This window comes from Peromyscus californicus, unplaced genomic scaffold, assembly GCF_007827085.1.
Source record: "Peromyscus californicus insignis strain IS unplaced genomic scaffold, ASM782708v3 Scaffold_3__1_contigs__length_106647218, whole genome shotgun sequence".
NCBI classification, from domain to species: domain Eukaryota; kingdom Metazoa; phylum Chordata; class Mammalia; order Rodentia; family Cricetidae; genus Peromyscus; species Peromyscus californicus.
This window is the reverse complement of record NW_026294551.1, coordinates 59,835,226-59,907,314: the sequence shown is the minus strand read 5'-3', so window position 1 is coordinate 59,907,314 and position 72,089 is coordinate 59,835,226. Positions and strand designations below refer to the sequence as shown.

Here is a 72,089-nt window from a genome sequence, read left to right as displayed (position 1 = left end):
TTCATTATTTTTTTAATGCATCAGACTAACTGAGTAAAGAATAGCCATTGTTACATTGTCACCCACACAAAGATAAATAAGGTGTTTGTTTGTTTGTTTGAGACAGGGTTTTTCTGTGTAGCCCTGGCTGCCCTGGCTGTCCTGGAACTAGCTCTGTAGACCAAGTTGGCTTTGAATTCTTAGAGATCTGCCTGCCTCTGCCTCCTGAGTGCTGGGATTAGAAGCGAGCGCCACTATCACTCGGTAGAATAGTACTGACATCACTCTTTGAATCAATATTCTTGTTCTGTTTTTCCCAGTGGATCTCATCTTAATTTAATATTTAGTCTCAAAAATCTCCCATTGATCACCGTATTACATGTCTCTGCCAAACAAAATGTGCATGTAAATGAAAAATTAAAAAGTTACTCTGTATATAGAATTTTAAACAAGAACTTTTACATAATGCCTGTTTAATAATTTAAAATGTAAATGTCTTGGAGCTGGAGAGCTGGCATAGCTCTGTGGTTAAGAGCACTTGCTGCTCTTGCAGAGGACCCAGATCAGTTCCTAGCACCCACATGGTGGCGCAGAACCATCCAAAACTCTAGTTCCAGGGGGTCTAATAACCTCTTCTGACACCAGGCGTACAAGTAAGTGGTACACACACAAATATGCAGGCAAACACCCACATACATGGGATAAAATAAATAAATCTAAATAAAAAGTTAAATTCAAATCTTCAGTATAAAGCATACATAATTTTAAAATATATTTAAACACGATAAAAATGATTGTAAGAAAAATGATAAAATTTAAAATGAATATATTGCTTTATAAAGTCCCTAAAATTGTTATTATTAACATACTTTTTAACCAGACGGATGAGACATTAATGCGTTTACTTACTGAACCATTGTTGCACATGCTTGTAAACTCTTGGTACTGCTAGTCAGAGCCAGGTTTCAGTGTCAGTTCCACCAAATGCCTAGTGTCTATTTTGCAGAGACCGTTTCTGAGAAACCATGTTCAAAAGGTCAGTACATGGGACTGAAAGTAGTACTCTTTATCCTTGACTTTCCATGAGCTGTGAATTGAAATAGCAAGACACCTTGCCATGATACATTGAAAGACAGCTCGCTCTAACTTGTGTTCAGTTTTTAGAAAACCAACCAGAAGGCATTTGACTGGCCATGACTGATGCATTTGCTTTGCAATACTGGCTTGGATACTCCATAAAGAGTACAGTCATGGAGAAATGATGATTGTTGCTTCATGAATATACTTTAAATAGACACAGTAATTAAACATATTCATTGGCTACAATGTGTCAATTTAATAAAGTCATGTGGTATCTGAAATCTCCTATTAGCTATCTTGAAAAGTTCTACTAATTGTTAACCGTAGTTCCCTACTGTGCTATTCAACATTAGCAGATATTCCTCTGTGCAACTGCATCTCTGTGAGCAGACACCACCCTCTCCACCTCCCCTTTCTATGCCCTTCCCAGGCTCTGGCAAGGACTATTCTCTTGAGTTCTTTAAAATAAATAGTAGCTTCTCTATATAAATGAGAATATGTAGTAATTGTATTTTTGTATCATATATCTATCTATCTATCTAGATCTAGATCTAGATATAGACAGGGTCTCACTACATGGCCTTGACTGACCTAGAACTCATTATGTAGACCAGGCTGGCCTCAAACTCATAGAGATCTGCTTGTCTCTGCTACCTGAGTGTTGGGATTAAAGACATGCACATCATACCTCACCCAGTACAGTTCTTCCTTATGAAATCTTCTAGTTTCATGCATATTATGAAGTGCTTTGTCCTTATTATTGGTTGAGTAATATCCCATTATGTATGTAGCCCCTGCTTTCTTTATCCATTTATTCGCTGATATTGTCAGTGATTCCAAATATCTGACATACTGATTCACATCCTTTGTCTATGCGTCCAGCGATGGGATTGCTCAGTCATGTGGTAGTTCTATTCTTCATGTTCCAAGGAACCTCCATACTATTTTCTCAGTGGATACTAATCTACATCCCTATTAGCAGTGTGTGAAAGGCCCCCTTACTCTGTGTTCCTACCAGGTTGGAAAATTACTTGAAATTCCTGGGTGTAGATGTGCCAGGAATCAAGTATTTTGTTCCTGTTGCTATTTCTAAGCTGCATGGCTGGAAGCGTGTGTGAACTACAGAAGGTCAGCTACATGAGTCACAACACACCATGACCTAAATTAGACCTTGGGCCAGCCTGCCTTAAGTTTCGAGGTGGGAGAGGAAACCACTTTTTTTTTTTAAAGTCATTTAAAAATAGTTGTCACCTTTCAGAAGCCCTTGTCCTTTTCAGTAAGAGCTGATGATGTCATCCGGCATTGCTGAGGCCTGTGTAATCGGGCTCTGACTCGTAGTGGGTTCTGTTGAAAGACCACATAGAGTGTCTGTTCTACCGCATGCTGCTGTGGGTCCAGGGAGACTGGGAGGAAACAGCTGGTGTGTGTGACTTTGCCAGTTCATAGACGTTCCCTTAAATAACCTTCTCTAGTTCCATAGGAGTGATGCTACACTGAGTGGGAAGGAAGAGGGGTGTGACTTCACCCGTGTCCTTCTGTTTTGTGCAGGGTATGCGAGGTTGAAGTCGGTATGCTGACTTCGTAGGAAACGTGAGCCTCAGAGAGGCCAATGACTCATTCAGCGTGTTGTATAGGTTAAGGGTCCAAGCCTCGGCCAGCTGTCAGCATCTGCCTCACCGCTGTATTAGTCACTTCACCAAATGCTGGGACCACACACTGGCCCAGAAGCAATGTAAGGGAGTGGTTGAGAGTGCAATCCATGATACCTCTGGTGGCAGGAGCGAGAAACATCTGGTCACATCTGTCCACAGCCAGGAACAGAGAGGGGTGAATGCTGATGGCGTACTTGTTTTCTCCTCTTTTTCCATTTTAGTTCAGCCTGGGATCCCAGCCTATGGGAAGGCTTTGGAGAAACACTTGGGATCTTGTCAAGCCTTTTAGAGACAAGTGAGGTGGGGGAGGGAGAGTTGGGGTTGGTTTCAGATCGGCATCCATGTTTAGTCAGGCATCTCTGGAAATGCCTTCACTGACACTCCTATAGATATATCTCCTAGGGGAGTCAATATCCAATCAAGTTGACAGTGATGATTAACCATCACGATGGCCAAGCCTGTAATCTTCCCAGAATGCCACGGAGGCCACTGTAGTTGGAAAAATACATCTGTTATTCTCCTGGCTGGAACATGCAGCTCCATAGAGATGGTGGGGGCCCCAGATAGGGGCTGTGGAAGCTGTCGCTGTAATCACTACAGTCTCCAGGGCTTGTAGCAGATGCATATGCAGAGTAGGTCCTTCTCAGTTCTTAGCAGTTCATGACACAGAAGGAAAAGGAAGCATTTATTTGGCAGGATTCTGGAAGCAAAGGACACAATGGTAACATGGCTGCTGAAGGCTGAGGGCTCCACAAATTACCTGTGACCACACACGGCCCTGTGCATGTGCCCATCCAGTGTTGTCTTGCAAGAACAACCACAGTACAATGTGCGCCTGTGTAGTCCCTCCAGGGAGGGGCAACAGGCCAGCTCTTTGTATTCTCAGCAAGGGCACAGCAACTGTTTTCAATGCGCATGTGACGTCAATGGGCAGGTGAAAGCAGTCGTGTGTTTGTGGACAGCTATGAGTGAAGCCTCTCATCCCTGAGACCAGAGAGGTGACAGAAGAGTGCCTACATATCACAGCATTGTTCATTGTGCCTGCTACAGATTTAACTGAACGGCGATCCAAAGGCTGTGCTGAATGAGATAAGAAGAAATGATATAGTATGCAGTTTGTAACTTTCACTTTGTGCTCAGAGAAATAACCTGTAGGAAATCAGAGAGTATATAGGCATGTATGTGTATATATAAGTAAGCATATGTGTACATATATAAGCATAGTGTATATACATCTGCATAAATATAAAGAAAATACACAGGCTGTTATGTTATTTAGCATTCCATCATTGTGACAAAATACTAAGATAACCAAGCTAAAAGGAAGAAAGGTTGGCTTCAGCAGCCTATGGTGGCTCATCTCTGTTGTTGGGCCTCTGGCAGCACAGTGCATCATGGTAGGAGCATTTGGTGGAGAAGGCCTGTCCACTGCCTGGTAGCCGGAAAGCAAAAACAGGAACAGGAAATGTCTGGGATTCCAGTACCTCCTCTTCAGGGTACATCCACAATGTCCTAACTTCCTTACCATAACCTGGCCTCCTAAAGGTTTTGTGGCATCTCAGTGAGCTGAGGCTCACCCCCTCCATACAGAGATCTTTGTGGGACACTTCCACACTGCTGCCACAGTACATCTGGTAGCAGCATATATGTGTAAGCAATTCCGGAGAATGAGGTAACTGAGAGGCTATTAGGGTGGTTGGGGAGAAGATGAAGCGAACTTTCTGGGTGTTTGCATTTTTGTTTGTTTGTTTTGTTTTTGTCTTGAAATAGCTAAGCATAGCTTCTAACCAATGGTGGATGGAACATTTACAGCCAGGGTCTGATCAGGCAGGGAGGGGGGAAGAGCTCCAGGGTAAAGTGTTTGCTAGAAGTTAAAGCTTTCATGAAAATGCTCAGGCTAGGCATTATACTAAGATATAGTGAAAATGCTGTTTGGAGACAGCTGTCCCAGCCATGTGGGTGAATCGGGACAAGCCAGTCTGTGGTCTTGTTTCCTCATCTAATCCAGGAACGTGAACTGCGGACCTGTGGAGCTCCTCATAGCCTTCACTTCATGTGACTCCACTCACCTCAGTTATCCGAAACTTATTTCCAAGGGCATGTGCTCCATGAGAATCTTGAAACATTCTCCTGGAGAACTGAGGAGATCTTAAATTAAATTAAACCCATAAATAAGAATTAATACAAAAAAATCAGAAAACTTCATTTGCAAGCAAATTCTTGGTAACTCTTTTCATTGGAGGTTAAGCATACACAAAAATACCCATCTCAGAGGAAATGCACAAGTTTGCTTTGTTGCCTTTACAAAATCAAGGTTGATGTAAGCAAAGTCCATCTGAACAAAATTTCCAGACCTGATATCATTGCTCAAATCCAAGAGAACTTTTCCTACATCCATATGGATTGGCAGCCAGTTTAATGAATCTGGGGAGGACAGTGAATGTGCAGGGAGAGAGCTCTCTGGGAGATCCGGATGAGTCATACATTGCACTTGGGAAATCAGCTGAGCAGAATGTCTGCATATTGTGACTCCCATGAGATAATTACTGGCTTTGGAGAAGCACTTGGGATCTCAACAAGTGCTTGATGAGACCTGTGAGGTGGGGGAGGGGGAGATGATGTTTGATTCCAGGCAAATATGCAACATAATTGCTGACATTTACTTGAGTCTGTAAAACATGGGCTTCGGTTTCATATGGAGAGGGTAGAATGCTGGTACCTTTCTGTTCCCCAGCCTCTCCTGTAAGTACCCAAAGCTTGTTCCACCTGGACCTGTATGTAGTGCAATACTCTTAGGTTCTAGCCTAGTCACACTCAAAACCTTAGCTTGGCTTCTTCAGGGGTTTGTGGAAGACAAAAGGGGGCCCAGCTGCCTTTTCTAGGGCGTAGGGAACACACTAGTCCTCTCCCGTTCAGTGGTAATGTGGAGCTCCTTTTGTGTTCACCATCCAGTGTACCTGGGTTCTGTCTTGGCTTCTGTTCAAACTGTTAGGGTCTACTCTGTAATTTTCAGTCCCGTTTTCTAAAGAATTAAGCAATGAATGGCCAGACAACTGTGTCCATCAAGCAGGCGGTTCCAGCTAGTTTAGGACTCATGAACACTAAGGGCAGCCCAATGACCCTGAGGGATGAAAGTCACAGAAAGCACGGAGAGTCACACCTAAGCACCTTGGAAACAGGAGGGTGCCTGGACACTGGAAAGGTTTTTAGGGTGTAGTAAACTAGGTTCCCAGTGGCATGGCTATCTCGTGAGTCTCATGGGACAATCTATGAATCTCAGTGAGAGTTTTGCAACATCAGCTCTAATGACTCAACCACTCTCTCTGACTCAAGAGCAATCCTCCCAAGAAAGGATCTGCCTATATTTGTTTCTGTCCTGGGCAACCTCCATGCGCTGGCCAGCCTGCCTATGAACACCTTTTGAGCCAGAGGCTCGCCAGTCAGTGTGACTCAAGAGTGCTGGAAGTGGGCATTTAAAGCATGGCCACTATCTCAGGTTGGGCTCAGATGCCTACCCCATGGAGTCCCATGAGAGTGATTTGTCAGGAAATGTGGTGAGGAGAACAAAGGGAAATGGGGATGTGGGTGCAGAGGGGAAGGAAGGAGAAGCAGGAGGTGACTTTGGATCCTTTCCAGGAAGAGCTCTAGAGACACTGTCTGTCACATTCCTGAGTGGTGCCAGTCGGAGGCAGCAGAACCAGGGTATCTGTGCCCTGGACTCCTTCATCTCTGGTCAAGGGTTGGCCTGAGGCACAAATACCCAGGTGCTTTCTGATTTCCTTGTGTCAGCAGAACAGGTTTTGACGTGCCGAGACCATCTTTCTTCTCCTGGTGCAGGAGCCGACTGTCAAGAGTAACACATCTTTGGGTGCCCGTGCTCTGGACAAAGACCCTAAGATCCCAGGGGAGAGGAGTTGGAGAAATGACTGTATTGACTACAGCCACCTGGAGACAGCCAGAACAACAACAAACTTGGGCGAAGCCTCAGCTCAGGTTGTAGAGAATGAGGTCCATTGGTGCTACTTTCTTTTTTTATATTTCTTTTTTTATATATTAGTAACATCTTTTTTAAATTTTATTTTATAATTTAATCTAATTTTACTTATTTCATCTCACAGTCTGCAACTCAGAAAGGGCTGGCCGAAGCCAATGTAAGCCATCAAAGGCCATCACAAATGAGTCTCAAGCTAGCAGGAGCCAGCCTCTGGCTGTTACCAGTTTATAAACAACAGATAAATGATCTTAATGTGGTGATATATTGTGTACCCCAATAACTTATCTGGAGATTGGAGGACAGAGCCAGCCACTAGATTAGATACAGAGGTCAGGCAGTGGTGGCATATGCCTTTAATCCTATCACTTGGGAGGCAGAGATTTGTCTGGATCTCTGTGAATTCAAGGCCACACTGGGAACAGAGCCAGGCGTGGTGATACACACCTTTAATGCCAGCACTTGAGATCACATGCCTTTGCTTGGGAAGGACACATGCCTTTAATCCCAGGAAGTAATATGGCAGGACACAGAAAGGTACATAAGGCGTGAGGAAACAGGAACTCACTCTCTGGAGGCTGAGGATTTTGTAGGGGTAAGGACTAGTAGCTGGCTTATTCTGTTTCTCTGATCTTTCAGCTTTCACCCCAATATCTGGCTCTGGGTTTTTTGTTTTTATTAATAAGACCTTTTAAGATTCGTGTTACATCTTAACAATGACAGCAAGAGTCACTGAGTTTCTCCCCAAATTGCCGAGAACTGTCATGTCCAATATTTGTAAAAACGTGTGGCATACTTATCACTACCTGACTCCATTCTTGTTTCCAGAAACTCCTATCAATTTAAAGACCTACAAGGTTTGCTGCATAACCTGTAAATGAGCAATTTAGGACTCCTGGCCAGGGATGCTTTTCTACTTGTGAACTCCTGAGAGACTGGGTTTCATTTAGATGTCTGTGTCCACAAAGGAGCCTACACTATCCAGGTATCCAGGTTTGTCTACTGCTCACCAGTGGGTAATCTCTAAGAATGGAGAGGGGATCCATTCACAGTGATGCAAACATTTAACACCTATTCTAGTGAGGGTAGGAATGCACACATACATTTATTATACACTAAAATTCTATTAATGATCCTGTAGGATGTAATTTATAAATAATAAAACATACCAATATCCCATATTATACATTCCCTGTAGTGAATTGATTTTTCACAGACTATTCTATTATTGTGTCACTGGCCAAGGTATTGCTGCAGTTAATGAACCAAAGAAACCCCAACATGAATGGGCTGTTATACTCATTCATAGTAACAAGACAAAAAGGCGTATTTTGGAATGAATGGGTTTGAGTTGAAGTGAAGTAGACATGTGATGTGATGTATGATGGGATGGTATGAGTGTCTTCTTTACAGACTCAGATAACTCCTTTCAAACATAGGAGCTAATTCAGCGGCTATAGACACAAAGTTTAGTGTGTGTTCTCCCATTCTCTCTGTCTCACTCTCTGTGTGTCTCTCTGTGGTCTCTGTGTCTCTCTGTGTCTCTGTGTCTCTCTGTTTCTCTGTATCTGTCTCTCAAGTCAGGGGCAGCACAGATCTTGCTGTAGCCCAGGGTAGCCTCACACTTGTGATCCTCTTGTCATCTCAGAGTCCAAGCACTGGGATTACAGGTGTGGGTTCCTTTGCTTTCCTGGTGGAGAAAATTTTGATGTGTTTCCTTGTATAAATACTGCTGCTACAGTCAGTTTTGAAAAACCACTGATTTCAGCATTGGGAGTATTAAAAAGGATACTATTGGGTTGTATTTCCGTCATGAGAACTCAACAGATCCAAAAAGGTTCAAAGATAAGATGAAATAATTAGGAAGTGAGGCATTTCATGTATTCATCACCACCGATTCAATATAATTGATTAAATAATAAATTCATTTAATTTGGTGTTTGATAACAATTGTGCTTCACAACCAATGTAGAAAAATCCTACGGGTTGAAGAAGACCCTCTTTCAAACCATTCTGGGCCAGTTCCAGCACTCTGCCTGGCTTTCATTGCCTCACATGCTACCGAGGGCTAAAAAAACTGTTCAGTGATGTGGTTTGGTGCTCTGTCTCTGTCTTATCAAATTTCCAACATCCCCCCACTGGCAGCCAAACATAGACACTAATTTTTCTAACTACTGAAGATCTTGTTGACACATGTGGATGAGACACAGTATATCTCTTGTATCTTAGAATAATGGGTGTTTCTCTGCTTGGAGACTTATGTTCATTAATAGTTTTTACAGGATCCTAGACAACAGATCACACACTGACCTTAGAGCCGCGATGTCACACAGTTGACTCAGCCGCCATCCAGTGTTTTATTTATTTTTAATATACACTACAAAATACAATACAATACTATCCATAACCAACATTTATCCCTTTATGACTTTTCACAACATTAAAATAAATCATTTCTCTTCCCCTCCCTAAGTATGCCCCTTTATCTCTTTCAGATTGTTGGAATTTCAGCTATAAGGCTTCAGATGAGTCATTTTTGGCTGTTATCATTGGTGAGTAATTTATGATATGGGACTATCAGTAACTACCAGGACTTTCTAAGATAAGATCTCACGGCAGTCCTTGATCATACAAGAAAGTCTTCAGGCACAAAGACAGATTAATCACGTTGCCATCTCGACTTCCGAGGCAGCTGCTGAGTGCTTCCTCGTGCATCTTGCTTGATAACTTCAAACTTGGATTTCTTTTCCCCAGAGTTCTATTTCTCCATGGAAAAAAGAGAAGCAAGTCCCACAGCATGCCCTTCCAGAGTTTGTGCCATTCTCCTGGAGTTGCTCTACACGGGCATCTGAACTTCTGTTTTTGAGGCAAGACTATCAACAGATCATCTGGTCAATTCTCTTCCTTTTGGGGTGGATAACATGCTATTAGCCCTATGTTCTAGCTCACCTCGGGGATTTATCCCATAATATAGTGCCAGTAAGTGCCAAAGGAGATGCTGGTCCCTCTCCTCCAAGTATTGTGCCCATTCATTGAGTAAACATATGTTAGATGTCTGTCGTGAACCAAGCATGGGGATGCTACAGATAGCAGGAACAATCGTGGGGATCTTGAGGATAACAAGGACGTTTGAGTGGAGTGTACGGCATCAGATACAGAGGAAATACCATGCGTGGGTTTAGAATTGCATGGTCCTAGGTTATATTCCAGCTCAGTCACCTAATGTGATTTTGGTCAAGTTACTTGCCCTTTAAATCCAATGTTATGGGTTATTGTGAGAAGTACAGGTGAGATGGTGTGTGTGGAGGTGGAGCAACACACATGCCCTCCAAATGGTTCTTGTGACTAAGAAGAACAGTCTCCATCATCACAGGACTCAGTCTAATGGGAAAGGCAAAATGTGAACACAAATGACCAGTGGATAATGACAGGCCCCGTGAGAGCTCACTGCCTTCCACCTGATTGGAAGCAAAGCTGTGAGAGCATGCCATCCCAAGTACTTTCATCTGTTAAAATGGGCTTCGACGATACATAGTCTTGACTGCATTTGCAGACTTCCACTCTCTAGAACTACCCCAATAGGGTGTGCCCTATAATAATATCATGCTGAGAAAGTCCACCCAATTGAAAAAGCTGACTGCAGTACACACCCTTACAAACAGCCTAGTAACATAAGCAAACACTGCAGTGACTGTTGATGCTGTTTTAGCCCTGCTGTAAATGATAAAAATTCCTAATGGATGTATCACACACCCAGCCAAGTTTCCTGCCTAATCCTCCACGAAGCCCTTCTCTGTGATGACGGGTATTCCGTTCTGCATTTTAAATCCATTCTGATCTCCTATGCAATTTATAGATTGAATTTACCATTTACAAAAAGGTTAGCTTTCTAATTCAGAACTCATAGGAAGTAAAGTCCTAGACATTGATGGTATAAATTTGAATAAAATTCTTCATATTTGTTTCTAAGCAAATTATTTCTGAGGACAGAGACAATGAGTGCGTTTTTGAGAACTCATAATATTCTAAAATGCATATAACAAATATTTCGTTTGTCTCTTCCGCAATGTGAACATTCCAACTCCCCTCTATACGGAGCAACAAAATGTGGAGCTAAGAGGCTTTGGAGGGCACAAGAAGCCAGAGCTAGCCTGCTACATAAATAGTGGTTTCTATTTTCTCTGCTTTAATATTCCCCTTTCTCTCCAAAACACCCCATCACCTTTACACCTTTTTCATTTTTCCATGAACCCCCCCCCCCACACTTAGACCATATATATACTCAATGGCGTCGCCATCCTCAAATCTCACATCAGAATGACAGTCATTTCTACATTGCTGTGGGAAAAGCCCAATGATTGGTTGAACATATTTTTTTCTCTTTTTGACCGAAACACATTCCTAGTCCTGAACTGTGTTCAGAATTGCAGTTCTGAACCATAGAACTGTTGCCGCGGGCTGAAGCAGGTTTCCCACGGTGTGTTCCATGAAACACTGATGTCTCTGGAGATGTTGACGAGCATTCTAAATACTTGAATCTTCAGAGTTAGAGTGCCATGGGAAGATACACTGACCTATTAAAGATTCTAAGAGCACCAGCGTTAAAGAAACTTGCCTAACTTTCTGTCTCTGCTAGAAACACACAGATCTGTTCAGGTAGCGAACTCTTATTGATTGACTGGTTGGTTGATGTTGACTGAGTTCATGGTGCCAGGAGAAACATGTCTCATCAACATGAATTCCTTTTTTTCCTTCTGTTAAAGAAATAAAGGAAGGGATTCCGACTATTCCAGCCTCTTAGGGCTTCCCTTCATACTAGAAAAACGCTGTCACAGGCTCCCTGCTCACATCTTCATACACACTCGTGCTTAACAAATACTTCTCGTGTTGCCTCGTTCTCCTTCCTTTCCCCCCAGAGTTCTGTTCTTCCATAGGAAGAAGAGAAGCAAGCCCCTCCAGAAGTCTGTGCCTGGAGTTGCTCTACATGGGCATCTGAACTTCTAGCTGTTTTTAAGGCAAGACTCTCAACGGAGCATCTGATCAATTCCCTTCCCTTTGGGGTGGATAACATGCCATTAGTCCTGTGTTCTAGCTCACCTAGGGCATGGCCTCAGGTTTATAGTGCCAGTAAGTGCCAAAGGAGATGCTGGTTCCTCTCCTCCAAGTATTGTGTCCATTCATTGAGTAAACCTATGTTAGATGTCCGTCGTGAACCAAGCATGGGGATGCTGAAGGTAACAAGAAGGATGCTTGAGTGGAGTGTACAGCATCAGATTCAGAGGAAGTATCACAAGTTTGGAGTTACATGGTCCTAGGTTATATTCTAGCTCAGTCATCTAATGTGATTTTGGTCAGGTTACTTGCCCTATAAATCCATGTTATGGGTTTTCATGGGAAGTAGAGGTGAGACAGTATGTGTGAAGCTGGAGCAACACACGTGTTCTGTTCCTCCTCTGTCACCAAAGAGGAAGAGAAGTTCATCCACCACCTGACTATAATCCTGCATATCTTTAAATCTCACAGCATAGCAGTGGACCACCTTCAGTCATCTAAGCCCATGCCCTTTCACTTCCAACTTTGTGCTAACAGCAGACATGACTCAGAAGAACTCCCATCCTATATCCCAGGGGAGGTTTGTTCAAACTCTGTTGGACCAGTTGTTGGGCCTCTGTATAAGCTTCCCATTGCTGAAACCAGTTTCCCAAGCCAATCAAAGAGGGGAATGTTTTATTTGGGCTCACAGTTTCATGTTTGCCTCTTGCTTTTGACCCAGGGTGGCAATACAGCATGGTAAGAGTGAGGAGAAGAGCAAGTCTGCTCATTTCATGGCTGATGAGAAACAAAGGCAGAAGAGGAAGGGGCCAGAGTCCCAGCATCCCCTTCAATGGTAGCAGCGCTCAATGATCAAACTTCCCCTTGCAAGGCCTAACAGGTTAGGTAGTCCATCACATCCCAGGAGTGTGATATGCTAGGCCACCTTTTGATACATGCACCTTTAGAAGACACTTTAGATCCAAGATATAGTACCTGCTCTATGGGTCCCACCCCTTCCCGTTTTGAGGACATTGTTACCAAGACTGCCCTATTGAAGGCGATTATCCTGACTAAACATGTCCTGAAAACCTTTTCCCTGGGAACCTTTGCCCCAGAATCAGCCTGAACTGCTCTCATCAGTCTCAGATAAGCTAATTCAACAGGCTGTCAGCACTTTCTGACTGTGGATACATGCCATCCTTCCCCTAAAGGGTGAGACTGGAGTCAGAGTATGCACTGGTGTGAAGGGCAGTGCTAGGCACGGCAAAATCTACATATTGGTTCTGGGTTCGATTGATCATTGTTTCAAGTATATTTAGTCACTTATACTATATATAGTCACTAATACTATATATTAGCATCTTGTAGAGGTAAAGAGCTCAGATGTTAGAGTCAGGTAGTAAAGCCCAGCCTCCATGGCATCATCTGGAAAATGGACAGGATGGTCTGTTAAGAGCACTACAAAGAGCGGGTGTGATGGTGCAAGACCAGACGATGTGGGGAGACCCTAGCTCAAACAGATCTATGCCTTTGCCACAATCCAGGCAGATGTGGTGCCTTCAACTCTGATGATGGCACAGGAGACTGACAGAGATGGGTGCGTTTAGCTACCTTTCTGGAGGGGGCACTGGCGGAAGTCAGAGATGGAAGGACTCGTGCATGAGGGAGAGAAGGGAGTTAATGAACTCCCATGGTTCTCTTTGAGCAGTGTGCTCCATTTCCCTGAAAGGCAGCTTGAAGCAAGGGCAGGCTGGTGCCGCTCTTGGTAGGAAAGCATCATTAAGTCTGGGACACATGGGCTGCTAACAAGGAAATAGCTATAGAGTTGGAAAGGCAAGTCTTCACGTAAGAAACCAGGAAAGCCAGACCTGTCATGATAGCTATTAGAGAAAGACAAAGATAACTTGGGGAGAATGTGGGGGAAGGATGAGCCTTGGTATGGGGTTGGCAGAAATGTAATTTAGTGTAACCACCATGGAAAACTGCATGGTGGCTGCCCAGAAACTAAAGGTAGAATGACCACATATAATCCCAAATCTCACTCATGGATACATCCCCACTCTGGGGGCCTCGGCCTCTGCCTCTATTGGAACACCTGTTCACACCCAGTGTTCATTTCCTCCTATCACAAAAGGAGCTGATCAATGCTGCTCTCAGTGCACCCTGCACAACGCTCTCCCCAGGAGCAGAAACCGCTGGGCTCGCCTGAGACCTGCCCTGGATCGTAGATCCTACCATGCTGAGTTTATGCATCATTTGCTGTCTTCTCCAGGTCCTAAAACACAGCAGTGAACCTTTAACAAATGGTGGCCGTACTGGTGAGCCTGCAGTGTGTGTGACTGTGTCTTAGTTGCGGACAGAGGAGCGTCACTGCTTTGTTCTGAAAACTGGGTCCTTGCTACACGGAAGGAGATGGTGAGTGGATGTGGTGTATAGGGCTAAGGAGCTTACAGGCTAAGGAAGTCATTCTGCAGGGTGACAGTGGCAGTTGACTGTCCTTCACAGAGCATTGTGCTAGATTAGACATTAGGTCGGGGACTTGGGCACAGGAGCAAACAACAGACCTCAGTTAGAGGGACTGTTATGACATTAGGCAGGAATACATGATGAGGTCAGAACAGATGTCATTTAGTTAGATTGACAGGGAAGGGAAGGGGAGAGAAGAGGGAGGGAGGAGGGGAGAGGAGAGAGGGAAGGGAAGGGAAGGGAAGGGAAGGGAAGGGAAGGGCAATACCTTGGAAAAGCAGATTAAGAAGGAGGTTTAATGGGAATGGTTGACATAGGCTAACAGTGGAAGGAAGGTCCCTAGGGAGAGTGAAGAGGGAGTGGCGGGGCAGTGGAGGGGTTACTCCAGGCATCCAGGTGGTGGGATGCACTGTGCTTCCAAATAAATGTCAGTGAGAAGATCTTTTTCTGTGGAAAGATCGCAAACAAGGGAAATGGGGCGTGCTAAGATTTGGAGGTGATTTTGTTAACTGGAAGCTAAATTTTGTTCTCACAGAGGGCCTGGTGTGTAACAGGAGTTTTAGGGGGGTGCTTAGCAAGGCGCACAGAGCTAAGCAGAGATTTTCAAAGAGTAGCCAAGTCAGAGAGCAGCCCATGCCCATGGATAGCCGTTTCCATTTGGGAAAGCAAGGAGGAGGTGTGAGTGAGCCGCAGGGACAGCAAGGGTGGGCGGAGCCCCAGGATCTCCGTAGACAAAGCTGCCCCTGGTTCCTGATGAGGAAGTGCATGCAGCTGGGACCGGATTGATGGCTTCTGGATAAGGACTGCTGGTGGCTGATGACTGAGTGAGGAAGCCCCAGAGTGACTAGAGAGGAAGTCTGGTGACAGCGGGACAGAGGAAGGAAGTTGTATAGTTGGCCTCAAGCAGTGTGCTCCTCAAGCAAAGCCAAGAAGTTGCCTTGATCAGCCCTCTCTTCGTTGAAACCTCCAGTAAGTCTTCTCTGCTACACATGGCATCTGTGCTTCCAAGTCACAAATACTGGCCGAGGACATCTTGGTGGAAAGCATGATAAGGTGCAAGGGAGATAATTACCTTTTAATTCTGGCAAATGTTTGACAATTGTACAAAGGGTATCTGACTTATGTTTTTTAAAAAATCATCCCCTCCCTGTGGGTTGACCAATTTAACACAGGAAGTTTCGTGCTATAATTTCACCCATTTCTTTTAAAATCAGGCACAGGGTGACTAATATTCCGTCAGCACCATACTGTGGTCTATTGAAGAAGGTACAGTACAAACCATTAAGACTGTCCCATCTTAATGGTTTATACTTCAATAGATCTTCAGTTACATCTTCAATAGATCTCAGTTACATTTGGTTCAGAAATTTCTGGTTTTGTCTGGCACCAAGAACCAACACACTATGTTGGCGGCAGCTTGTGGCAGCATCACCGAAGCCCAGTCAAGGATGCTGATGGCATCTTGAGAGGAAAAGAAAACAGTAGATTCAAGAGAGGCATCTTGAATTAGGATCTGGAGTTACCTGTAGGGGGAGGGAAACATTCTGGGCTTATTTTCATTGTCAGAAAGCTGGAGTCACTTAATGTGCACCTTGCTGGCGTCATTCTAGCTATCCCTCTGCAGGTTCTTATGAGTTCAGTTGGCCTCAGCCTCTGATACAATCACGTTTCTGAATGGGCAAAGCTGAGGTCCCACTTCCCGCTTCCCCTGAATGCCTAGTGTCGTGTTGTAAGGTCCCTTGGGTGAGCTTCCTCATCTTGGGAGTGTGCACAAGGAACATCAAGAGTGATTAACCGGAGGCTTTGTTTTCTTTCATGTTACCAGTTGCAAGTGTGAGTTATTGGGGCTGGCACAGCTGGGATGCCACCTCGGGGAGTATTAAACCCGCCAAGTCTGCATTTTAGGGCTAGTTCAGCCACTGGGTGTGACTGTTAGACCAATGAACATCTACAGTCTCGGTCTCCCCACTTGTTAAAAGGACCTCTATTAGTGCTTGGAAGGAGGTGGCAGCGATGGACATTTAAGTAAAACACGTGACCGGTGCCTGCAGAAATATTGTGTTTACTGAAAACTTAACGGAAGGAAGATCCCAAGGGCAGCTGGTCCGCCTCGGGATGGACCCTAAGTTCCAGTGTCTCCTGGACCCCTCAGTCTTCCTGCACCACTATCCCAGCACGGTTACTATGCGCGTGAGCGTCCATAGCAACCGCCTAGGGCGGGGCTACCTTGCTGGTGCCCAATCCGCTCCCTGAGGGGGACCCTGGCTGCCGTTGAGTGGTCCACGGTTTGAGGTCACAAGGGGGCGGGGCGATCCGGCCTCTAGGGAGGCTGAAGGTCGACCGCACGTATAGGTGAGTGGTCTAGGAAGGGCGCCCTGGGTGGCAAGGCTGTGGCACCTGCCTAGGAGTCCTGGTTGTCTCACTCTCTGTCCTCAGGCAGCCCTGGCCCGCTGCTCCGCCCCGCGGTCCAGGGAAGGGGCATTCATTCTCTTTCTCACCTGCTTCTCCAGGGTGTAGCCATTCCCTCCTCCCCGTGCTTTCTCAGTCCTGGCTTCCAAGAGACTCAGAGGAAGACACATATCTGAAATTCAAACCAGGGCTGGTATCCTCTGGCACTCTCTGTCCCAGGGCCACTTTCAGGTTAAATCTTCCTTGCATTTTGGTGCTTAAAACCAAGCCCCTCAATACCATTTCTTGTGCTTATAGAGTAATAAGCAAACACTTGAGAACCGAGGAACATTCGTTGCTTGGTTATTGCCGACAGGAAATTGTTTTATTGACAGGTAAAGTATTTGAGGAATCTGGTAAAATAGTCTATTCCTTTTATAAATGAAATATTTCACACAATAATTCAGTGAGCAGCATCTGTATGCCAAGTCACCCCATTCACCCCTTAAACTGTCACAAGCACAGCCCTCTCCTTCCCCAGGGCACTCGCCTACCAGAATTTAGTATCTCCTTATACTCTGCGTATTTTATACTTTTATCATGGTATATCTACCCAGATGCTAACATATGGTGTTGCTTTAAGTTTATGTAATGATCTGTAACAGACACTCTGTATCAAGTGTGCTATGAATTTGCCTCACATCATCACCTGTGCATCTTCCTGCTCATAGGCTTTTAGTTTGCTTCCTTAAAAATACTGGAGATGGCCGGGCGGTTGGTGGTGCACGCCTTTAATCCCAGCACTCGGGAGGCAGAGGCAGGCGGATCTCTGTGAGTTTGAGGCCAGCCTGGGCTACAGAGTGAGTTCCAGGAAAGGCACAAAGCTACACAGAGAAACCCTGTCTCAAAAAACCAAAACAAACAAACAAAACAAAACAAACAGACAAAACAAAACAAAACAAAAAAATCTAGAGACAGATTCTTGGACATTCTTAATTGTTTCTGCATTTGGGTATCTCTGGGTATACAGTCGTGGCAATAAAAGTAACTGGGAGTGTCCTTTCCAGTGTCCTAGATCCTGTCACTGACCAGAATTATTTTGCATTTTTGTTTGTTTACAGATAATTAAGTCTTTCCTATGTTTTTATTTAACCTTGAGGTTGCAATGTTTCATACTGAAATACAAGTCATTGCTTCTAATTTTAGTGTTTGTTTAAAAGGTGAAAGCTTTATAGGATCTGAAGAGACAGCCTCATTAACTGTGGTATTTATTGTGTGTTTCTGGTCCTATGGGACAGACACTGTGTTAGCCACTAGTGGACCTGAGGGTCTGTATGGGAAGCTTTCAAGCCCATGCTTGCTGCTGATCTGAAGCCATGTGTGGAGCAAAGCGATACAGTCTCTGCATGTGGGTCTTCTGGAGAAGATGTTTTATAGGCTTCTGTTTTAAATATTTATGGTCCTAAAGTCTTGACTAAAATGTGCTGATAAAATACATCCATTCAAGTCAAGCCCGTCTTCTGAATTGTAAATGGATCTTTCCAGTACTTGTATTCTCTTTGGGTTTCGTTCTATCTTTAGCAAATTAATATTTATAGATGATCACTATAGTATTTTCAGTATGTTAGTACCTGTTGATCACACATTAAATTAATAAAGTCCAAAACGGTTTAACATTGTAGCACCTCTCATTTCTTCAAATGCTCTTAGTTGGTTACAAAATATATATTTTTATCTATTTCTTTGAGTTCTGGCTGTCCTGGAACTTGCTGGAACCAGACTGGTCTCAAACTCATAAAGATCCACCTGCCTCTGCTTCCTGAGTGCTAGGGTTAAAGGCATGCACAGAACACCTGGCCCAAGGTTTAATTTAAAAAACAAACAAACAACAACAACAACAAACCAATTGAATGGTCTACAGGATGATTTCCATGGCTACTTTCAGCCATTTTCCCAAAGAACTCATTGAATATCCTTGCAGATATGAGATAAATACAGTGTTAACAATCTTACTAAGTGTTGCACATGCATGCATAGAGAGTGAGAATTTGGAGAGCTAACTCTGTAAAAGACACAATCAACAAATTCATCCAGGTTATTTTGAAAACTGAGGGCACTAGTTCTTCCTTAAAAGTTTGATAGAGGTTGGGCATGTCTGCACTCGAGAGTATGAGGCAGGAGAATCATGAGTTACAGACCATACTTTGTTTTTGTTTTTGTTTTTTTTTTTTTTAAAAAAAAAACAAACCAACAAACCTTAATTAAAGTTTGGTAGATGTCATGACTCTTCTTGTGTCTATGACCAAATACCAGGCCAAGAGCAACATAAGGGAGGAAGCATTGATTTGGGCTACAGTTTGAGGGGGTGTTGCTCATCATGGTAGGAAGAAATGAGGCAGCCGGTCACATTGCACTTTGTATGCATTCAGGAAGCAGACACCTCCAGGATACGGAGTGGGGTCATATAACCTACCATCACCTCTCCAGTGACTCCCTTCCTCAAGAGATGCTCCACCCCCTTAGAAGTTTCACCATCTTCCAGAACAGTGCTGCCAGCTGTGAGAGCCTATGGGGGACATTTCAATCCAAACTATAACAGACTTTACCAGTGACACCGTCTGGGACTGAAATTTTCTTTGAGAAAAGGTTATAAATTATACATCCCATCTGGTTACCATAGGGCTCTGTGGGTTGTCAGTCTCTTCGCCAGTCAGTTTTGGTCATTTGCATCTTTCACCACCTTTACCTGGGCTGGAGAGGTGGCTTAGTGGAGTGAGTACTCACTGTGCAGGATGAGGCTCAGAGTTCAGATCCCTAGAACCCACATCAAGGCTGAGTAGGTGCAGTGGTTCCTACAGTACTGGGCCAGGGTGTGGAGATGGGGGATGCTGGCTAGCTGGTAATCTGGATTAGCTGGTATTGGAGAGCCCAGGGTTCAGCAAGGGACCCCTTCTCAATTCATGGAGAGTAAACGAAGAGGGCATCCCACGTCAGCATCAACTTCGGGTCTCCACGTGTGTGCACACACACGTGGTCACACACATTTGAGTTGAGTTTGGCTCATCTGGTTTGGCTGTAAGCACCTTTATCGTCTGAGCCAGCTCGTGCGCCTGTGCGGTCCACTGTTAGCGTAAAGTGGGGAGTGTGGCTGCCTTATTAGCTTTTTCAGGTTTGCTCATTTGGTGGTAACATTCCTCTTCCATTCCTAAGTTGTCTTCTTTTTATTTTGGTAAATCTAGCCACTCTATTAATTTTATTGGCAGAGTTTCCTTTTTTTTCTATTTATCCTTTGTTTCATGGATTTTTCTCTTTGCTATTTCTTCCTTCTACTTTGGGCTTATTTTGCTTTTTATTTCTTAGATTAAAACGCAGATCACTGATTTGAGCTCATTATTTTCTAAAATGAATGAAACTATACCCTTTGCTCTAGTAGCAATTTTTGCTCTTTCATTAATTTTCATAGGTTGTGTTTCATTCAGTTAAAGATATTTTCCAATTTCCCATGCTATTTCCTCATTGATTCATGATTTTCTTTATAATTGTGTTGTTTAATTTCCTATTATTTGGGGGAATTTCTAAGTGTCCTTTGTCAACTTATAACTTAATTTTGATACATTCAGAAAACATATTTAACTTGCACGGTTTTGGTAGTTTAGGATTACTGAGATTTGGGCCTGGTGAGAGGCCTGCATTGGTGGGCATTCTCTGTGCAGCTGGAAATAGTGTGCAAGACTGCATTTGGGCTGGAGCGCTTTGTAGATACCTTAGGTCCAGGTAGTGTAGGTTATTGGAATGAGTATTAGCCAGTATATCTTTTCTATGAGTTACTGACAGAGGAGTGTTGGCTATCCAGCTGTAACTGTGGATTTGCCTGTGCCTTATTTCAATCTTGTCAATTTCGGTGTTATGTATTTATGTCAGTAATTACATAGACATTTAAGATGGCTGTGTCTGTTAAAATGCTATTTTCATTTCTTCTTGTTATGTGTATGATATGTGTGCGAGTGCTGGTAGGCAGGTGTGGAGGTCAGAAGACAAGCCCCGGGAGTCAGTTCTCTCCTTCCATCTTTATATGGATTCCAGGAATGGACCTCAGGTCTCCAGGCTTGGACAGCAAAGCACCACTACCCACTGAGCCATCTTGCCTGCCCTGGTGTCTCTCTTTGAATGACCCTTTTATTCATTTTTATCTTTGGTCTTGAGATTTACTTGGCTTGATAGTACTATAGTAAACTCAATGTTTTATTACTATTTACATGTTGTATGTTTTCCTATACTTTTATTTTTAAATTATATACTTTACATTTCAAATGTTTTTTTCTAGACAATATACAATTAATATTACTATTTAAAATCATTCCTCAATTGATGTGGAGGCTATTTAATATAAATATAATTTATAGTATAGTTAGAGTCCTGTCTGTCATATCGATAGTTTTACTTTTCATCCTATTTTTTAATCCTCTTTAAAATCATGTCTTTGTTATCCCTTCTCCTCCTCCTCCTCCTCCTCCTCCTCCTCCTCCTCCTTCTTCATTTTGACTCATCAATTGGAACTCTTTTAAAATTATTATTTTGTAGAGATTACTTCAGGAAATCAATTTTAAAATGTTTTGGTCTTTGAGCCAGAACTCTTTTACAAAGTAGAGCCATTGATGACCCCAGACATGAAGATGCGCACACCATTCACATTAAAGCATTATTGTGCGAAGCAAAATAAAATATATTGGCAAGAGTGTTGCTGTCTTACAATTGTGGCATGTTCCTTTAATTCCTAGTGTGGTGTTTCATTTGCTCTGTTGTAACGCCACATGTGACATCACCCCTGGAAACTCTATGGTAAACTTATGAGATTACAGGGTTAAAGATGGTGACTGTCCTTGAGGGTTGACTACAAAAATAATGTCTGTTTTCACTGCTGGAAAGCTTTTTGGCACGTCTGTTGGTCCTTCGTTACCTTTTGAGAATGGCAGTTCTGAAGTGTGCAGTGCATAGTTTAATATATCACAGGCTGTGTTTAAGTTCTATCATTCATTTCAACCATACAACCCTTAAAATAGTATACTTTCCCCCAAACTCTCCAGCTGTGCTCTTATCATATAGTTTACTTCTATTTGATAAGTTATTTGATAATATCTTTATTATTTTTGCCTTAAGCAACTATCCTTTAAAGAAACCTGGAAGTTAGAAAAGTTTTAACTATGCTAGCATACATCCTCACTGTTTCTGGCATTCTTCATTCTTTGTGTTGGATCCCTTTGTCTGAGTAAGTTCCTTTGCAAAGCCTATTGCTGATGAATGCTTTTGGCTTTTTTTTGAAAATCTCTTCTCCTGCCTTACTCTTTTGAGGGATGCATTAGTTGGGTTTATGTGTTTGTCTGTGTCAGTTTGACACAGTGTAGGTCATCTGGGAAGAGGAAACCTTGACAAAATACCTCCATCAGATTGGCCTGGAGGCAATTTCTTGAGTACTGATGGATGTGAGGTGGTCCAGTCCACTGTGGGCATTTTCAGCCCTGAGCAGATGGTTCAGAGTTGTGTGGAAAAGTAAGTTGAGTAAGCCATGGAGAGCAAGCCAGTAAGCAGCATTCCTCTGTGGTTCCTGCCTCTGCATCTGCTTGAGTTCCTGCCACAACTTTCCTCAACTGACAGACGATAATCAGGGTATATAAGCCCTTTCCTCCCCAAGTTGCCTTTGGTCATGGTGTTACCACAGTCACGGAAAGCAAGCTAGAACGGGGACATTTCACTTGCTAGAGAATTTCTGCCTCATGCTTTCTTCCAGCCTTTTAAAGATTCTGTTCATGGCTAGCATGCAGCTCAGTTGTTGGAATGCTTGCCTAGGATGGGAAAGACTATGGGTTTGATGCCAGGCACCACAAAAGAAACATTAAAGGAAAACTGTTGTCTGGCCCGAGTAGTTTCTGGCAATCCTACTTTCCTTCTTATACTTATTCTCTCTACTTGTCATGTTGTTGCTGTGTTCTCTGAGTCTAAGCTTTTTCTTTAGGCCTGGCTTCCAGCAATTCAATTTGGATGAGCTTTGGGGCAGCACTAGGGTATGTGTATGCCTGCGTGTATACCTGTGTTTATCTTTTTTCAGTTTGTGGAATTTCTGTACTTTTATAGCCATCTAGAGAGTACGATAGTTTCCATCACATGTGGAAGGTATGCAGTTATTTTCCTCCAGCATCTGGTCCCTCTCCTTATAACGTCACAAAGGCCTAGTTCCCGTGCCTGTATGCTGCCCCTTCGGTTTTCGTTTTCTCTTTCAGTTAAAAAAACCTCTGTTTCTTGTTAACGAGGCTTAAGTGTACTGTGTCCAATCTACCGTCGGCCCCATGTGCTAGGCTGAGGACATACTGTCTGCATTTATCCTGCCTGTTTAACTGCTGGAGTCCCGGCTGGCCCTTCCCACCATCGTTCTTGCTCCAACATTCTTGCCGTTTCCAGACTTGCTCCTACTGACGGATTCTCCTTAATTGTGGCCCATATTTTCTGCCTGTCAGCATATGGGTAATTTTTGACCAGATGCTGGACACTGCGATGCGGCACGGTTGAGTGTCTTGATGTTGTCAGGTAACCATGTTACTTGCGGGCCAATCTGATCACCCAGAGACCTGTCCTCAGGTTTTGCACAAGAGAGTCCTCAGTACGCTATTCTTGCCTTTGCATCGTGATGGAAAACTATCAGACAAGAAGAAATTAAAGAGAGAAGATGAATTTGGGCTCAGGGTTTCAGAGGGTGCTTGCTAGGCCCCATGGAAGGTAGCAGGAGAGTATGGCTCGGGAGGGCTGTTATCCATGGCCAACCAGCAAGCAGAGAGTGTGCCAAGCAGCCCAGGGTGACACACCCTCAAGGACTTGCCCCAGCGGCTTACATCTTCTAGCTAGAATCTGCATCCTAAATGTTTCTACAACCTCCCAAAGCAGCACCACCAACCGGGGACCAGGCAGCAAACCTGACCCCATGCCTGACATCTCATGTTCAATCCATAATAAGTGTTTTCACCCCAGGGACTTCAATTGTGTGACCTCTCTGACATCCTCACTGGCTGCCTCTGGGAACACGACAGATTCTAATCTCGCTCGCCTAAGTTCAGAGCGCATCCCGACCTTTATGCTCTAGAAATGGTTCAGCTAACAATTCCATCCCCAGGGTTTGGCAAAGTTTGAGGAGGGTCCCTGGATGCATGTGCAGATTATGCCTCATTAGAGGCTCACATTCATCTCTGGGTGGGTTCTAAGTGGTCTTTGCGTAGCTTACATTTTCTCGAGTTCTGCTTTACAACTTCTGGCTGTTGAGGCCTCTCCAGAGTCTGGCCACTTTCTCAATACATAGAGCCTGCCAAGCTCTGGTCCATTTCATGTGTTTTTCCCACGGTGATCTGGAAATTGCCTCTGAGCACAACGGTGCCACAATCAGAGGGCTCCCTCATTATTTGTCACGTGTTGCCTGTAGACCAGTGTGTGAGAGGCGCTGTCCCACATATTGGATCCAGGTTTTTAGCTGTACAATTTTGACTAGTATACCACGGGCTGTAAGTAGGAATCCTGTTTGAGTTTTAGACTTTTCTTAGGCCGTGATACTTTCAGATTTCTTTACCAATAACAGCCCAAATTACGTGATGGTGAAGAACTTTGGTAAAACATCACCAAGGGATGATTTTTTTCATTCCAACTTCCTGGGTGGCTTTAAAGGATGGCTGTAGCTCCAGTTGTGGTTATAACAGAGTTGGTCTTTTGGAACTCATCACCACACGTGAATTCTACATCCTGTCCATCAGTCCAGATCCTCAGCCGTCCCTTCCCTAAAACAAAGTTCTCTCTGTGTGGCTTTTTCTCAGTCCATGTGTTTCATAGTGCTGATGAACCTGCATTTCCATGGCTGTGTGGTTTCATTTGTGACAATTCTGGATTGTGATATCTCAAGATGCCAATATTGCAGGTGTTAGAAAAATCCATGGGGCATGCTGCCTTTCAAATCCCACTGTCAGAGTACCAAGTGACCCTCTGGATTGGGGATCCTTTATTGTCAAGCTTTTAACCAAAATAGAAAGGTTTTTATTTGTTTGTTTGTTTTTGGCTAGAAGAAAACTATGTTATTTCTGGATATGACAAGGGAAACATGTTAGAAGGAAGGCAGCCTTAAGGTCCCCAACATCTCAAGTTGCTTTGAACTTGTTTTTAAGAAAAGCAATATTTAAAGTTTCAAACTGAAGTAAAGAGTTGCCATTATAAAGTGATTAGAAGCAAAAGAAAAGAAAGATTCAGCAAACAGGGAAGGAGAAGGGTTACCTGGGCCACTCCGGCATAAGCAGCTATTCTATGATGTGATGTGGGTGGGTTTTAACCTGACACAGTTCTACAAATCAGTTATTCTGTGGTTTTGGTTGAAAGGCATTGGTATATAGCTATTTAATCTTTGAGGGACTTATTTCTTTTTATCGGCATAGTGCATCAAATTGAATATGACTTGATTCTTCTCCTTTCAGCAACAGGTCTAGACATTACCTCCCCAGCAGAATTATACTTCGTTCCAAAAAGTGTGTCACAGTGTATGGTGTCCTGGTCTTCCTAGGGGTCCTAGATATGTATTTAACTTTTAAAAAAGTATATTCTAGAATGATACATACTGTGATTAGGATAACCCAGTAATTCGGTGTCTTGTATTTAAAAAGCTCTGCACATATACGTGGCACATCAGTGGATGTCTATAGTACATAAATAACACATATATCTACATGCAAATGGAATAATTTGAAAAACTACAACCAATAACGAGCCATCCACAGTGACTCCTTCTGAGTAGTTAGTGGACTTTTAGGGGAGAAGGGAGACTTACTTTGATATCATTTACTCCTTTCAACTGGTAATTTAACAGTTAACATTTATTAGCCCAACCTCGTCCCAGCTATCCCAATACCTAAGTACCCTTCTAGACTCGTGGCTGGTCAACAATTTCTATATTGGAGGCTCTTAGAGGGGGTGTCTCCTACTTTCATTGAAATTTCTGCACACCAGCCACCCCACGGCCACCCGCTGACATGTTTATTAGTAGGGTGTCATGGGGCAGGGGAGTCCTGCTAAGGAGGTGCTTCCTGCAGGGCTGCTCTGACAATCCAAAGAAGAGAGTGCTGATATTGACCCCTTGGACTTGTAGACGAAGCAGCAGAAGGTGAAGTAATTTGACCTGTTGTCATACAGCAGGGGCAGGATTCGGATCGGTTAAGTGTTAACTGTCTGTTTAAACACAAAGCCACACTCTTGATTCGAGTCTTTTATTTTAAAACATTTGAATTTCAAAAATTCAAATGGCTGATATAGAAACATACCACCTTCATACATTTTAGAGACACAAGGATGGAAATTTTTTTTGAAATTATCACCAAGAAGTACTGATGACATGTGAGAACAGGTACCTAATGAGCCCAGGAGCACCACAGCTGGTACTATGTTCAATGTAATCTAGTATGGGTATGCTATATAAGATTAAGTGACATGATATTCTTTCCTTTCCTTGTCCCCTCTCTCCTTCCTTCCATCCCTCCTTTGCAGGAGAGATTTTCAAATTGTGCTTGGGCACCATGGAGCTTTTAGGCTCTACGTTAACGGCTACTTATGCCCGCCCGCAACCAGCACCAACCAGTTTTCTACCAGCCGTTGGTACCATGACGTCGAGCTATCGGGACCGCTTTCCCCATCGTAATCTGGCACACAGCTTGAGCCTGCCATGGAAACCGAACACATACTACAAAACAGCCTCCAACTATCCAACGTTGGCCCCGTACTGCACGAGAGCTCAGAGAGTGTGTGAGAGCACTATGCTCCCCTTCATGTCCAACAGAACCACCCTCTTCACAAGGTATACTCCTGATGATTGGTATCGGTCCAATTTAGTCAACTACCAAGAGTCTAACAGCTCACGGCATAATTCAGAGAGACTCAGAGTGGACACGTCTCGCCTCATTCAAGACAAATACCAGCAAATCCGGAAGACCCAGACTGCCACTACCCAAAACTTGGGAGAGCGTGTCAATGACATAGCGTTTTGGAAATCTGAAATCACGCATGAGTTGGATGAAATGATTGGAGAGACGAATGCACTTACCAATATTAAGAAAAGGCTGGAGAGGGCTTTGACGGAGACTGAAGCCCCTCTGCAGGTAAGGATGAGAGTTGGGGTAAAAGGTGCTGCAGCTCAGTTATTGTAGAGACACACTCACCCCTAAATTTGTAGTGGGATCGGTAATGGCCAAACCTTTGCCATTTTACTCCTATCACACATAGGGAGTTTCTGAGTGACTTCCGAAAGCAAAGCAGATGAAAGAAACGCCATTAGGCTCTACAGTGTTTTCAGTTCAATGTGTCATCTTATTAGCTCTTAAAAAGGCTGGCCTGATCTTTGCAGGTTCTAGAGTAAGATGAAAATGGAAGAAAATATTCATTTGAGAAATGTTTAATTTAATGGGAACTGGGCAGATGGCTCAGCTGGTGAGACTCTTGCCTTGCAAGTAGAAGACTTGAGGTCGATCCCCAGGACCCATATGAAACATCAGGACATGGTGGTACATGCTGGCAGTCCCAGCACTGGGGAGGTGGAGGCAGGGGGAATCACAGGGGTCACTGGCCAGCCAACCTAACCTAATCTGTGAGTTCCAGGCCAATGAGAAACTCTGTTTCAGAGTTTGAGGTTGATGGTATCTGAGGAAGCACAACACTCAAGACTGACCTTGTCCCTTGACATTTACACACACATACACATACATGCATGCACACACACATATGGAAACCTGCACACACACAACACAGAAACCTGCATACACACACAAACACACACATATGCACACATATACCTGCACACAAATATATGCACATATACACATGTGTGTACATGCATACACATAAACAGATATATCTGCAGGCACATGCAAATGTGCACACATGCACTCATGTTTGTACCTACACACACACACACACACACACACACACACACACACACACACACACACACACACATTTACAACTAAAGTTTTTTTTAAAAAAAAAATTAAAATTTTTCAGTCTGTGTCATGAAGTAAGCCCTTTGTTGACGTGATTGCCGTTCAGGGCACAAATGATCAAATGAGACTCCGTTAGAAATCTGTTTAGGATTGATTCTTTTATTAAACAGTAAATGAGGCTGATGTAGGCTGGTTGCCACAGCCATACAGGCAGCACTCAATTAGTTGCTGGTGTCTGATGTGGCTTTGAGTGGGCTCCAGTCACCTATGACCCTTGTACCACACCATGGGCCCTCCAACCCCTTCGTGCCCACCACCACAGAAAGAAGGCATTCCATGCCTAATGCTGGGAAAGGCATAGAAACTAGTATGTATCTCAACAAATGCAGCCAACGCCAGTTGTCTCCATATGGAACACTCTGCAGGAGGTCACGTGGTATTTGTAGTGTAAGAGCGAGGCCCAAGGGGCTGCAAGGCTAGTGATCTGAGGAGTCTGCTTGGTATCAATGCCCAGTGTCTCTTCTGTCCCTTTCTCTCTCCACTAACCAGAAATACACAAATACACACAAGCTCCAGAGTCCTCAGGGAGGTTGGGGGTGCTCACATAGGATCTTTTTGGAGTAATTCGCCCTGGGTTGTTAAGACCCAGGGACCTAGCTCAGGGATTGAAAATGTCCTGAAAACCACGACCACATACCCTGCTACTTAATTTCTCCAAGACTCTCGGTTGCTTTCCTCACTCCCCTTTCATGATGACTGAACACTTGACTTGGTTCTAATGTGAGCTCTCTCCTGCAGTCTCTGCCTGAGTGTTCTTGTGGGTCACAACATGGACTGTCAAAACAGAATCAGAAGGTCCTGATTATAGTCAGTGTTACAGGGAAATGAACTTCAAAAGAGAAAATACAAACAACCACTTAATAGGAGGAAGGTTGTTAAAATGTAATAACACAGCAGTGGTTGAATCAGTACGGTGGCCGTTTCTAGCTTATGACATTCGCAGCAATGGACACTTGTAACATCTAGGGCCGAGCGTGTGCACTTGGGTGTGTCGCTGCTGGGGCTGTGGGAGAAAGAGTCCCGAAAAGCAGTGTGGTGATATCCACTTAAATACTCCTAGTTCCCACAATCCACCAGCTCCTCATCCAGTAAATATAAATTGTACTACTCAAAAGTAGAAATGTGCTCAGTTAGGGTTCAATAATGTATTCCAATATGGCTCACATTTGATGTTTATAAAAGCTTAACATCATACAGTAGTTTTGTGTCATGGAAAAGGTTTTGAGAAAGCATTTTAGCTACATAATGACCTCTCTGACATAATTCATGGTTAGCAATTTATGATGCTATTTTCCATTGTCATCATTAACGTTCTCTGCCTCAAAGGGCATTTTAAAACTTCAGTCTAATGTTTAATTTGATCCTAAAAAAATAGTATAAAATTGTAAGGACATTGTTGCCTCCATTTATTAAAATCAACCAAACAATAAAACAGTGATAAGTATGGCTGGATCATGTTTTCTATATTTTAATTTTTAATAGGTAAAAGCATTATATTATTTTTATAATTAGGAAAAAAATAATTTTAAAGATGATGACTTAGATATTTGGCTACACAAATATTTTAATATTTTGAAAATGAATCATTCATTTCTACTTTTTTCAGTAGAAAATATTTAGAAACGATATTCAAACTCTTGGTTTCATGTAATCAAACTGTTTCTCTTCAATAAACTGATGCCAGGTACTTATATTAGATGCTAGCTGATGGGCATTCATTTTGTCAGTTTCCCAAATTGGGATTTATTTATTTATTTATTTATTTAATTTATTTATTTTCCAATTTGTTTCTTAAGCAGACACCACCTTTCCGCAGCAGCAAAGCTCTCTTCCCCTGTCATGATCTTTCTTAGGCTGGACTCTCCCAGATTGGCTTGAGAAGTCCAACTAGGGAGTCCCTGTTGACTTACTTGAAACAAGTTACTAGATTTCCTTGTCCCCAGCTGCCGTCAGTTTGCAGTGATGTGTTCTGTGCTCTGTGGATCTGTAGGTTGCCCGAGAGTGTCTCTTTCACCGAGAGAAGAGAATGGGAATCGACCTAGTTCATGACGAAGTTGAAAAAGAACTACTGACGGTAAGCATGGGTGGTGGGGAATGCTTCAATAATGAGAAGTGTGTGCTTAAGTGAAGACACAGAGCTGCGGTGTTGTCTACACCCATTTATAAGTGAATTTATAATGCCTAGCAAAGGTCCATTCTCTTGGTTTTATAAGTAATATGTGTTGACTGAGAACTTTAAAAATACAGGAAAAAATAAAGATTAGGTGTTTGCAGTGCCATTGGATGGAAATCAGTGTTGATTTTGGAATAGTTCAGTCATTCTGTCAAACATGTTTAGATAGACACCACTGGATCACACGGCACTGACATGCACGCATCTCCAAGATTGCCCTCATACAGTATTTGTGAATGGGAAAACTCCATCATTCATTTAAAATGGTGCGAGGTCATTTTCCTTATCACTGCATATCCCCGTAGGACACAACTTTGGTTATCCAATTCCCAGCATTCACAGCGTGAAGGTGCCACCACTAACTCAGCTCAGTCCTCCCTTATCGGACAGTTTGGTAGTTTACTGACCCCACACACTACTTGGCAATGTGGGCTTAGTCCCCAAGGAGGGCACAGGCTCTCGTCTCTGTAGCTTGATGCCACCACGGTGTCAAAGGGCATAAACATCTGGGGAAGTTTTGGTCCACTGCCGAGCTGCCACCCTGGAACCGATGTGTCCCCGTGCTGCTCTACAGATTCTCCCAAGCTTTCTGGCACTTTCTGATTTACTTCTCAGTTTTCTCACCTTTCTACACTACCTACAGGAACATCTCTACAGTCTGTTAAAGTTTCAGTGCTCCTGGCTAAGACACTAAATTAAACATTAGTTCTTCACATCAACTGTTCTGCCAAACAACTTTTAAATTTTTGATTAACATACAATGGTAATAATAAGGATCAAGTATGTACTGGTCAAACCCAGCATCTGCTTGTCCTTCCTCCCCGTTCACTTCCCAGCCTGTCCTACCCTGTCGTCCACCTCTTTCTACACATGGTAGAGTGCTCTTGGCTGTAGCCATTGCCTCCTTGAACCTTCCTGTCAGCTTTAGCTCTTTCTCTGAAAGCCGAGTCCTATGCAATTCCCAGATATGCTCCCACCCCATGATTTTCTTTGATGTACAGTGTCACCAATTCTTTCCATCTTCTGAGAAATATCCCCAACTCGATAATTGCCGGAAAGATGTAAGTTCACTGGGACCTTCCACTGTCCCTCCCTCTAATTTCTCAGCCCATTTCCCCCTCAGAATCACAGGATTTCTGCTGTGGTGAACCCATCTTCTCTGTCCCCAAACGAGATTTTCAGGGTCCCACTGCCTTTTTTTTTTTTTTAATCCCTGGTGAGAAATTATTTTGAGCTAGTCAGGTCATCCGAGTGATTTTATCCCAACACTCCATCAGTGTCTCTCTTGAACATCATTTTGAACTTCTGAAATGTCCATTCCATCAAGAATGATAAAAGTCATTGCTCTCATTGCCTAGGAGTAATTAGGATCTGCGCATCATGAATGAAATGGCTTTGCCATTCTGTGCATCATGAATGAAATGGCTTTGCCATGATGGGCCCTTACTCTGCACTTTCTTCTTTCCTGGTCTCCGATGAATCTCACAATTCATGAAGTGATCTGTCATTGTTTGGCCACCGTAAGTGGGAGGGGACTTAGGATCTGTCCATTGGCCCATTGTTTTCACTGATCTGAGGTGTCCTGTGGGAAGTAAATGTGGAGCCTATTTTAATGGCTTAACCTCAGGGTGCCCATTAAACACACTTTGGTACTTTCAAGAAGTTTTTTGAAACCTGGCATCTTTTAATGTTTCTGCTATTGTAGGAGGAGCCCACAAACCTGTGCATGTGTTAGAACCACCTGGTGTCTGGGCTGAATTCACAGAGTGTCTGGTTCGGATTTGGAGTGGAGACTAGTTTTTAAAAATACTTCCCAGGCAATTTTAATGAACAGGCGCAGCTAAGAACAAGCATCTCAAAATGTTGAAGAGAACTGGGGAACACTCAGTGGGTAAAAGCCCTTGCATAGTGTGAGGACTGAGTTTGGATCCCCAGCATCAACAAAAAGGCCAGGAATAACCCCAGTGAGAGAGAGGGATGGGTAGAAACAGGAGGATCACTGGGGCCCGTTGCCCACTAGCCTGGCTCCAGGTTCAGTGAGAAACCCTGCGTCAAAAGGAAAAGGTGGCGAGTAAAGGAACAGGATACTCAATGTTCTTCTTGGATCTCTGCATGTGAGTGCATGGGCACACGTACTCACACATATGTGTGTGTATGTGTGTGTGTGTGTGTGTGTGTGTGTGTGTGTGTGTGTGTGTGTGTGTATGTTTAAATGCATGAATGCACCACATACTCATGTACCACACACAAAAAAAACATGTGAAAGAAACTTAATGTGATCTAAGTAAATGGACATGACATGTTCATAGATGGGACAATTTGACTGTGTTGAGATGGCAATACTTCCTCAGTGACTTCACAGATCCAGCATAATTTCTATCAAAGTCTCAGCCTTGATCCTAAAATTTATACCCAAGTCCAGGGATTCACAGGGGTTGTAATAATACTGAAAAAAGAAGATAATTGGAAGATTCTAACAGCCCAATAAAATGTATTGCTACATTGTATTGTGTAAGATAATGTAACTCATATGGAGGCAGATCAATGGAATGGAACTCAAGTTCAATGAGAAAACAATGGTCTCCAAAACAGTGGTCCTCGGATAATTGGATATCCATATGCAAGAATAAAGAACTCACATCTCTTCACTGTGACATACAAAAGCATTACATAAAAATGGGTGGAAGACTTAAGAGTTAAAGTGATCAAATGCTCAGGAAAAGTCTGTACAAATAATTTTGATACTGGAGTAGGTGACAGTGTTTTAGATGCGACACTAAAAACAAAACTTGTCTTTTTTTTTTTTTTCAAAAGATAAGCTACATCATCAAAACTGAAAAACTGGTCCGTCAAAGAAGATTATCATTAACAAAAACCTTCACCTATCATATATCTACTATGGTCTTGTATCTAGCCTATATAAATAATGATTAAGAGTATTAGAGATAAACAAATAATCCAATTTTTAAGAATGGTCGAGTTCTCTAGTCAGTTCTCCAAGGAGGAGAAGGCATGAAACTATGAAGCATCATTAGTTGCCAAGAAAATATCAATCACCTTTCATAATGAGACTCATTCATGCCCACTAGGACGGTGGTGGCTATACAGAAAATAAAAGCTGAGGCTGTGGAAGGATTAGAATCAGTGCACATTGCTGGTGGGGATGTAGAACAATGTATCTACTTTAGAAATGATTAGAGTCACTACAGAATCCAGTGACTCTACTCCCAGGTATCTACCCAAGGGGAAAAGAAACCACATGCCACGAGGGAAAAGCTTGCATGGGAATATGTACAGGAACAGTATGCAGAACAGCGGGGCCCAAAGTGAAAACATCCTAATGGAAATCCACACAATAGAGAATCCTTTAGTGACTCCACGTAGATTAGTGGGTGTCTAGAAGGAGGTTCCAGGGAAGCTAAAGCTTGGTGGTGACAGCTAAGAGGTGCTTGCTTTTTGGGTCCAGATGAGGAAAGTGCCCTGACGTTGGTTGTGATGATGGATGTACTAACAGACACTGAGCTGTTGTACTTTGAGTCAGTGAGTGGTGCTTGCTGTCTATATGGTCTGTGCCTCACAGACTTATCCATGAGAACCAGGGAACGCTGAATCAGAGGTTGATGTTTTCCAGCTCAGTAGCAGAGGTCATCTTATCTCAATGTTAAACCTGCAACTAGAATAATAGCTCATTAATTTAAATGTGTTCTGTTATTCAATGTAGTGATCACACACACACACACACACACACACACACACACACACACAAACACACACAAATGCACACACAGTGATTCTTTTGACTGTTATATACAATTAGTAATATAGGCTGAACATCCCTACTCCCAAATCCAAAATCTGAAATGTTCCAAAATCAAAACATTTTGAGCATGGGAATTGCCCCACAAGTAGGAATTTGCACACCTGACCTCATGCTATACAGGTTTGTTAAACCACCTTCAGGCTGTGTGCAAGGTGTATCTGTGACATAAGTGAATTCTGTGTTTAGACTTGTGTCCCATTTTCTAAGATATTTAATCATAACTATGCAAATATTCCACATTCTGAAATCTGAAATGCTCCTGACCTGAAGTATTCCAGATGAGGGACGCTCACTGTATTCAGCTGTCTCTTACAGAATGGCTTCTCTCAGGGAACCGTCATGAGGCCATCTGCCCATGTCTCTGATAGTGCGGTGTTTCTTTAAACTTCAAAGCCAAGTGTGCCTGTAGAGTTACCACACACCCAGCCAGTCCAGGCTGTGCCCTGGGACTCAAGCCTGGCCTGCTAATCCAGAACTGAGCTGAGGCTCTGACCCTGCTCCTAGTGGCCAGTTTCACTCCCCTCTCATGTTGCAGAAGCAGAAACACTTCAGACTTCAGGGTTTATCAGGAATGCGCCGCAATGAGTCCGGGAGACAGGCCTGTTTCAGCACAACGCAGCCCATGAGGGTACTGCTCCGAGAGGGGGTTGAATAGAACCCCGATCTCAACAAAGAAGATATGGGTAAGGTCCAACCATCTGTACTATCTTATTTTTTTTTTTTTTTTGGTTTTTCAAGACAGGGTTTCTCTGTGTAGCTTTGCACCTTTCCTGGAACTCACTCTGTAGCCCAGGCTGGCCTCGAACTCACAGAGATCCACCTGGCTCTGCCTCCCGAGTGCTGGGATTAAAGGTGTGCGCCACCACCGCCCGGCCATCTGTGCTATCTTATGTCCTCCTTACCTAGGATTCTGTGTCCAAACATGCTCTGGTTCCAAAGGTTTCCCACAACCAGGCATGTCAGAAAGGCCAGCCATTTGCTAGTCATCTTTGATGGACACAGCAGCAAATACTGAAAATGGAAACTGGTAATGAAGGAGCATTGTGTGGGGGATCGAAGGGCCTGCTCTTGTCGATGAGGTTTTTCCATGATCTAGGTTCCACTGGAACTGCAGTTTGATTTTAGGAGTTGGATTGCCTCAGACTATTCAACTGTGGTGTTTTACACTCTCTGAACCCCCAAAACACAGTTAAGTGAACACACAGAACCACACAAACAGTTTCAACCTCCTGGGTGCAGGGTCTGGAATAATAAAGACACCCATGAAATGATTTTAAACCCACAATTCAGGCTGTAGCCTAAGGCCAGCACTTGTCCACATCTGTAATTGGACATCAGTGTTCTTGGGATGCTGGCCATGTTACTCTACAGAGACAGAGCCTGCATTTCACATGAATATTAAGTTCTAACATGAGGGAAATGACCTCTTGTGTGAGTTTTCCTGGGGAGATGTGAACAAGTGTCACAGCACATTCTAGATAGAGAAGGGATGAAAAGCCAAAGAAAAGATTCTACCTAATTGCACTTTAGAGAACCATTGAGATGATTGGGTTTACTTATTGGAGTATGATGAGTAAGGTAAGATTAGGTAGTGTGGCTGAGGTGAGCATGGGTAGCACAGAGGCAGCTGTATTCTGGAAAAGCCCAGCCCAGTGGGGACGACTGACACACAAAAGCTACATCCTTGGATCTCCCTGCACAACTTGAAGGCAGCTTGGCTGTTCTTCCCCCGCAATCTCACTGCCTGAATTACCTTCTGCAGAGGCTCAGTGAGTCTCTTGACTCTCAGGAGCCTGGAACCTTGTGAGTTTTGTTTACATCGTGGGCTTCACGCACTTCCCTCCTCAATCCAGGAAGGCATGTTTAAGTTTGGAGAAAACAGCTGCTAGAGGACCTGCCACCTCCTGAACACGACTGTCCGCTAAGCGCGGGCTTCTTTCCTTGTGGGTTGCAATCCCCTCTGGGGTTGTGTTACAGAATGTATGGGGGTCACAAACATTTGACAGCAGTGGAAGAGTTCTAAACATTCAAAATCAAAAATTAATTCCAAACCAAACTTGCAATGATCCCGAGGTCTTTGAAAGTGCTCATCCATGTTGTGCCCAGGGACTTCACTGCGGTCTTGGTTCTGAACACACAGCATGCACACTTTGTGATGGGCATGCCCTACCTTCATGCAACACCACAGGGATGCTGCCTAAAACACCTCATTGAGATATCGAATGTCATGAATTGCAATGTTTTTCTATACATAATTTTCTGTTCTTACAGAAACATGATGACTGAATGACAAGGTTTCTCTGTGTAGCCCTGGCTGTCCTGGAACTCAGGCATAGACCAGGCTGGCCTCGAACTCACAGAGATCTGCCTGCCTTTGCCTCCCTGAATGCTGGGATTAAAGACGTGTGCCACTACCGCCTGGCTCAAAGAACTTTTTAAAATGAATTTCTTTTTGATTTATGAACACAAAGTGTCTGATTTGTATACCTATTTTAAGTAGACTTAATATCATCCAAAAATTTCTCAGGCAAAGGAGATTATAAGTGGAAAAGGTTTAAGGAATTCTGGACTGAGCACTTAGCTCTCTGTGCAAAAATCCAGGAGAGCGTCACTGTCCTTACATTTCCTTTATGACTCACCCTTGGACGCAGTTAACCAGTGGCAGAGCTGGCACCTGAAGCAGTGCTGGCTGATGTTGAAGCAGGTGCGTAGCTACAGCTGCACCAGTCGGAGTGTGAGGCAACACGTTTTCACTCGGGGTGATGGGAAGGCAAGGGCTGCAGTCTCTACCCTGACACCCCCACTCTGCACAACACTGAGGTGGGTAACAGCAGGGGATGAGCTGTGAAGGGTTCACCTGCTCCATTAGGAGGCTTAACCCAAGCTTCCCCCGTCACCAAGACAAAGCTCCTGTTCGGCTTTTGCCCAAAGTCCTGCTGCTGAGACCACGTAGCTGTCAGGTACTACACTGATAACTTGAGACTCTCTGGGAAGTCAGGCCACAGTGTGGCGTCTCCTACCCCTCTCCAAGTCTAGGCACACACCGGCTGTTACTCCTCCCCATGGCAGAGTCCAGAATCCCAGGCCCACTTTCCAACTCCTACAGGTGTGGCTGTGCTATGCCAGAGGCTGCGGTCACGGACGCCTCCACAGCTTCTGCCTTCTGCCCATGCCCACTACCTCCTGTAAGCATTCATCTCAAGGCAGGGGAGGGATGGGTGCACCACACATAGTTCCACTGCAGGTCGACGTGCAGATTAACAGGTCAGCTAACACTGGATAGCTCCACTGCAGGTATGGATGCAGACTGACATGTCAGCTAAGGCTGGACAGCTCCACTGGACCCATTTCTAGTCTTTCCTTGCTTGTGTAAATTCCTCTTTCTTTAACCATCTACTGTTCTTCATCTGAATTTATTTGGATTCACAATAAAAACTATTGTTCAAAGATAAAAATATTAAAGTCTTATTAAATGCATTTCCCCACTGGAAATCCCAGTAATTTCTACTAAGTGCATTGTATGTGGAAACACACTGTACATACTGTAGAATGCTCTCATGATGCTTTCCAGGCAAGACTCCATGCATCCTTTGATACCTCTCTCTCTCCCTCTTTCCCTCCCTCTCCCTTCCCCTCTGCCTCTCCTTTCTATGTCATCGAGATAGATGCAAATTAAACAATACAAAAATGTAAGACTCTTAGTATCCCATGACTATTTGTGAGAACAGCCAGAGCTTTGCTACAACAGGGAAGCAGAGCAAACTCTTAGTTGACTCCACTGATCCTGAGCATTTAAGAATCAGACAGCAGGTTTAACATTTTAGGCATATTCATTACTGTCTAAACATATATGTGGCATGTTCATATGGGTGTAGGAGTACACATGTTTGCATATGTGTATGCATGCAAAGGCCAGAGGACAACATCTGTAGATGGAGTTTCTCTGTGTCCCATCAGCCAGTTCCCAAATAACCACTCTGAGACTTATTAATTATAAATGCGAACCGATAGCTTAGGCTTGTTACTAACTAGCTCTTACAACTTAAATTAATCCATATTTCTTGTCTACCCTCTGCCACGTGGCAGTACCTTCTTTCAGCATGGCACGCTCATCTTGCTTCTTTCCATGTCTCCTCAAGACTTTCAGACTCTGCCCTTCTTCTTCTTCCCAGCATTCTCTCTGCCCTGAACATCCTGCCTAGCCAGTAAGCTTTTCACTAACCAATTAGAGTAATACATATTCGCAATGAACAAAAGGATTATTCCACAGCAAACATCAGCTGTCATTCTCTGGAATGCTATTTATTCTTTTGAGGCAGGGCTTTTCTTTGGCCCAGAGCTCATCAATGAAGTTAGACTGGCTGTCTAGCACGCTTCAAGGTTCTGCTGGTTACAACCTCCCCAGGCCATCATGTCTGGTGTCTTTGTATGGGTTCTGGGAATCAAACTCAGGTACTGATGCTTGCAAAAGAATTGCTTTACTGCCTGAGCTCCCAACTCCCTGCAGCCCCCTACTTAATACTTTAAACAATAAAGGAAGAAGATAACTAACAGGTGAGTCACAATATCAGAGTGAAGAAAATATAATCAAATTAACAAAGACAGAAATAAAAAAATTGTTTGATAGATTTTAGCATCCTAGAAATTATGTCAATATAAAGACATCATGCATAAAATTATAACACATCTGATGGAAAAGAACTGATTTTTTTTGTTTTGTTTTGAGATGGGGGCCTCCTCCTCTGTGATCCAGGCTAGTCTTAGACTTCAACTCCTGAGCATCTCAGCCTTCCTTGTGCCTAAGACTACAGGTGTCTACCACCACATGTGGCTAAGGATTACATTTCAAATATGTTAAGAACATTCAATATATCCTTCTATTAGCCTCCAAACACAGGCAGGTTGGCTGTTTGTCTTGGGGCATGTTCTGTCACATTGGCCAGGGTTGGACAATAGTTGGCTACCTGATGTGCCGAAGGAAGACAGACCCTTCACCATTATAGACAAATGTAACTTTCCGGAAGGGAATTTTGCCTTTAATTGCCAGACCTTGAAAACAGGCACGACCCTTGCCAGTGTCTATATGTTTACACTGATTGTTCACACAGCCTTGTTTAATGTCATGGGAAAGCATCCAAGTTTAAAATGCCACAAACCAAATGTTAAGGATGACCCCTTTGTACTTGAAGAAAATGATAAAAATGATTATGTACACTTATAAAAAATTTCTGGAAGATGTTATTTGAGTTTGCAAATTTTCTAATGTTAATATTAATTTCAGGAGGAAATTAATATTTATATGCTATGAAATAGCGTATATATCATTGTAGCCTCAAAATGCCACACATTTGGTCAAGTGAGTGGCATGGCTAACACAGGTATTGGTTCAAGTGTAGGGACTGAGCCACAGGGCACAGCATGGCATCAGGTGGTTGACCTCCAGTGTGGAAGTCAATTTCCATGTCTGAAGCATGGAGCTGGACCAGTGTTGTGTGTACAGCCACAGAGACGCTCCTAGTGTTTGATCTTCACTGGTTTTCTTTGCTTTTGAAGGAAATCTGTTAAGGAAAAAGGTATCAGTTAAGTTCAATTGCACATCACCAGAATTCTAGGGTTTTTTTTTTTTGTTGTTGTTGTTCTTGTTTTCTTTTAATTAAAGACAAAGATAGAGTAGAAACGAAACACTAAAATTTTAACCCTGCTCCAGCTTGGTCCATATCACAGTATCTCTCTAGGCCTATAAGAAAAGACTGGTTTGTATTATCATGGGGCATGCAGGTAAATAAGTAGATGTAAAAAATTTTAATGCTTAACATCACAGATTTTCAACAAAAAAATTTAATTTATTGATGGGTTTGAACATTGATGACTTTGGATGATATCTGCAATGAAAACATTAATGTGTGATTTTGTTTTTCAATTGAGTAGGAAACTGATGGCATTCTGTGTTGTCAAGAGAGAATGAGGCGGCATCTGGATAAGGCAATTGCCCAGCTCGCGTAAGCATTTCCTCTGTATCCAGTTTAAAGCCGAGCATTGAACCATGCTTATGCCTCCTGCACATTTCTGTTAGCGCCTCATAAGAGTACACACACACACACAGCACACAGGGACATTGGCACACAGGCACACAGACACAGGTATACACATGGGCACACACATACATGGGCACACATGCATGCACATTTCTCTTAGCACCTCATAAGAGCGCACACACACACACACACACACACACACACACACACACACACACACGGCACACAGGGACATTGGCACACAGGCACACATGGGCACACACATACATGGGCACACACGCATGCACATTTTTATTCGGAGGTTAGGATAAGTGCTTAGAATTTTTTTTTTTCAAGACAGGGTTTCTCTGTGTAGTTTTGGTGCCTGTCCTGGATCTTGCTCTGTAGACCAGGCTGGCCTTGAACTCACAGAGATCTGCCTGGCTCTGCCTTCTGAGTGCTGGGATTAAGGAAGTGCTCCACTACGGCCCAGCAAGTGCTTAGAATTTTGTCTTCGATTTTTATTTAAAAAATAATTTGGGGCCGGGCGGTGGTGGCGCACGCCTTTAATCCCAGCACTCGGGAGGCAGAGTCAGGCGGATCTCTGTGAGTTCGAGGCCAGCCTGGGCTACCAAGTGAGTTCCAGGAAAGGCGCAAAGCTACACAGAGAAACCCTGTCTCGAAAAACCAAAAAAAAAAAAAAAAAAAAAATTTGGGGATGTTGTGGGAAGGGTGGCCAATGTTTCCTTAACTCAAGAATATTTTACTTTGAGGCCTGTATTCTGTCCTGGCATTTGGAAAGGGAGTAGGTTGTGTCTGCCTTTTATTTTCATATTTCCTTGAAGACCCGTCCCTCCTGATTACATCATCACAGCATTCACTGCGCCACAGCACTGTCGTTAGGCACTATTCCTGTGCCGGAATACAACTCCCTCAAGGATGGGTTCTCAGGCACTTACTCTTTATGGCAAGGGTGGGAGGAGAATGGGAAAGGAGGAGGAGGAGGAGGAGGAGGAGGAGGAGGAGGAGGAGGAGGAGGAGGAGGAGGAGGAGGAGGAGGATGTTCTTAAGTTATGGTAATGCCTGTCAGACTAGAAAAGGTACTGGCTGAGCCTGGTGACTTACAGTCCTCCAAAAGTCCATGTTGGCTATGGTCACACAAAGAAGCAGTGTTGAAAATGCCACCCCCACCCAAAGAAACGATGGCCACATATATACTGCTGTTATCAAAGATGACCTGATACACCTCAGGTAACAAGTCTCACAGAGGCATAAATTACTACCGGCTTAGTTTGTCCAACCAAGCCTTGGAGTCAACACTGGAAAGGTTGGTGAGGTTTGCATGCCACGGTCCTCTGGAGGAGGCATTAGAAGGCTCTGTTACTCAGAAATTGGTGAGATGCACAAACAATTATGGAGGCTGCCTGGCATGGTTTGGTTATGAATGGGGTAGCTATGATCTGAACTCACGACTCCTTTAAGAATTTTAGAATCTACATTTAGCATGTTTCCAAGAGTCTGTACTGATCTCCATTTTCTTTGGTATGCTGTTATGCCTTGTGTCCTTGGCTTTTTGTGGCCACGATTGTTCCATGCTGAGAGAACTACATCTTTCTGTGAGTCTGCATTACTGATTGTCTCCCTCGCTTGTATTACAGGCCCTTGCACAAGGTCCTGGCCATATGAATTCTCTTGCTTGGATTTTTGTTGGTGACCCTTTAAGGAGCGTTCTTTTGCTTAAATATAGCAGGCAGAGCTGACCTCACCTCCCTGCGTGACTTTTCCACTATACTGTATCTGCTTGTTGAATGTGACTGTCACACTCTCAGAAGGCACATCAGCTGAAAATTGAGCCTCCCTGGGCACTACCATGGCATCTGAGGCTCTTGACATCTTTGTTTATATGACAAGTTGATGAAGTGCCACCCCACATACTTTCCCAGGTTGACTGGCAGGCTCCCCTCTCATCAAAGATGCCATCCTGAGAGGAAACCCATGGGGCGTGCTGGTCCTAGATCACAAACAAGATAGATCTTCTAGTCCAGAGTCCCAGCATAATAACCCAAAGCAGGAGGCTCAGCGGCGTCAAGGGGAGGCATCTTTTGCATGTATGTTCTTCTAGAATTCATAAAATACAGATAGTTTGCCCAGGGCTGCCCTCATTCCTACTTTACAGAAAAGCTAAAGCATATGCTAAGTGATTTGTCTGTAGGCACAGGCCACAGTGAGTGGAAGCTGCAGGCTCCAGTTCATTCCATTGGAAGCAATCTTTACCAGGCGATTCCTGTGCCGGGCCTTGCTTAGGGTTCTAGAAGCATAGAGGTGATCCTGCTTCTCACAGGCCACATGCTAACAGCTCTCAACTCTCTGTTTCTAGTATAGATTTTCCCAAATTTCAGCAGCCTACTGGGGGCTACATGTGGGTGTGGAAAGAGCACTCAGGCTTAGTGTGTCCTCCAACCCCCACTCAGACCCTCCTCCCGTCCATATGTCCCCCAACTCCAGTGATGGATTTCCATCAATCCAGTGACTCAGCTGAGCTCTTGATTTTCACTGAGGTCCAACCTCCTGGGAGATTGGCTTGGTTCTTAAACACACCCAGAATCTGAATACTTATCTCTTCTGCTGTCCACTTAGTTTCTGTCATCTTACTCTTCCGAGTCACTGCTGTGGCTTCCCAGTGGGACTTCCGAGGTCTCCGGCAGTCGGTTCTCAGCACAGTGACAGAATGATCTAGTTAAATGGCAAGTCAGCAGTCTCCAGCTTCACTTAGGAGAAAACCTGGGCCTTTGCAACATCCAGCGTCCAACATGTGTGACCTGGTTGTCCTTATGCCAGGGCTCAGCGTCATCTGATGAAATGCCTCCTGACCACCCCGTGTAAAATCACCGCCCCTGCTCTGGGGCTCCTGGTTCCTGTTTTGTTTTTTACCTTGCTCTTCCAGCCACACCAGCTGCCCATGTAATGTGCGTATTGTCTATGTGTTCATGGAAGGACAAACTCCTCAGAGAAGAGGTTCTGCTGTGTTCACTATTTCTCAGGCTCACACAACAATTATTTGTTAAATATACAGTGATATGAATGAAGATATGTTTCACCTGTTGCCCATGCCCACCTCTCATCCAGGGCTAGTCTCTGGGCTTGACTTGTGGGTCCTCTCTTTCCCTGGAATTCAGGCAAGACTGTATTACTGAGATGCAGGGTCTCTTCTCTCCCAGTAGCTGGGCCACTGGGGCAGAGGGCTGGGGTGAACCGCCAGTTCCCCGACATCTTCTCAAGCACTCTTGGAAGCTGATTCTGACTCTTAATTTACGGCTCCTGGGAAACATCTGAGCCACAGCATGGCCTCAAATTTAGGTTGTCAATGGACCGAGGGAGGCTTTGCTGTGTGTGCCTCATGAGTTCTTGGGGAAAATATATTCAAAGCATAGAGAAAGGGGTGAGAATACAGAAGCTGAATAGGAAGGAAGAGAGGAAGGCACAGAAATGGACATATGACTGCAAACCAGTGTCCTGCTTGGAACTGGTGGTGAGCGTTAGGGTTAGGATATATCATTCTCCCTCCACCCTCTCTCCCCACTTCCCTACACCCCATAGACAAGAAACATGGAGGGTGGGACGAGGTGGGGCAGGGCAGGGTGGGCTTCTTATGACTCACATGCATGACCATCTCCACAGATGCTCCTTTGGAGTGGGAGTTGATTGTTTTTTTTTTTTTTTTTTTGGTTTTTCGAGACAGGGTTTCTCTGTGTAGCTTTGCGCCTTTCCTGGAACTCACTTGGTAGCCCAGGCTGGCCTCGAACTCACAGAGATCCGCCTGGCTCTGCCTCCCGAGTGCTGGGATTAAAGGCGTGCGCCACCACCGCCCGGCCGGGAGTTGATTGTTTTGATGGAGGAGAGTTGTGGAGGGTTCCACCTTAAAAGGGCAATGCCTGGTTGTTTGGGAAGTAGTTGCCTGACTGCAAACTTGTCTCTCTTCTCTCCCCTGGATATTGTAGCTCAGACAGAGCTGCGCAGCATGAGCTGGAGAAGGACTTGAGTGATAAACAGACAGCCTTCCGGATTGACGATAAATGCCAGCACCTGCGAAACACTTCGGAGGGCGTGAGCTACTTCCGGGGCGTGGAGAAAGTTGACGCAACGTAAGCTGGCCCATGCCGTTCTGTGATTGTAGTGTCGTTCTCTCCGCTTCCATGATGATGCAGCATACAAGTCATCCTACTCCATTTCTTTTTAAAAAATACTATCACAAGTTCCCAAGACTTGGTGATTTATAAGGAACAGAAGTTTCTTAGGTTTATACTTTTGGAGTCTTGGAAGTCTATGGGAGCAACTTCTTGAGAGAGGTGTTTTTTTTTTTTTTTTTCCGAGACAGGGTTTCTCTGTGTAGTTTTGGTGCCTGTCCTGGATCTCGCTCTGTAGACCAGGCTGGCCTTGAACTCACAGAGATCCGCCTGGCTCTGCCTCCCGAGCGCTGGGATTAAAGGCATGCACCATCACCACCCGGCCCTTTGTGAGAGTTTTTATGTTGAAGAACCAGAAGGGCAAATGAGTATTTGCAAAAGTGAAAGTCATGTTCCTAACAACCCACTCTGGAAAACTGACCAACTCCAATGAGAATGCAGGCAGGGGATGTGGCTTAGTAAGGGGTATGCCTGCCTGGATTTGTCCCTAGCACCTCAAGATAAAGAATATTTTTAAAGGCATTGATGCTTCTTAATGACACACTCATTACTTAAAGCAGTGGTTCTCAACCTTCCTAATGCTGCGACCCTTTAATACAGTTCCTCGTGTTGTAGTGACCCTCAACTATAAAATTATTTTCATTGCTACTTCTTTTTTTTTTTTTTTTGGTTTTTTCGAGGCAGGGTTTCGCTGTGTAGCTTTGCGCCTTTCCTGGAACTCACTTGGTAGTCCAGGCTGGCCTCGAACTCACAGAGATCCGCCTGCCTCTGCCTCCCGAGTGCTGGGATTAAAGGCGTGCGCCACCACCGCCCGGCTTCATTGCTACTTCTTAACTAATTTTGCTACTGTTATGAATCGTAATGTAAATTTTATTTTTGGAGAGAGAGGTTTGCCAAAGGGGGTCGTGACCCATGGGTTGAGAACTGCTGAGGTACTTCCCAATGATGCACTGATGTTAAACTGAGTTAAAATGGAGGGTGTTTGTAAAGCAAGGCCAGGTGCCCGAAGATGAGGGACACACTTGGCCTTGACCCGTTTTCAGTAAGGTTTCATTTGAATAGAGTCAGGCCTTGAGAATCGAACCATCCTGTATTTCTTTTTCTAACATGAAAATGACACCTCTTGTTCAGAAAACCTAAGAAAACCCAAACAAACAGGCAACCAGACATCGCCAGTTCCCGGATGTCCCGGGCCCTGTGTGCACAGGCTGGAAACGGTGCATGCGTTTCTCACCACTGCTTGTTACATTTGCCTAACTGCTAGTTCTTTGCCAGACCCCTGGATGCCATTCTGGGGCGGGGCTTACAGTTTGAGCCCATCACTTCCTTTAAAAAAAAAAAACAACAAAAAAACAAGTTCGATGGAGTGACGTTTACCTAGAATTAAAATGGCCGAGCTGCATGTGCATGGCGGTGGGTCTGTCGTAGTTGAATGTCTGTGTAACCACAGCCACACAGAAGATGGGTTTTTTTTTTCATAACCCTGTAAAGATCCCCACGGTTTCCCCCACACCTGTGTCTACGCACTTCCCCTAAAGTGACTCCAAAATTGATTCTGTCCTGTGGGTGCCTGGTCCCGTCTCTTGAGAGGTACAACAGCAGTTACCACTTAGACTTTCACTGTTCAGGTAGGTGTGAATCTGAACCAGACCCTGTGTTCTATGTAGTCCCTACATGATGCCTTATTTGACTCAAGGTGAGCAAGGAGGTTTTTTTGTTTTTGTTTTTGTTTTTGTTTTTGTTTTTGTTTTTGTTTTGTTTTGTTTTGTTTTGTTTTTTGCCACCTGGGACTTAGCCCTTTGAAAGGCCCCAATTTTTAGCAACCCCTTACAAAATATATGGAGTATCCATGACATTATTTTGGGTCTAGTCAACATTGGGTCCTATTCAACACTATATTATAAGAACAAGCAAACAGATACCGCCTATTAAATCTACCATCCAGAGACACCCAACGTTGACAACTTAGTCCTTCCAAGTGTCCCTAGATTGACAGATGATAGTTTATAACCTTAGAGAATGGTGTTGCCCACACACCATTTCTATGGCCTATCCAACTTTTCACCTCATGCTGTATCTATAATGTTGTTTGTGAGCTTAGTCTTCCTAGGTTAATATAGATTTATAAAGTAAATATTGGTGAATTTGCATGCTATGTAGATTTTCTGTGCATATTAATCTAACCTGCACTTTCATTCATTTAGGCCATTTTTAAGCTTTCTAAGCTTTATATAAATATTACTGAAATCAATGTCCTCCCATATCCATTTTTGGGAATATTATTTTCTTGGGACAGAGGAATTTCTGAGTTGCAAACATTTAAGCAGTGAACTCTTAGTCTGTGCTGCATTCCTATCATCCAGCAAGACTAAACCAGTTCGACATTCTCAAGACAGCACACATTCCTAAACAGATCCCCAGCTGCAAGTTCGCCTTTCTCTCTTTACTCTTCTGAAATGGTTTCTCAGTGCCTTGCTTTTTTTCCCTTGGCACATCTTTGGCTGCTCCCAAGCTTGACATTTTTGCTTCTGTTTGTTGGGTTGGTCGTGACATATTTGTAAAGACTGTACATGCTCTTGCCCTTCAGTAATCCCCAGTCTGGCAGAAGAATTGCTTTATGCCTGTTAATACACTACTGGTTAATAGTAAAATAGGAGCAATTGAGGAAAAAATTCAAATTCGCTTCCTCCTGTTGTTTCCATTTCATGCAAGGTGTCCAGGATGGGTGGCACCGGGGCCTTTCTCGTGCAGGACGAGCACTCCCTGCAGACCCATCGGGGCTGGCATATCATTGCCGCCATCATCTCTCTTCCCATTTCCAGGGTGTCGGTGCCCGAGTCATGGGCCAAGTTTACAGATGACAATATTCTCCGTTCCCAAAGTGAGAGGGCAGCCTCCACCAAGCTGAGAGACGACATCGAGAACCTTCTGATTGTGACGGCCAACGAGATGTGGAATCAGTTCAACAAGGTGAACGTGGCTTTCACCAATCGCATTGCAGAGACCGCAGACGCTAAGAATAAGATCCACATTCACTTATCGAAGGTGAGGAGCTAGCTTGGTCTGGGCACTCTACCCAGGGCTGGGGGCAGAGTTCAGAGGTAGAGAGTTCGCTTGGCACAGGCAAGGCCCCTGACTCCACCCGCCCCAGGATTGGAACATGAAAAACTAAACCCATCACTTGTCCCCCATCATTGCCTTGGACGAGGCAGGGCACTCTGAGACTACAAATCTCTCACCACCTCCAGAAAAGCACCATAAGTCGCGCGGCTTCCTGGCCATCCAGACAGGAAAATTAAAAGCGGCACAAAGCACGCCATTTATTTCGGTCTGCAGCCAGGTGTCAAAATGAAATGGGAATTCACTGGTATTTGGAACACAAAGAATGCACTATGCAGGGAATTAGTATTTAATGGAAACAAAAATATTAGGATAAAGCTTAATGAATCACGGTGGATAACTGGGAAGTGAATTTAGTAGGACGTATGGTGGGGAGGGAGTTCGTTCGGGTCAGTCATTTCAGATCCTCTTTCTGGACGACAGGACCAAATACAGGGACCAAAAAGGTAGTACTTAGTATTCCTGAGTTTGTGAAGTGCTCTGTGCTGGGAGTATAGGAGTTTTAGTGAAAATTTAATGAAAGGTTGATACAGAAGTCACACTTCAAGATAAACAAGAACCACTGTCTTTACTCCTAAGTACTGTGGAACGTGTTCCTCATCAATTGTCACTTTTTTCCTTAAAAAATATTTACTTTTATTTTATACGTATTTTATGTATGAGTGTTTGGTCTGCATGTATGTCTGTGCACCGTGTGCATGCAATGCTCATGGAGGCCAGAAGAATGTGTCAGATTCCCCCCTAGGACTGGAGTTATAGGGTTGTGAGCTGGTACGGGGATGCTGGGAATTGAACCTGGGTCCTCTGGAAGAGCAGCCAGTGCTCTTAACTGCTGAGCCGTCTCTCCAGCCTGTCTTCCTGTTTAAGGATCTTACACTGTTGCTCTAAGGTAGTATTTCACAATGGAGGGTGCCATGTTCTTCCAGGCAGCAACAATTTACCTTGTCTTCTCATGATGTCTGGTTTGTGCAGTCAACAGCAGTTGAGCTAGGTGGTGGGCTACACTGTTAAGGGCAGGGGAAGGTATAAAATGTAGTTTTTGTTCCCGAGCAGATAGTAATAACAGTAGGAGATCATGCACTGTGATTGGCCACGACAAATGCATGTTCAGGGATTGGAAGGAGAAAGGAGTGTTCCAATGGGGCAACCCCTTGAACAGAGCCCAAGAGGCAGTGACTGAGGGGTCGAGTTCAAGTCCATGAAGAGGCCCGTGAGACTGGCGTGGATGGTGCGTCCTAGGAGAGAAGCTTGGGAAGAGGGTTGGAGCCACACTGCGGAAGTTGCTGGGATAGAGGTGAGGGGGTGGGAGACGGGGGTCAGGGCAGTGGGGCTTCATCCTGAAGTTCCTTAGAAAGGTGTTGTGGCGGAGTTCCTTGGTTCATTGGTGGATTGGTGGTGGGGTATTTTTGTTTTTAACCACTGTGCTAGTTTGCCAGGGCGATTGCCACATAAGGTGCTCCCTGTCTGAGTGGCCAGAAGTCTGAGTTCCAGATGCCACAGGGTGGCTTACTTCCGGGGCCCTGTCTTGTACTCTCTGTCAACCTCTTCTGTCCATGCATCTGTGTCATGTTCCTCTGTGTGTATCTGTGTCTGTGTGAGTCAGGGTTCTCTAGAGGGACAGAACTGAGAAGATGAATCCCTCTCTCTGTACACACACACACACACACACACACACACACACACTCACTCATGGGGATTTGTTAGAATGGCTTACAGGCTGTGGACCAGCTAGTCCAACAGTGGCTGTCTACCAATGGAAGGTCCAAGAGTCCAGTAGTTGTTCAGTTCACAAGGCTGGATGTCTCACTGGTCCTCAGTATATGCCGGAATTCCAGAGAAGTAGGCTCTACGGCCAGTGAAGGATTAGACTTGCTCATGAGAGTAAGGACAAGCAGGCCTGAAGCCAGAGAACCAGCTTTCTTCTTCCATGTCCTAAAAGTGTGACCCAGATTAAAGGTGGATCTTCCCACCTCAAAAGATCTGGATTAAGAGTGGAACTTCCCACTTAAATAATGTACTTAAGAAAAAACTCCCTCACAGGTAATGCCCAACCATTTGATTTTAGTCAGTTTCAGATGTAGTCAAGGTGACAACCTGGAGCAGACATCCAAGTGTCCAGGATTCCTCCATTTATGAGGCTTGGACCCACTCTCTTGACTTCACTTTAACTTGACCTCTGCAGGAACTCAGTCTCCCAGTAGAGTCCCATTCTGGGGTCCTGAGGGTTGAGACTTCAAGGTATGAGCTTTTAGAGGAAGGACACACAATGCAACCCATAACAGGTACATTCTAATTTCCACTTGGATGTGTTGGGATGTAGATACATGGATGTCATACTGATCCTGCTCATGTCTTAGTGAGACAATACATATATACATAGACATGCAGGTGTACACACACACACACACACACACACACACACACACACACACACACACACACCACCATAGAAAATGGGTAGTCTGTTGGGAAGGCACAGAATTAACCACTTGGAATGAGAGAGATAAACGCTTAGCAGAGGAAGCATTGTGTCTTCTAGTGAGAATCAGACATGGCTATTTTTGACACATTGGTAAAAGCTTGAGAGAGAGGTCAAAGCCTGAATGACAGATTTAGGAGTACTTGGATTACATGGGCTTTAAATAAGTGTGGTTTTGCAAGGTCTCTGTAGGAGATGGAGGATGCAGTAGCTAATTTTCCCAAGATAAAGCTTTGGCAGTGGGATGAGGAGCAGTTAGAAACCCAAGAATTTGCCTAGCAGCTTGCTAAGAGAACAAGTTGAGGCAGGGTTTCAGGGAGAGGGAAGGACCCAGGAGGCTCTGATGTTGACCTTGAGAGGCATTCTCATGAGAGCAGTGAGTGCTAGAGACAGAACTCAGGAACCTCTGGAGTATGGGGTAGGTGGGAGGCAGAGGGAATGGGCACAGGCCATGGGTAAACACACTTGGCGAGGGCCCCGCTGGGATTAGATGGGATGGTGGCAGAAAAGACAGCAGGTTTGGAGAATGTGCTGGTTATTAACTGAGCTGTCTCCAGGCCGCAGGAAAGGGGCCACACCAAAGGAGCAAAGTGGGGAGAATTTGGAACTGGGGAGCAGCAGAGAACCGGGTCACAGAAGGCGGGTTCTCTGAGCACAAGAAGAAGAGAATGTGGAAGCAGTGAGGTTCTCAGTGAGGAGGCCCATGGGACAGAGCTGGGAGTGTCACAGGTTGTTCAGGGACCAGCAACAGGATGTCAGCAGTTGCTTCTCATTGCCACAGACCCTGCAGGAGATCTTCCAGACGGAAATGACCATAGAATCCATCAAAAAAGCCATCAAGGAAAAGTCTGCCTTCCTGAAGGTGGCTCAGACCCGGCTGGATGAGCGAACAAGGAGACCGAACATAGAGCTGTGCAGGGACATAGCTCAGTTACGGTAAGGGTATGGGGTGGGTAGAGAGGGAGAGCCGAGGGCCCCCTTCCTGGATGCAGCTGGGCTCTGGTTAAGGATGTTCTCTCATGACAAGCATTATGGAGACGCCTTCTTTATAAGCGTTACCAATGGGACCTGTTAAATGGGTAAGGAGTTCCATTTGGGAAGATGGAGAGAAGTCTTGAGGTGGGTGGTGGTGATGGTTGCCTGGTGGTGTGATTGTGTCTAATGTCACTGAACTGAGAACACTTCACGGCAGCTAAAGTGTGTTGTGTGTATTACACCATACGTTTGTTGAAAGTTAAAATGACACCGACACGTCACATGACATGAACATTTAGTTTATGCAGAGCATTCAGGGCGGTGGTTGGTTTTTTGAGCACTTCCTTAGGTTGGTAGTCCAGGTCACGAGGCCCGCCTTGTGAACGTGAATCAAATTGATAGCAGAGGGATGGACGGTGGGGAGACGCCATGAGCCTTCTCCTGATTTGACTCCAAGATAGAGTCTCTTTGTCGTGAAGGATTTATTCTAAAGACGAACCTACCAAATTTGGGCACTGCCAAGGACAGCGATGGTGGTTCAAAGTGATAATTTCTCAGGGGGAAAGTAAAGGGAGAATCCTTGCAAGGTCGGCTGTCATCGGTGATGATCACGACAACAGCAATGGTAATGACGATGATGATGATGATGGAAACAGTTGTCACCAGCCCTTGGTCCTGCCCCATGCGTGGCCCTGTCCTATGTACTCACGGTATTCCATACGTTACCTTCATTTTGTAAACGAGGAAGAGGAGGCAGAAACAAGTTGTATAGTGTCTTAGTTAGGGTTACTATTCCTGTGATGGAAACACCGTGACCAAAAGCAACTTCAAGAGGGAAGATTTTTATGTGGCTCACACTTCCACATCCCCGTTCATCATCGAAGGAAGCCAGGACAGGAACTCAAACAGGGCAGGATCCTGGAGACAGGGGCTGATGCAGAGGCCATGAGGGGTGCTGCTTACTGGGGTGCTCCTCTTGGCTTACTCGGGCCGCTTCTTATAGGACCCAGGACCACCAGTCCCGGGGTGTCCCCACCCACAATTGGCTGACCCTCCCCCATCAGTTATTAATTAAGAAAATGCCCTGCAGGTTTGCCTGCCTGCAGCAGGATGTTATGGAGTCGTTTTCTCAGTTGGGATTCCCTCCTCTTGGGTGACTCTAGCTTGGGTCAAGATGACATAGAAACTAGCGGGCACACATGGCTTCACTGAGATCACAGCTGGAGGTGAGAGACAGCTGGGGCTTGCCCGTGTCACTGCAGGGGAGGTATGCTACTAAGCAGGAGCAGGGCAGGATTGACACGCCAGAGGATCAGCTCGATTCAACCAAACTCTGCTTCTGTTCCATCTTTTAGACTGCGTGGGTCTTTTTCATCCCCCTGCCAGATACCTGATCTCACTGGACCTTCTTCAGGTCAGTCTGAGATGAGTTGATGAAGCAGGTGGTGTATCCTCATCTCTTCCTCACACAGAGGATGGAGCCCAGAGCCCTGGAGATCAAGACTGTAACCACTCTCCATGTATAGTGTGGACTTGGACTGTGTTTGAAACATACGCTAGCATACACAGTCTCTGATTTAAGTTTTTTTTTTCTTACTTTGTGGTGGCATAAACTGTCCATTCCCACGTTGCCCTTGGCTTTCAAGGCAGTGCTCAGTAGGTGACATGAGATGTTCAACATGTTACTTTAAAATAGGCTTTGTTTGTACTGGCAGCTGGATGAGTTTGCCCAGCTGTAGGCTACTGTAAATGTCCTGTGCCTGTTTAGGGCTGGTGAGGCTGAGCCGTGATGATCAATGGGTTAGATGTCCTAAACACGTTTTACATTTCCAGCGTACCAGGGGTTCATTAGGACATGACCCATCACAAGGTCAGGCAGCATCCACACACAAATGACCTTCTCAGATTAGCTGTGTGTCAAGTAGTGTAGCATTTTTCTAGGCTTCCAATACACCGCTGTTCACCCAGGCTGCATACTCCTCAGAATGGGCTCTTCCCACACAGTTCACTATTTGGAATAACTTGCCCTCCACTCCAGAGGCAAGACGGGTCCCTGGGTAGCCAGCTGAAGTGTGTCCCTTGCTTCAAAGAACCTGGAGTCAGACAATGGGCACTAGCCAGTTAGGATTAGATGGTGAATTGTGGCTTTTTGGAAATATATCATGTATTGGAGGTGAGGGTGTCTGCTCACACATAGAGGCAGGGGTGCATTTGTGCGTTTGTGGGGGCCAGATGCTGGCAGTATATCTCTTACTGCTTTCTTCTTTTCTTTTTGAGACGAGGTTTCCCACCGAAGCCGGAGCTGACCATTTGGGGCTGGTTGTCTAGACAGTGACCCCCAGGGATCCACCTGTCTCCAGCTCCCAGCACTGGGGTTACAGGAGCTTTTTGCATTGGTTCTGGGGATCAGAACTCAAGTTTTCATGCTTATGCACCAAGCACTTTACTTGCTGAGTGGAGCCTTCTCCCCAGCCCTCTTTATGCAAATATTATTACAAGAAGCTGAGCTGAAGTTTCATGGTCCAAAATGATTTCTGCAGAGTCATCAAAAACAGAGATGGGAAAAATTCTTCAGACTGCTACTAGATAAACATGGGGTTTTATTTTTGTTTGTTTTGGGTGCTGGGATTGGAACCTGGGGCCTTTGGGAATGTTGTATGTTCTGTCATGGAGCCACACCCCAACCATAAAAGCTCCTTTTTCCAAGTGTTCGTGTGTGTGTGTGTGTGTGTGTGTGTGTGTGTGTGTGTGTGTGTGTGTCTGTGTGTGTGTGTATCACTTATGTGTATTGCATGTTTGTAGATATGTATGCATGTAGGTGTGATGTCTGGAATCATCCTCCATCATTCTTCTACCTTGTTCACTGAGGCAAGGTCTCTCAATCAAACCCAGAGCTTGCCGATATGACTGACCGTATTTCTGAGGATCTCCCATTTCTGCCTTCCTGGGTTGAAATTCCAGGCAAGCTTCCATACCTCCTACCTGGCATTTATGTGAGTCCTGGCTGTCTAAACTTTGTTCCTCATGCTTACAGGGCAAACACTTCAACCCCTGAGCCATCTCCCCAGTACATCAAAGCGGTTTGAGCCAGGCACTGGTGGCACATGCCTTTAATCCCAGCACTCAGAAGGCAGAGGCAGAGGTGGATCTCTGTGAGTTCGAGGCCAGTCTGGTCTACAGAGTGAATTCCAGGACAGCCAGAGCTACAGAGAGAAACCCTGTCTTAAAAAAAAATGGGTTGTGAGTGGTGGTGACCTAGTGTGGCTCTGGAGGTGCTCACACCCCCTCTGAGAGGCTGACTCTCACTTCAGAATTCTTCCCTTTCCCAGCTAATGTGCTGTTCCTCTTGCTTCCTGTCAGCCCTCTAGTGTGTCCATTTCCTTGGCTTCAGTTTTGACTTTAGGACACAACCTGCTTTTGTTTCTTGTTAGGAATGTCTTGCCAAAGGTATTTAGGGCTATTATTATTTGGGAAAAACATTTTTTTTTCTCAAAATTGATCACCCTGAAAGTAACCCTTGCGCTGTCTAGATTGAGAAAGATCAAACTCAGGGTAGGGGTTAGGGATGGAAAAAAAATGCTGTTTTCATTTGAAGACTTTATTTTTATTTCAAATATTCTAAGTGGGCACCTTCAAAAGTAGGTCTAAGCCTTTTTGGCATCTTTGGTAGAAATCCAGAGAAGGCTCTGCTTGACTTAAATCTTGATTCTAAGACAAAACAAATAAACTCTATAGCAGACCTATTTGTATTCGAAGCAAAATGATTTTCAAGTCTGTAATGTAAACAAAAACAAAGTGGAATGAATGCCTTCAGCAAAATAGTTTTCCAAAATCAGCTAAGACCATGGAAGGTGGAAGTGACGTGCATCCTTGAGAGTGATTTGGCTTTCTGATGACTGCACTTTGGGGAGGGTTGTCCCCTTCCGTGTTCTCAAAGCTTCAAGAAAGTGGACTCTCTGTGGCTGCCCTCTCCAGTTCTTACATGTCTTGTTCTGACATTGATACATTAAGGTATTCTATTCACAGTTCCTTAGGGGTAAGCTTCCAGGAGACAGACATTTGGCTGAAGGGAGTAAAGGCACATTTGGGTTCAGGATTCCTTTTGAAGTCAAGGAGGACTGGGAGAGGAGACGCAGTTCTGGTGACAATAAACGGCACCTGTCGTCAAGTCCCACCTCCAGCCCTCTCCAGCAGGGCCAAGGAGCTGATGACGTTTTATACCTAGGATCTTATATAAACAAACCAAAACTTTATTTTTTTTTAACCCAATCTGCTCTAAACAACAAAATATATCATTTCAGGTGAATTCTCAGACTTCTTATCATCCCCTGACCCCTGGATCTTGGGTGCCGTCGGTAGGGAGAACAGTGTGGTCTCTGGGTGAAGGGGAGGTGGGATGTTACCATGTTTCCCTGAGCTGCTGTGGGCCTTCTTTCTGCAGTGGTAGAGATGGATCTCAGAGAGTGGCACACACAACTCCAGCGTGCTCTACCACTGAGTCCCACCCTTAGTGCTTAGTTTTTTAGTACACCGTGTATCTCAGACTGGCCTTAAACTCAGGAGCCTTCATTCAGCCTCTGCCTCCATAGAGCTGGAATTACAGGTGTGTACCCACATGCCCGCTGGTGCGAGACCTTTACTGGTGTCTTCCTTGTCTCAGACTGGATGCAGGTCGGTTGAAAGTAGGTTCCTCCATTTTCTTCCTGCCGTGAGTCCTTTTTGTCTTGGGTCTGGGTCTTGCTCTTGGTGCATCCTTTGGATTTAGAACTTCTTGCAGCTCCCTGAGAGCAGTGGTTCTCAACCTTCCTAATGCTGCGACCCTTTAATACAGTTCCTCATTTATGGTTGGCGACCCCCCCCCAACCATAAAATTGTAATTTTGTGATTTCCATAACTGTAATTTTGGTACTGTTATGAATTGTAATGTAAAATATCTGATATGTATGCAGGATTGGTTGGTCATAAAAGGATCACGACCCACAGGTTGAGAATCACTGACCTAGAGTGTAGTTGTTGGTCCTCACTGGACACAGTCTATACTGTGGGAGAAACTGCAGGGTGAGGCTGCAAACAAGACTTTCCGGTGCATGACATTGCTTCCCGATGTCTGTAGGGAAGACATTCCTAAGTGCCCAAGGGTGGGCCTCTTGGCACACATAGCATAACATAGGGCAACAAACTCGTCCCAAGGACTGGAGGTGTCTCTTCCTCTAGTATTGGGAGTTGGCGTTCATTAGAGAGCTCAAGAGGCAGATACAAGTTCCACTGGCTGAAGAGATAGCAAAGGAATGCCCTGAGGTCAGAAACTGTAGGAGTGCCCTGGAGGGCAGGTCTGCAGAGGGGTGAGGAAAGGAGACAGGAGTAGGGGGGTGGGGTGGGGAGGGGTCGGAGGAGTAGGAGGGGTTGTGTGGAAGACAAGATGGCTAGTTTTTATGACTGAGGGCTGGCTGTGAGGTCATGAGGAAGGGGTAAAGTCAGTCAGAAGATCTGAGTCTAGCACCCCAGAGGTTAGCTTTACCCGAGACGGGGACACACAGATGACCCAGGGTGTTGCCACTGTGACTCTTTCACACCCTACCTCTGCCAGACTCAGAGCCTGTGGCCAGCCCAGTGTGTGCATCTCAGAGGGGGAACTCAGAAGCTGGCTGCGGTGGGATTGACCTTGGGAAGCTGTGAGTCCCATTTGACATGGAGATGTTTGTATCAGTATGGTATCTGTCATCCAGGCCCCTCAGGTTAACCCTCTAAAAAGTCAGAGTAGAAAAAAAAAAAAAACCTCTCCTAATGGCAGCCCCTTGATATTTTGGGATGTTAGGTCTAGGATCCACTCAGAGATGTTAAAATTCATGGGTGCTAAAGTCTTGTATATTAAATGGTATAGTATTTGCCATGAGCACTTCCTTCTACATGCATGAAATCATCTGTAGATTAGCAAAATCCAATGTAAATACTACTAAAATAAGCAGCTGCTGTCCTGTGATGTTTAGAGACTAATGTCAAGAAAGTAGGTATGTATGTTCAGTAAAAGTAGTTGTGTATGTTCAGTAAGATGCAAATTTTAAAAAAAGCAATACAATACTTTCTGTCTGAGGTTAGTTGAGTCTATCAATAAAGAACCCACCAATAGCCGGGCAGTGGTGGCACACACCTTTAATCCCAGCACTTGTGAGGCAGAGGTGGGTGGATCTCTGAGTTTGAGGCCAGCCTGGTCTACAAAGTGAGTTCTAGGACAACCAGGGCTGCACAGAGAAACCCTGTCTCAAAAAAAGCCAAAAACCAAAAACAAACAAAAAAAAGAACCCAAGCCAAAAACCAAAAACAAACAAAAAAAGAACCCACTCATTGTGAGCATCGACTGTTTCTCTATTTTAGGGAGGGAAAAGTTGTATGTTTTGTTTGTTTGTTTTTTGATTGTTGGCCTGAAGTACAGTGTTCACCATACTCATGGTAGAAATCTGGAGTAGTACAGAAAGTAAATTGTAAACAGTAAACACGCAGATTCCGTCGCCATCCTATCCAGGAGAAACTCACAGGAGGGCATCCTGCTGTGTCTGCCCCTATCACCGAACACTACAGGAGAGATCTAGATGGAGACTTCCTCAAGCAGCAGCATACTGTGGGGCTCTTTCTCCAGAAAATACTCTTTAAAAGTTGAGAACTTTGCCCATGAGCACCTTATCTGCATAACTGCTACCTCGAACTCCTCCTGGGTGCCCCCAGATTGTGGCATCTTCTTAATTACTATGTTTCACATGGACACACGTGTATACATATGCACACACACACACACACACACACACACACACACACACACACACACACACACGTACACGCACACACAACCTCCTGAGTCCATTTCACTTTGCTCATGTGTGTGTGTGTGTTCAGGGCTGAACAGCTGGCGTTGGATATCCTATATGGGAGCTTTTCCCTGGAGGAAACTAATTCTCTCTCAGAGCTATCAATCACACTGTTTCAGCAGCCACGGATCACCTGTAGCTCCTCTTGGGGGGGCGGTGAAACCCCGTAGAATTTTCCCAGTCTATATTGTCAGGTCACCTGGTGCTGGCATCATGCTGGTCTTGTTCAAGAAGCCATATTGTTGAGATCTCATGGGTGCATTTTCCCTACCACACCTGGGGGACCCTGTCTGGCCACAGGCTCGAATCCTGGGCTCCTGGCTCTTGCGATCTTTCTATGTCTTCTGTGTTTTCACCTGTACCAGAGATGTAGAGGTGTCATTACAGATGTATTAGCTGGTCCCTTATTCTCTGCATTTTGACCAGTTGTGGATCTCTGTAAAGATCTCCCTCTGGGTGGATGGTGGAGACAGCTACACAATGTAAATGCACTAAATGCCCCTGAGCTACACATATGAATACACTTAAGATGGTCAACTTTACAGTATGTGTATTGTGCCAGGCCTTAAAAAAAATACTTGGCACTAAAAATTACTTGTTTATTTGACATTGAAGTCCAACTGGGCAGGCATCCTGTGTATTGTCTTGTGAGGATTACAAATAAAAGAGACAGTGAGATGGGTCATCTTAAAGGAGCCCTATGTCCTGAGGCCACTGTCCTGGGTCTCGGCTTCTGCCCTTTTATTTCGAGGAATAAAGAGGGTGGGGACAGGAAATGGGACCCTGTTCCTTAGTAGAGCCACCCAGGCTCTGTATTTCCTTCCTAGATTCCAGGATTGCCTGCCATTGCTTATAAACACGTGTGGCCTGTGTCACTGGGGACAGGACAGCTCATCAATCCTCTGGGCTCAACTTCCTCATCTGTAAAACCAAGGGACCTGGGCTTGACGACCCTGGATGCTCCTTTTCCAGTTGCAAGGTCCGGTGAAGCTATTCAGTGGCCCTGTGTCCTGGTGCTAATCTGGTTTGGATATGTTTCTGTCATGGTGAAATCCTTTTCCCCTCTAGGGATGCCTAGCTCCTTATTTGGTCATAGGCACTATTCTATTCAGAACAGTTTCTGATCTATATTTTAACTAAATCCACATCCCTTTCATCTGCTAGTAAGCGAAACTTTGAAAAAAAAAAAAAAACACAGTTTCACCTTTGCGCCACCCATCATGATTTGATGTACATCCATCAGGATCCCCAGTGGGTGGTTCGTAGATTTTCCTTGGCTATCAAAAAATCCACACACATGAAATCCCTTCTAGAAAATGAAGCAACATTTGCACATAACCTATGCCTATCCCCCTGTGTACTTACCGTTCATGGATAAATTACTTCTAAGGCCTATGCAGTGTAAATGGTTGTGACAGTACAGTGTTGAGGGAACAAGAAGATATTTTTTCCTGAATGTTTTCAATCTGTGACTTAGTGGACGCACATGCAAACTTGTAGATACTTTGTGATTTAGTGGACGCACATGCAAACTTGTAGATACTTTGTGATTTAGTGGACGCACACACAAACCTACAGATACAGTAGGATGACTGCACTCTGCGTTATGTTTGCAACTGGCTGGAACCAGAGGAGAGCTATTAAAAGTGGCTGGTAGGTGGCTCCCAACGTCTCCATTTGCTCATGTGAGAGTGGGGACCCTTCTGGCGTCTGGGTGATAGTGTCCTTAGGAAGAGCAAGCCGGTTGACGCGGTGTGGCACTCAGAACAGCACTTACATGGAGAGCAGTCACTAACAAGTTGCAGTAATGATGACTGCCAACTTTACCCCTGAGTGACACAGAGGCACATCCTTGAGACACTATTGGTCAGACCGGTGGGTGATTGTTCTTGGGAAGAAAAAAACTTTCTAAGTATAAACATGGTAGAAGAAATCCCAAAGTGAGTAAGAGAGAAACTGGCTCGCTAAACACTGAACTCTTAGGTACAGCAAAACATAACAAACATACCATAAACAAAATGAGAAGGCAGTTACTTAGGGACAATGTTTTCCACAAGCAAACAACAAAAAAACCCCACACAGCTGCTATTTACAGAAGCATGCCTAACAGTTATGTTTATTTATGCAAACGATGGTGATCTGTCTAGTCCTCCAGCAGGCTGATGAGCCAAAAGACAGGCAGCTTGGAGCCCAAATGCAAAATGACGCGTGGGCATTTAGGAAAGGCCCATGAACAAACAATACAGGACCGCGAAGACCAAGACGTACTGACTGCATCCTTGAGAAGGAGCTGCTCCCCTTTGTGATCATGCTGTGTTTTTCCTTCCTGTCCTCATGACTACTTTTCATCACTACCCAGAAAGAGCATTTGGGACAGTTTCAGGGTCACAGTTTACAGTTACACAGTCACATATCATCCTCTTCATGTTGCATTAAGGTTTGGAAAATTGCAATATGCTGACTTTAGAGCCCCCGGGGGGTTTTAACCTAGGGCCTTGTTGCGACGACATTGTGATTTGGGGAGTGCCCCCTGCTGAGATATAGTAACGGGTTGGGCAGAATTCTAAGTAGTAGAGGCTCTCTCTCTCCTCAACTCTAAAACTATTTTTCAAGACTAAAGTCAAAGGTAAAAAGTCTCAACTAAGTTTTGAGGTTTCCCCCTCCCATTTTACTTTTTATGAAATATCAGTGTATGCATATGAATATATATGAATATATATATATATATATATGAGTATAAAGGGGAGTGTGCATGTGTGTGTGTGTGTGTGTGTGTGTGTGTGTGTGTGTGTATGTTTTAATTCAGGAATATGTTTAGCTTGTTATTTGAGTTATGGGCTACAGGGTGTAGGCAGTGGGAGTGATCCTGGCATGATACCGGAATCATGCATAGATGCCAATTCCCTTGCTATCTAAAGTACTTCTGACAGGGTCACCGCACCAGATACCTTTAATGCAGCTGAGGGCAGGCTGCAGGAGGATGCCCACCTTGCTGACCATGCTTTCCCTCCTGCAGCCTTGTTAACGAGGTCAATGAGGTGGACGACACCATCCAGACTCTGCAGCAGCGCCTGAGGGATTCGGAGGACACCCTGCAGTCCTTGGTCCATACCAAAGCCACCCTGGAGCATGACTTGGCTGTGAAAGCCAACACCCTGTACATCGACCAGGAAAAGTGCATGAGCATGCGCAAAAGCTACCCCAACACCCTCCGGCTGGTTGGCTTCTGTTAGGGACCCCAGGAAGAGTGGTTTTCAAACTCCCAAAAAATGGTAGAAGCGAAGCACTACCTCAGCATCTAAATGCGTGTTAATGTAGTCACTATTAAAGGATTGTGTTGACAGAAACATACCACACCCTTGTCTTGGACGGCCTTCCATTTGTGTCTAACCCTTGATTTTCTGTGTACTGGGTTTCTGGGTCACGGAAAGGAAATAAGGAAATGTAGTCAATCTACTAGAGAAGGTAAATAGGAGGGTTTGAATGGTTCTCACCGTTCTCTATGTAACATGAATGAGCTGAAAATGAAGACCGTTTTATCTTTGAAGTGACCAGATCTTGAGTCATAATGTTCCCTAAAGATCTATGTCCTTGTCTTTGTCCTCAAGATGATGCAGTTGGGATGTGCTAGGACATTTAGGATGTGGAGCTGTGGAGTGCAATAGAGAGCCTTAGGCCGTGGGGGGGTGGTGGGGGGTGGTGGTGGTGGTGGTGGTGGTGGTGCGACTTTGAAAATGATTGTGGGATGCCACTCTCATCCTGTATCTCTTCCTTCTTGGCCGTGAATTCTTGGCCATTCCTCAGCATTGCCACACACTCTGAAATGGGAAGCTACAGCACAGAGAGGCTTTTTCTCATTTCTCACTTTCTCCTCTTTGGCTTGGGTTCTCCCCCTGTAGTCCAGCAGGCTTGCCCTGCTTTAACCATTGTTCATTGACTCCAGAATTCATGTCCTCCCCCTCCTCCCCCTCCTCCCTCCCAGTCTTTCTGGCTTAGTTCATGCCCTCTCTCCTTAGAATACTGGTTAGCCAATTTCACAAAACATTTTCAAGTGCCAGAAGGGTTGATGTGCGCACGATAAGCTTGTACATCGGCTATTTTCGTGGCCTCAAAATATCATTTTAGAATCAAATTATAGGTTTGGTTTTGTTCCCTTTGCTTCTGATGGAACCAGATATCTATCTCAATGCCACTAAATCATCTTGCAGAGTTAAACAAAATGCCATAATTTTATGAGCTTTACAGCCTTCCTATTTACAAGCTTAAACTTGTATGTCTCTTAGTTGTTACATGTTTATGGGAAATCTTTCTTTTTCCATGAATTGTATTTTTTTTTTAATTTGAAGAATACAGACTTACACAGTTCTCTTACTTAGGTCTATATTCCTGGCATTACGAGACTATGATGAGAAGAAGAAATGTAGTCCAGACAGAAAAGGCCTAGTTTTCTTATTTTGGTAAACTGTGGGCAAGTCTAAATTCTTTAAATAAACATTTGGTTTTTAGTCTGAAGCATGGTAGCTGCTTCATGATCATAGTTACTGCAGTGTTGAAGTCTACAGGCAGCTCAGACGCAGTGTACTTTCGTGTTTAACAATCTCAGGGCTGGAGTGTAAACATCACAGGGCCTGGCTTTATCTGTTTAAACTGTCTTTAATACAATGTGACTTTGGGAGGGTTGCTGGGCTGCCAAAGGCACCCACTTGCCCAGGCATCATTCAAATTTAGAAATGTGTGTAATTGCCCCTAAATAGCCAAGCTGCCTATAATTTTAGTAATTTCCACTTATGTCTCTGGAGAATGTTGTTATAGACACCTCTTACCTGGCATTTCTGCCTCCCCAGTTCATGCTATAAATAGGTGAACAGTGGAGGCTGATTTTAAGTTAGACTGTGTGTGTGTGTGTGTGTGTGTGTGTGTGTGTGTGTGTGTGTGTAGAGCAGGGATGGAATCCTTCCCTGTGTGTACAGGCTAATCTAGATAGTGGAACTGCTGTTTATCTTGTGATCCAAATCTTCTCGCCTCCCCTCTCCTAACTTTAGCCCTTAATGGTTCCTAGCAGGGGTGCATATCACACCGCCTCTCACTACCAAGACTAGCCATTCTTGCCTGGTGCTGATGGTGAATTCAGAAAACTAACCTGACATTATTCATGGGGAAGAGAGATAATGCTTAAGCTCATCAGCAGAGACTGCAAATTGGCTTCACTTTGGAGATCAGCCCTGGCCCATCAGCAATGATAATGTGGGGTGTTGGATGGGGAAAGGTCTTGAGGCCATGTAAGAACTCAGGCCCTTATGAATCTAGAGGGCCAAATGAGAGTACCATCTGCAGGGGGTCCCAGAGGGTGGGGTGTCCACACAGTTACCACCTCCTCCAAATGGCTCAGAATTCTTCCTCAGTTCCGGTCCTTGTTTATCAACAGCAGAGGATTCTGTTGAGTGATGGATGATCCAGTCCCCTGGACCTTGCTGTTTGATTTTGCTAGGAGCTAACAGGAGACTTTCTACCGCCCACATTTTCCTTTTAGAAAAAAAAGTCCTTCAACTACATCATCATAAATCAAGAATCAGTTCATCTGGCATCGTGGTTTAGTGGGAAGGAGCCTGGTGGAGACCAACAGCACTTCACCACTAGTCTTCCCGACCCCTGTGAGTGTGAATGGACTAAGAACCCCAAGGAAACCCATTTTCAACCACTCCCCCCTCCCTATAACGTGAAGGCCAGTCTTGCAGTGACATATCTTTGTACTAGGTTTAAAAGTTCTAATGACATCTTAGCCTTGTGGTCACTTGGACATAGGGCATCTTTTTGACTTTCACAAAAAGGAGGCCCTGCTTACCTGAGAACCTGCTCTCTAGAGAAACCTACATCTTTATAATGTTAAAAGTCTCTGGTTTTGAAGAATATCCAGGTAGTCGTCACTAGTAGTTGCCCTCATTCCTTGACCCCAACACATGCCATGTGTGATGCCAAGACAGAGTCTCAAACTTAAGAGAAAGAGGAGGGGAGAGATGTATATCCCAAGACCCAAGCGCATCTCATACATGATGAGAAATATTTCATACATGACACTGTGAGAGATTAATGTGGTGGTATTGTGTTCCCCAAAATATTGTGCACCCTAATAAACTTATCTGGAGTCAAAGAACAGAATGGCCACTAGATACAGAGGCTAGAAAATGGTGGCACTCACACCTTTAATACTAGCATTCCAGAGGCAGAAATCCCTCTGGATCTCTGTGAGTTCAAGGCCACATTTGAAACAGCCAGGCATGGTGACACATGCCTTTAATCCCAAAAAGTGAGCCTTTAATCCCAGGGAGTGATGGCAGATAGCAGAAAGGTATATAAGGCGTGAGAACCAGAAACTAGAAGCTTTTAGCTGGTTAAGCTTCAGGCTTTCAAGCAGCAGTTCAGCTGAGAGCCATTGGGATGAGGACACAGAAGCTTCCAGTCTGAGGAAACAGGATCAGCTGAGGAACTGTTGAGGTGAGGAAGCTGTGGCTTGTTCTGCTTCTCTGATCTTCCAGCATTCACCCCAATAACTGGCCTCAGGTTTGATTTTATTAATAAGACCATTTAAGATTCATGCTACAGATTAAAGCATCTCATACATGATACTGTGAGAGATTAAAGCATCAGTGTTACATAACACTGCTGGGCTGGGCAGGTTAGCTTCCCTGTTCCCTAAGGTGTGGGTTGAAGATGTTGGTCAAGCTCTTGAGGGAAAGTCATACCCATGTCCTTGTGAAGTCCTCTACCTCGACGATGAATTGACTATGATCACTGACCCATGATGCAATAGCAGTAAGACTTTGCCTTGAGAAAGCCTGGAAATGTCTGATTTTGTACCTTTGGAAACTTATTAACACTTGAGAAATCTGAGAGCATTGTGATGTGACAATCTTCTTTTCTGCAGTCACATAGAAAAGCTCACATGGAGGACACTCCCCTCTGTGGCCAGCAGCCCCAGGTGAGTTCTCAGCTTAATGAATGGAATATAACTCATCATATGAAATACTTTAAGCCTCTGAGACTCTTTAATATAGTACATCAACTTTTCAGAAAGTTTAAGAAGTGATTGGGGTGATCAAGCTATGCCATCCTCCTGGAACTGTCAAAGGTGATATCTACCACAAGCGTGGATTTATCCAACCAACCATGGTGATGGGTTTGGACTTTTTTTTTGGAAAGAGAACACAGAAACTTCTAATGAGTTGATGCAGATATTACTGGTCTTATTGTTCAGAAAGGAAGCCATTGAGGGAGACATACTAGTCAAGCAGGAGATAGCACACTGCATTTCCTTTCATGCCCCACCAGTAATAAAGAAATTACTGGCCATGACACATGCCTTTAATCCCAGCAGAGGCAGGAAGATCTCTGTGAGTTTGAGGCCAGCCTGGTCTACAGAGCAAGATCCAGGACAGGTATCGAAACTACACAGAGAAAACCATCTCCCCCCTCCCCCCGCAAAAAAATAAATAAATAAATAAATTACTGGTAGAAGCAATGCTGTTCCTGGTCCTCAGAAGAGAAAACAGAAAAAGTCATGCACTGGGCATGTGCCACTGAGCTACACCAAAGACGGTGATTTGATAGTTTGCTGGTCTACTTAGGTAGGATGTTTCTCTTTTCTTTCTTTCTTTCTTTGTTTTTTGAGACAGGGTTTCTCTGTGTAGTTTTGATGCCTGTCATGGAGCTCACTCTGTAGATCAGGCTGGCCTTGAACTCATGGAGATCTGCCAGGCTCAGCCTCCCGAGTGCTGGGATTAAAGGCTTGCACCACCACCGCCTGGCTAGGTGGGATGTTTTAACAAAAGATCAATGACTGGTTTTTCATAGGAAAGAAGTGGATACCAATCAGGCAAGATAGAGACGTCAGTATTTGTAGAAATTGGCTCCAGGGCTTTCTGTAGATATGAGTTTATGGATGCTCAGGTCAATTTTCTGAAACGACATCACATTCACACATAAACCATGTACATCCTTCCATATACTATCATCTCTAGATAGGTCCAATGCCCAGTACAGTGTAAAGGTTTGTGAACAGCTGCTGTGCTGCATTGTTTAGGGAATAAGGACAAGAAAGTATGATTAGTACCTGCAGTTTTTAAAGTATTTTTCAATCCACGATTGGTTCATTCCACAGATGAAGAACTCACAAGCACAGGATGTGGGTCATATCTGAAAATATCAACTTTTAGCTAAGAAGGCCTATTTTCATAATGCAAAAATAAGGTAACCACATATCCATACTCACTAGGAAAAGAATTGAGGATGTATTAAACTTTGTCAAGTGGGACCAATTGTGGTAGCCATTAGTGCTCCAGATCAAGTTATTCCCAACACTCCATCTTTCTGTTCCTTGTGGGTAAGTAGATCCATGTGACTGGACAGAAAGAATGTGAGTCGATTTTAGGATCATGTACTCAATTGCCAGCATTAGATCCTCCAAAATTCTATTCCTTTTGAAATGGGAACATGACCATGGCAACTCTTACAAAGGAAAAACCTTTAATTGAGGCTGGCTTACAGTTCATAGCTTTCGTCCATTATCATTATGGTGGGAGATATGTGCTGTGCAGGCAGACATGGTGCCGGAGAAGAGGCTGAGAGTTCTGCACCTTGGTCTGCAACCAGCAGAAGGAGACCATGCCACACTGCGCACGGTTTGAGCATAGAAGACCTCAAAGCCCACCCCACAGTGACACACTTCCTCCAATAAGACCACACCTACTCCAACAAGGCCACCCCACATCCTGTGGGCCAAGCAATTCAAATAGATGAGTCTATGGGGTCATACCTATTCAAACCACCACAAGCAGCCAGTGCCCTTAACTGCTGAGCCATCTCCCCATCTTTACCACTGTGGTCTTGGTAGGAAAACCAGAAGACATCTTTATTGTCCTCACAGAACCTGGAGTATGGCTACCAATGTCCAATCCAGTCAAAGATCTTATAAAAAATAACACAATGGAAATATCTAGAATAGGACACTGGGAAATTGGGGGAGGGATGGATATTCATATAAAAGTATCATGATTGGGATAAACTGTACTGCCCTATATGCTTCCTCCTGTCCTCTGAGTTAAATACTACTCCCTCCAGTTTACCTTCTCAGCATAGAGATCTGAAAGCCACCATTCAATCTTAAGCCTCAAGATATCTTTTGGAATTGTTTCCTATCTTTTAACATTAAAGGCTCCTGCATCAAAAAGGTCTACTTTTTTTCATGGTAAATTTCCTCTCTTCCTTCTTACCATCCCTGAGCCGAGCTGACTGCAGTGAGATGCTTCAATTATTTGTCTGCATCCCACTAATCTGATTTCACAGGCACACTGGAACATATCCCAGAGGAGCTTGGCTGTCTCCTCCACTTACTTCAGTCATATCTCTATTGTCTGTGAGGCTTCTGTTCTGTGCATTTCCCATAAACGCTGCTCAATGATGTCACTGGCAGCTGCACAGCCCTTCTTGTGGTGTTTTGTTCTCTTGGCGCTCTCCATCAGGTTTTCTGCACTGATGGTGATGTTCTGTGTCTTCTCTGTCTAGAACGGTAGCCACCAGCCATGAGTAGCTATTGAACATACTAGAGTTCCATGTGGAAGTTTAAGGTACCAAAGCTCAGCCAAGTTGAGCAGTTGTTCAAAGTCCTGGAGCCCAAATAGGAGAGCCTCCTACATGACCCTACATCCACTGCTTCCTAGTGATCTTTTCTCTGTACAATGAATAGGACTCACACAATGTTTTATTTGCGGATGTTTTATAGAACATCAAGTAAATATAGTACACATTTAGATGGTCACAAGAAATCAAATAATTCCCTTAGGTCACCAGTGAATGCTTATTAGAAAAGAAATACTTTGATGATATCTGTGAGCCAAGAAGAAAAGAGAACCCTTGTGTTGCCCTTCAAGAGAGCAGACATTCAAGAGAAGAGTTCACGTTCTAGGTGGCATAATCTGCTTTCTGTTGCTGTGACAAAATACCGTGACCAAAAGCCACTTGGGGAGCAAAGGGTTTATCTTATCTTACAGCTTATAGTCCATCACTGAGGGAAGTTGAGGCAGGAACCTGGGATCAGTAACTGAAGCAGAGACCATGGGAGAACACAGCTTACTGGCTTGATCCTCCTTAGCTCAGCTTGCTTTATTTATACACCCCAAAACCATCTGCCCAAGGCTGACACCACCCACAATGGGATGGGCCTTTCCATATCAATCATCAACCAAGAAAATGCCCCACAAGCTTGCATCTGACAGTGTGTGTTTTCTCAGCTGAGGTCCCCTCTTCCCAGGTAACTCTAGCTTGTGTCAAGTTGACAAAACCCTAACCAACACACAGGTGCCACCACTGTTGCTGTACAATGTGCAGTGTAGGTCCTGCTCTGCCTCTGTGCTTGACAAGCACGCCTCCGATCACTGCGGGGTCATAGTGCTTGACACATGGGAAATCCCACTCATGACACCTCTAGGTCTTAGGATTTAGTGGGAGAGACGAGTCTGAATAATGAGTCTGAATCCATCCAGCTACTAAGAAGTCATGACCTCCTGGATTAAAATCCAGTCCCTTTTAACTTGAGTATTATCTAGAGCCACAGAGGGTAGGATGTATGCTGTGTACTGACTCCAGTGCTCTTAGCTGTTCGAGTAAGATGTTTGGACTTATCTAACGGGCAGCAGAAAGCTGGAGAAGTGTTTGATAAACAGTAAGTAGGAAGGAAGAATCTTCTAGTGGAGTTAATGGTGGAAAAAAGGAAGGGTCTCACACAAGGCAGTGAGTCAAGGGTTCTGCAGACAATGGTAGCCTTGCAAAGCACAGTCCCCAGGAAGGTAGGTGATTGATTTCAGACTGGGAGGATGTTGATCTGTAGCAGGCACAGCTGTGAAAATGTTCTGAAGATTATTGATGACGAGGGCTGTGAGATAAGGGACCTCTCCTTCATGCACTGAAGAGTTGGAGAGAGGAAGGCTGGGTCCCACACGCAGGTTTCCCCAGTCACATTCCAAGGGAGAAGAGTATGGTAGGCACATGCTCATGAAGAGCGAAGAGCAAAAACAGAATCTGCCACCAGATAAAACATCAAAGGTCCAAGATAATAGTGGAAGTAGGGACCAGGGGGATCCAGGCAGTGCTGGGGCAGGTACACATTCTGCAGGGATCTCAGGAAGCTGAAAATCAGAAACAGACAGAAAGCCCTGAAGAGGGTCCCTGATAATGCCTGTATTTTTTCTTTGGGTAGCACAGAGCATCCAGATAACAGAAATCCAGGGAGGGAGGAGACTGTTGCATGGGTTATGTATGGATTAATGGGCTGTGAAAGAAAAGAAACAGCCAGAAACCACAGAGAGGTCAATGGAAGTTTCTTCAACAAGGAGAAGTCCTGTCCTTATTAACACGGACTTAGAAATTAAGTATATTGCAGGAGTCATTGTGCTGGTTAAAATGAAACACCTGGTAATAATGTTAAAGTTATTAAGATAAGAAATCTTCCGCTCTCTTTCCAAGAGATCTTCTGGCCATGCTTATGTGCTTATTCCAGAGGCAATATGTTTTAACTATGGCAATTAAAACTGGGATGGGTGGGTTGATCAGTGAAACGGGACACCACCACCACCACCACCACCACCACCACCACCACCACCACCACCACCACCCGCAAGCACACAGTCTCACATATGTGTGCAGAGCCAATAAATGCTCTCCCAACAGCAAGGGAAAGATGGGTTAGTCCAGGATGGGTTATTAGGAAAACATAGAAACCTGATTGCATTTAATGTTTGTAGCTAGAGTTTTCCTGCCTGACCCACAGTCAGGACAAATCTCTGTCACCCACCAGTCCCCACAGCCGCTCAGACCCGACCAAGTAAACACAGAGACTTATATTGGTTACAAACTGTATGGCCGTGGCAGGCTTCTTGCTAACTGTTCTTACAGCTTAAATTAATCCATTTCCATTAATCTATACCTTGCCACATGGCTCATGGCTTACCGGCATCTTTACATGCTGTTTGTCATCATGGCGGCTGGCAGTGTCTCTCTGACTCAGCCTTTCACTTCCCAGCTCTATTCTCCTCCTTGTCCCGCCTATACTTCCTGCCTGGCCACTGACCAATCAGTGATTTATTTATTGACCAATCAGCAACACATTTGCCATACAGAACATCCCACAGCACTTCCCCTTTTCTTTTCTTAAAAAGGAAGGTTTTAACCTTTACACATCTCCAAAGTCAGCTTGGTATATTTGGGAATTTGGGCGTAGCTTCTCTTACTACTTCCTGCTGGAGGGGGGCGCTGTATCTTCTGGGGAAACAAAGAAAATTTTAGGCTCATGGAGTAGTCTGTGAGGGTGTATCATCTGAGCTAGTTGCCTTGAAACGGTTCTGGATGTTGGATCATCTGGGCCATGGTGTCATCGGAGACCTTTCAGGTGGTCTTGGCTGGTCAAACCTGAAGTGTCTTAATCTGGAACAAATCCATAGCCTCTGGCTTTCTGTGGAAACAAAAGCAGAGTCTCCTTTCCAAAGTAACATATCCTTATATCCAAATTTTGAAGTCAAGGTACCTTTAAAATATGCATATTGGTTTAACTCAGCTTCCTTTACAATCAAATATCTCTCTGTAGTTAAGAATCCCAAAGACAACACAATCCAGATTCTCTGTGTAATATTCATCTTCACGTGGCTTATTTTTTATATTAATTTTACTGTCTCTTTAAAGACTTTATTTTTTAAAACTATGTATTTGTTTCTATACTGTATATATCACCTTTTTGTCTCTTTTAAGCCTACGTATATTTTACATACATTTTAAACTATTACGTCTGAATCTTATTGTGAATCTATTGCTTTAAGCTGCAGCAGCTGTGGCTGCTGGCTCCGCCCACCTCAGCTTCCCAACATGGCGTGGTACTTTACCACCAGCTCTGGGAGCTATCATGGGTCTATGCTTTTATCCAAGCAGTGTGTAGCCCAGAAACCTCTTTTTTTGTTTTGTACTAGCAAAGGTTAAATCCACCATGCAGCTCAAAGTGCCACTTGCAGAGGCCTCATTCCCGCCATATGGTGGCAGGTCGAGCGCGCACGCTAGGAACCCGCCAGTAGCTCAAACCGGCAGCTGCCGCTCATTTGAGAGAGACAATTAGGAAGCTGTTTTTAGCTCCGTTTTAGAATCTTTTTTCTCAGTTTTTAGGTGGAAACTCTTGCCACCACGTTGGACGCCATTTGTAGATGTATCCAACCTTCTTATTAAATAAGAAACACAGAACCAATGCAAAGAAGAAAGCCAAGAGGTCAGAGCTAAGAGCTAAAACCTTACCCTTCCTCCTGTGGTGGTCCTACCTCTCCGAACCAGAGCTACCCCTGTGTTAAAGTCTTTATATAGAGTTCCTGTCCTGCCTTCTCATTGGTTGTAAACCCAACCACATGACCGCCTCCTCACAGCCTGTCTGTATAGGCCTCCAGGTTTTCCATGATTGGTATTAAGATTAAAGGCATGTGTATCCAATAATGGCTGTATCCCTGAACACACAGAGACTTACCCAGCTCTGCCTACCAAGTGCTGGAATTACAAGCGTATGCTACCACTGCCCTGCTTTCCTATGGCTTGCTAATAGCTCTGACCCCCGGGCAACTTTATTTATTAACATACAAATAACATTTTAATACAAATAAAATATCACCATAAATGTTGTATTTGAACATCAATTCCAGATGATTACAGATTTTTTTTAAACCATGAAAAAATCAAAAGAAAATGTAAAAATGTGATAATAGTCTGAGCATATCAAAAACTTAACATTTAAACCTATGGTCTCAGAACACAGAGCAGAAGCAAATCCTACAGATCATGTTGACCAGCACTTGCTAAGGAGCCTTCTGCATGTTCTGTGTCCATTTAAACACCCAGAGGGAGAGTAAGAGCATGTTGAGCTCAGAGGCAATGAATGGTCCCTGATACACATTTCAGGATGTTTTCAAGTTCTGTGACATAATTCAGGTGCTGCTATACAGTGCTACCAAATCAGCTGCCTCTTTCTTGAGAAAGAGGTATTTAGAGAAAATAACCAAATACAGAGAGGAAGTAAAATTCTCAGCATTTGCCCTTAGTGTCCCTCTCTTTAAGAAGTTTTGAGAATCTGCTAAATGGGCTGGGGGGATCACTCAGTCCATAAAGTGCTCACTCTGTAAGCACGAAGACCTGAATTTGATCCCAAAATTCATGTAAGAAAGCTGAGCTTGGCGGATGCCTGTAAGCTTGTAATCTCAGTGCTGGGGCAAGTTGGGACAGGCAGATCTCTGGGTTCTCTGGCCAGATAGCCTAGCCTAATGGGTAAGCCCAAAGCCAACAAAACACACTGCTCAAAAACCAATGTGTGTAGCACCTGAGGAACTACACCCCTGGTCTACACACACACACACACACACACACACACACACACACACACACACACACACACGAGAGAGAGAGATTAATAAATACATTTTTATCTAAAAACTGCTAAATATTCAGCAAATGGGCAAACCACTCAACATTATTTATAGCATTATTATTACAATTATAATTGGCCTTATTAATAGCATCTAGTGATGCTCAAAAACAAAACAAACAGGAAAACAAATGAGTAGACAATGATGGGTAGGACTGGTTCTCATTTTCGGTTGGAGTGTGCATCCTTTGTTACTGCATCACAGTTAGTATGCATAATGTTGAACACCAAGTATTGAGAAGAGGTATGGGAGAGAAAGTTCCTTTCTTTTCGTATTACTACCCTCCATCAATGCCCACTTAGTGATCATGCCCACT

At 44.3% G+C, this 72,089-nt stretch overlaps 1 protein-coding gene across 1 annotated transcript; it reads left to right on the top strand.

Annotated features, from left to right (window-relative positions):
• Positions 1–16,483: 16,483 nt before the first annotated feature.
• On the top strand, positions 16,484–60,748 carry Tekt3 (tektin 3). The gene is made up of 8 exons (XM_052757354.1): positions 16,484–16,554; positions 26,149–26,756; positions 29,644–29,727; positions 39,575–39,645; positions 43,659–43,802; positions 46,667–46,889; positions 50,225–50,379; positions 60,295–60,748. Exons 2-8 carry the CDS (start codon positions 26,178–26,180, stop codon positions 60,509–60,511), a joined length of 1,473 nt encoding a protein of 490 aa, XP_052613314.1. The 5' UTR covers positions 16,484–16,554; positions 26,149–26,177; the 3' UTR covers positions 60,512–60,748.
• The last annotated feature ends 11,341 nt before the right edge of the window (positions 60,749–72,089 follow it).

Excerpts from the sequence above, each read along its gene's own strand:
- Tekt3 (XM_052757354.1), top strand. The coding sequence starts at position 26,178 with ATGGAGCTTTTAGGCTCTACGTTAACGGCTACTTATGCCCGCCCGCAA. Across the intron at positions 39,646-43,658 it reads AAGGCAATTGCCCAGCTCGC|CTCAGACAGAGCTGCGCAGC; the intron begins GTAAGCATTTCC and ends TGGATATTGTAG. Across the intron at positions 46,890-50,224 it reads TCCACATTCACTTATCGAAG|ACCCTGCAGGAGATCTTCCA; the intron begins GTGAGGAGCTAG and ends TCATTGCCACAG.